Source organism: Neolamprologus multifasciatus, chromosome 12 (assembly GCF_963576455.1).
Source record: "Neolamprologus multifasciatus chromosome 12, fNeoMul1.2, whole genome shotgun sequence".
Lineage (NCBI taxonomy): Eukaryota > Metazoa > Chordata > Actinopteri > Cichliformes > Cichlidae > Neolamprologus > Neolamprologus multifasciatus.
In genome coordinates, this window is record NC_140450.1 from 35,072,274 (window position 1) to 35,144,362 (window position 72,089).

The following is a 72,089-nucleotide window of genomic DNA, read 5'->3' on the forward strand; positions in this document are numbered from 1 at the left end:
ACATATACCAGTTTATAAATTGTGTTGATAGGCCACGTAAAACCAGAGTCATGATAAACAATATATATGCGTGTTTTTCCTGAATAGTTTCGTCACGTTTACTGTCTAAGGACAGCGCAGCCAGCACTCTCTGCTTATGAGCAAAAAAAAACCAAAACAAAAAAAAACAGCCTGTTCCTGTTGGTGGAAAAATGCACCATGTCAACCAATCAAAAAATGACATGGCAACATGACATTTGGATGTTTAGGAAGAGGGGGAAGTTTTAGGAGCAACGGGGAGAGAGAGAGAGAGAGAGAGAGAGAGAGAGAGAGAGACAGCAGAAAAAGAGAGAGAGTTTTGAGATGTGAGAGATTTGTGACGTTTAGCGTGTTTCGAGTGTGTAGTTAGTGTGTAGTGTTGTGGATAGTTTTGTGTTGTGTGTCAGAACAATTAGGTGACTGCAGTGTCCAGGTAGAGAGCTGGAGCAGGGATACACCTGCTGCTGTCAGGCCTGCAGGTATCAGGCTATTATGTTCTCCTTTATAGTGGACAGAAATATTTGGAGCGGCACAAATAATTTGTGTGGCATCTTATTGAATGCAGAACAGATGATGGTTCTGTAAATAGTTTGAAATGGTTATAAAAAAAGGGTAAAAGGTAAATGGCTGCAAATAACTTTGTTGTTTGCAAAACTTGTACATAGGATTTTAAAACTGACAATTTATATTTGCATTTAAAGTTATGAAATATGATTCAATAAACATGTTTGTGGTTGTTACAGTAAAAAAAAAAAAATTCTACTTGGGTTTTATGTTTTTGTCTGATTTTAGATCAATTCTGTTAATACAGTATATCAAAATGAAAACATAACTGTAAATTCAGACACGTGAGGTTGTGCTGAAAAGAATGACACCAAACAAGGCAAATAAATAGTTTTTAAAGGTGAAATATAGAAGAAACATAGTGGTTAAAATCGTCAATTATACCCTGGTCCCCAGAGGGTTAAACATTTTTTTTAAAGTAATGCAATAGTTACTTTTCAAGTAATTAATTACTTTTAGAATCTGGTGACTCAGTTACTAACTCAGTTACTTTTTTGAAGAAGTAACAAGTAACTATAATGAATTACTTTTTCACAGTAACTTGCCCAACACTGGTGATGTCAGTTGAGAAAGAGATGTTTGAGAGAGTTGATCACCAAAAAGTGATGGACAGATTTGTCAACTTCAAGGTGAAGCGACACAGGTTAAAATAAAGGAAAAAAACCTGCAGAGCCACAGTAGCATCTGAGTAAAGATCTTTTCATACATTGTACCACAGGCAAAGTTGCCTCCATGTTTATAATTTTTTTTACATTATAAGGACTCTCCTATTTTTGGAGTGTATTTTTATGCATCTGTATTATATTAAACACACACATTAAAAGTGAATCTCTGTCCAAAAAATGCACTCAGTTTACTTTTTACTCACTATGAGCATCATTCATTATTCTCCCCAGTAATGAAGGTTAGGATATGTATTTCTTTTTATTCCAATCCATTCTTCTTTAGCAGCATTTAAATAACCTTTATCCGATTTGATGGTTTTGTTACAGACTTTTAAAAAGTGTTTTTCTTTCTTTTTTTTTTGTTGCCTGTCCCGTTTGGCTCTTTTGCCATCAGAATTATTGTCTAAAGGCGAAGTAATGATGCCCAACGGATTTACTTTACGAAATGGACCATCCCAGCCTTGCCGTAATGGTCTATTTGATTCACCTTTTATTGTTTATTTTATTTTCACTTGCTGAATACGGGACAGACTTGATTGGGAGAAAGAAAGAGGGAAAGAAAAACAGCTGAGAAGAGGGACGGGGGAGAAGGGCAAAAAACAAAAACCAACAGAATAAACAGAAAACAAAATACATATATCGATCACCTGGATCACCTGTTGAGAAAGAAAAAAGAAAACAAGCAGAAGAAAACGAGAGTAATAGAATAAACAACATCACAATGATATATGGGAATATGACAGTAAATACTAAATATTAAACATTATTGTGCAGCACGTAAGATTGACAGCGCACAGTGTGCTTTGAGGTAGGAGCCATCTTATACCTCTTCACCTCTTTGAGGTAGAAGTGTTTTTCTTTCACAAATGTGGGATTAAATTGTGTTAAAATGTACAAAACAATGATGTCATGTTTTGTGACGAGGACCCAGGCACAGAGAGACTTGATGAATTTAAGAATCTTATGATTTAATAAAGAAACGTCCAGATTTGCACAGAGATGGTAAAGTTATGATGACTGATAACAGACGACGAGGACAGGGAGGAACAGGTTTAAATGCACCAAGGAGACAGTCAGAGAGAACTCGGGACAACTGGAGACATTTAAGGATGCAGGGACTGACAGAGATGGGGAAGACGTCTCATCGTGACGAGTAAAGTTTATGTGGCCTGGCTGGGCAGCTCTCTGGGTGCTCAGGACCCCCAAAGCTCCGGTCCTAGAATCGCCCCAGCTTTGTACCACTGCGTCTATAATTTCAATGACATCTTTTTCTACAATAATGTTTTCTATGTCCAACAAACATGGTGACAAGATGAAACAGTTTTGCTTTCTGTTTTCATAAAATTTGAGTTTAACCTATAAATAAAATGCCAGTAATTTGTTTTTACCATTTAAAGCTATTTAACCTTTAAGAACTATTGAACTATTGAAAAATTACTCCTAATTTCCTTTCAACTAACTGCCAAAGCACACATTTACCTCCCATTGGTCAATAAAATCACTACGCTTAAGGTAAAAATATGTAAAGTGTGTGTATCTTAGGGTTGCTTTTGGAATTTTGGTCACTCCCAATAAAAATCTTGACACCTCCAGCTCAGCCTCCTGTTTTTTTTTTGTAAGCACTATCATCTCATCTCTAGACCCATAATGACAACGTGCAATTCTTTCTGACCTTTTCTGTACTTCCCCCTTAACACTCTCAAAGAAACATCTCATCTGTAATAATCATACTGCTGCTCACAGTTGCCTGTTTTCGTCACATAACTTCAACAGCTCCTTTGCATAGCTTCAGTTCGGCCACACGGCTGAACAACGAAACACAACTGGGAACTGACCAGTAAAATTGTATGCATTGGATCACAGAGACCCTGGACTACAAATCGTATCTTTTAACAGAACAGAGGAACTCAGCTTCTTTACTCACACTATTGGTGGTGACTAGAATAAACACTCACTGCTGTTGCCGATGTTTTTGCCATCAAATTAGACTGAATTGCAGCTCTGCTGCCCCAGTTTTACTGAATCATGTCACTGAATCAACTACAGGTGAGACTGGATGACTATAAGGCTCTTACTAAAGACCTGGAGGACCATGTATTTTTCAAAAGTCAGTAATTTCTTTAAAAAATCTTTACTTTTAAATGTGTGCAGCTTCAAATCCTTCACATGTGACCCTGTGTTCTCTGTGTCCAGCAAAACATCAGTTTGTGTGTGCACGTGTGTGTGAAGATGTTCGGTTGCTGTAGAGAAAACCAGAGTGCATGACAGAAATGAAACCGAAGTAGAAGCAGTGCATCAGCAACACCCAGTGGTTAGCTTTAGCAGTCACAGCCAGGTGTTCCCCTGCATTCAGAGCGCCATCTAGTGGATCAGTTATAGAAAGGCCCTTATGTCAACGTCTGCTGTATCTGGGAGTTCATGTAAGATTTTTCCCGAGTCCACCGCGGGACAGGGTGATGTCTTTGTGCTGTTTAATGTCTGCATTCTGTGAGAGGGGTAATGAAACCTCTGTAACAGTCTTTGAACACAAAGTAGATCTTAAATGATTAATTAAGGTTATGTTTTTCTGCCACATTTGTACATTTACGGTAACATTTCTAACTTCACTTTCGTTATTACTTACTGTCTTTGTTTTTGTGTTGTGAAATCAGTATTGATATAATAAATAATGCGTCATCCTTTCTTCTCCACAGTTACTTTTGCACATGCCTACCTGGCTGTTAGAAGGATTACACAAAGCCTAGGGTGAATTTTTGAAATATGTTAGAGAGGTAGAGAAATGGGATGGAAGAACTCTTAATTTTGATGCCAGTCTGAAGTGTCAGCAGGAGATGCATCAATGACAGGAAACAGCTGGGGGTTCTTTGGTTCAGGGATATCCTCTGGACAACATCTTCAGCACAGGTTTGTTGTAGTAGACTGAGGATTTTGGAAACCATGTCACCTATTTGAAGGTCACAGTTCCCAATTTAGAGGTGGAATCTCCTGCTGTTAGGCTCTTTATTTAATTCTACCTGCAGATGTGGCGGTATATATATTTTTTCTTTTAAATGTTGTACTTGCAGATTGTTTACATTTCATAAAATCAAACCTGGGAGTCTATGTAAGAAAACGACTAGCCTCTGGGAGTATGGGGGAAACAAAATGAGGCTGCTGCCTGCCAAGAGTTGGAAAAGCCTGGGCAAGCCATCACACAGGATCTATAGTGGGAATAATGCAAGCCAGTAAGTCAGAATATAATGAATTCCCATTCTGCTGGTTAACTCTGTAATACAGATATCAAAGCTGTCTGGAACCAGGATCAGTATGAGACATGTATTGTGACAATTCTACTTTTCTCTTACAAACACAACAGTCAGAAAAAGACTACAACTGTAGCATATGCCCCCACAGCATTGCAGTATTGCAAGTTTGATCTCTGCTATTTTGTTCCTTTTCCTCTCTACCTCCAACCAGTTGCAGTATGTGGCTGCCCTCCCTTTGCCTGATTCTGCTGGATGTCTTCATCTCCATCACCCTTGACTCACTGGGGTGCTCTATCTAATATTGTAGGGTCTTAAAGAAGGCTGTTGTTAGGACTGTTTTGAAGTTGCACTATATAAATTAAATTTAATTGCAAAACACATATTGTTTGAAGATAATTTAATGTTTAGATTACAATAGCAAGGATTCCTTGGTCGGTAGATTTCAACTTTCCATATGATTTGCTCACTAAGTGGTCAGATTATATAAAAGATGTAGCCACTGTAGGCACCAGCTGGTCAACATTGTTTCCAGTTACTTTTCTTGGGCACGGGAATCTACTGGGACTGATTTGCATTTGCTGTCAAACCCATTGGGCACTTGATTCACATGGATAATACTCCAAAATAAATTCTGTATAGTAGTAACAAAGCCTCCTTACTATCAATGCCAACATCACTCATAGAACATAATGGCATTAATGGTATATTGTAATACTTTTGTAATGTTAAACAGCTGGTTAAGTTGGGTTACTGGGTTGGTTACTCCCCCCCTCCCCTCCTGTATTCCTGGTAGTAATGTCAGAGTTAAGCTGACAGACAGACACAATCTTAAAAGCTAAAGGAATGTAATGTTTGACTCTTCTATTTACCTTCCAAATATTACAGGAGGAAGTTTGCTTTGATCTCTCCCAGCTTTATTCAGATCCCTTTCATTACTTGAGCATTTGACTGGGCATACCTCAGGCCATGGTGCTGAAAGGTTTCATAGGCTGGGGGTCCCACGGGGTTGCTGGGGTCTTATTAGCTACTCATCAAGATTCTAAAAGACAGGAGGCCAGAGTACAGGGCAACAGACTAACATGCTCCGTCAGCCATACAGGAAAGATGTCATTACAGGAGAGGATAGCTGGTTTTGTTTAGCACAGACATTCAGTGAACCCAGGACAGCTACATACACCTGCATACCTCACTGTAAACATATTACATTGCAGAATGTTGAGGCTTTCAACCTAATGACATGTTAATCAGAGCCAGAAGAGAATAAAGACCTTGCAAAGACAGGTAGAGAAAAGCTCCAGTTGGTGTGCAAATCACTTTATTCTGTTAATCAGGTATTAGAGGGCAGAGCAATTAGTGAAATCACAACAGAGATTTGTTTTGGTGAGAGAGGGAACAACATTCTCTCCCTGAATGAGAAACCTTGGAGATTTGGTCATGTATCTAGTGTCGCTGCTGTTTAAGATGCTTGAACAGACCAGAATCTTCTTACTGAGAGTCCCACTAATTCCTCCAAGTAGTAGTAGTAGTCATGGTAGTAAAAGGCAGGCTGTAGCGTTGTAGTTATCACAATCTCTCTATGCACTTTCAGGAAATTTAACAGGTGAATTTGCGCAGGGAGCCTTTGCTCAACGTAAAACCAGTCCACCGATTACTCATTCAAACATCTGTAGGCAACTTAATAAATGAAAATGTTCTGATATCTCACTAGTTTTCTTTTTTTTCTTTTTTAATCTGATTCAAAATTATTCACAAATTCATTTGTGTACAAACAAATTAAACAGAATGCAGGAAACTAAGGGATCAACAGTTCCTTAGAGAGAGGGATTTCACAGATTCCCACTTAATGTTTCCCCTTAAAACAAATCAACAACAATGTAGAGATGTCAAAATAAAATAATAACAAAAACAAATTTAATATAAACATAGAAACTATTGGATCATACCCCATACTGTATGTATTTCAATAAGAAGAGGTCAGAAGAAAGAAGAATATGACTTCTTGATGAACAGACTATACATAGGTTAGACTCTGATGGCACTGTGATGGGATTAGAGCAGGTCCCCCCAGAGCCTAGATGCTGGTGGTGGAGATAAAGGTAGCTTGAATGGAGCTTGAGTGATGAGAGGTGGAGATGGGGAGGAGGTGGGTTGCATGAAGGTGTCTGCAAAGGAGAATGACAGATGTGCAGTAGGATTTAAAGTATGTGGCTGACTGGTCTGGAGAATCCTGGGAGAAAGTTCAATTCAATTCAATTTTATTTATATAGCGCCAAATCTCAGCAAAAGTCTCCTCAAGGCGCTTCATAGATACAGAGAAAACCCCAATAATCATATGACCCCCTATGAGCAGCACTTTGGCGACAGTGGGAAGGAAAAACTCCCTTTTAACAGGAAGAAACCTCCAGCAGAACCAGGCTCAGGGAGGGGCGGGGCCATCTGCTGTGATTGGTTGGGGTGAGAGAAGGAAGACAGGATAAAGACATGCTGTGGAAGAGAGACAGAAAAAAAGTTCTCCACTTGACAAGATTCCCTGAAGCAACCACACAGCACAATACTCCTGCCGTGTTTCACTGCTCGGACTGTCCTTTGAGTTGTATGCATCTCCCTTCTTTCAGCCTCCCCATGGCCAAAGTTAGTGTTGCCTCTTCAAAGGACATACTTTTAGTGTGCATAACCTTTCTCCAGGTTGTCCTCAGCATACTTCAGTTTGACTTTAAGGTGTGGAGTTTTTCCTGGTTTACAACTTGGCAGTTCATTCCTGTGCAGGGTTTACAGACTAACAACCTCCTTTGTTCGATGACATTCAGTTTATCTTGACAGCTTTAGATGTTTGTGGTGTTACTCTGCGAACATCGTCTACCTGTTGCATTCACTGACAGTTCCTCTGCATTACCATACAATGCAGGTGTAAAGGAGGTGTGAGTGCTGCAGCTGTAATTTCCCAAATGTATTATTGTCTTTGATTGTGTTGTGGTTGCGAGCATGGTTGTTTACCCACAGAGCATTTACTGCAGCTTCCATCAGATCATTGCTCCATATGGTGCTGGAGGTAAGCTGTGTGGACACATTGTCTTGTTGTAATCTGTTTGCTTGTAGACGTGACAGCCCCTCTGTTATGGTTTGTGTCTGGCATGGATGAAACCGGATTTATCTGTCCAGTAAACAAACTGTCTTACAAACATTTAAAAATATTATTGTAATGCAATATCACTTACAGAGCAGAAATATGATGCTGCAAAAAGTATTTTCCCTTCCTGATTGCTTCTTTGTTTTTATATATTATATATTACATGCTTTGTAAGTGACATCATTTGGTCAAGAAGAAAAGCTACCAATATTTTGAGCTCATGACTTTTAAGGAGTTAATGGACTGCTGATGTGCGATCTCCAGCTCTACTGTCCAGACTGTAGCTATGCGGTATCTCTTTTGGTGTTAGCTTTCCTCAGAAAATCACCTTTTCTCATATAGACTGGCCAGTTTTCCCTTTCATAAACTCTATGAAGGGTCTATCCCAAGACAAGGAAGACATATGGAAGTGTAGTGGAAGAAATCCCAGTACAAGAAGCCATCAACCCAGGGCTGGTTTTGGAATTATGGGTCCACACAACCCATTATGATTTATTGCAAACTGAAGGAATAAACTATAAGACATAAAAGTTGATTAAAGACAGAAAGTCTTGGATGGATTAACTTTGGGACTTTGCTGCAAAGCCATGAAAACAGTCCTGAACACATTAGTGAAAGTGTTTTTGGGCTACATGAAATCTCATTTAGGGCCTCCAAAACTCTAGCTTTATTTACAGAACTTTCACCTGTTTGGAACAGTTTCCATTAAAATGTCTTAGTTTGCCACAGTTTCATCTCCCTGCGTTCTCCAGCACAAATATCTGCTACTGGCACTACTTTTCAGATCCTATTAAAATTTTTTATTCACTGACATGAAAAAAGTAACAGTTCAATGTCCATGAAAAAAAAGTGGAAAAAACTTTACAAGACTCTTTCATGAACTGCTGTGAGAGCAGCCGGTCAAAGCTACAGTTTTTCTTTGCTTGAAACAAACGGCACCATCTGCAGCACTGAGGAGCACAGACTGAGGCTGAGGCAAACTGAATATAATATTTTCTATAGAATCTCATTATTAGTAATTATTTGTTGGAATTATCTGACAGATATGTGGCGGTACAGACCATCTAAAGAGTTTCTCTTTCTTTTCTGAAGAATAAATTTCACATATTTTATTATTTGTTTTTTAAAACTAATTAGGTTGGGGGGGCTGGGAGGAGGAGTTGGCCGTCCAATTGGGGAATGTGGGGCCTCCCTGCTACTCTGGAGTCAGGAGCGGTCTGCTTGCCTCCACCCCAGGGAAAAGGGTAACACCACCTGGGTCTGGGTGCAGTTTCCCCCTCCAGGGGCGAGGGTACCTAGACCTGGGGCTTAGAGTACGTTTGGGGAGTGTGATTGTGTGTACAGTGTCTACTTATGTCTGTCTGCACGTTGGGTGAGTGCTGTGTATTTGCATATGAGAGCATGAGGGTGGGAATGGATGTTTGTATCTGTGTGTGCCTGTTTGTGTGTCTATATGTCAGGTCGGGTATCAGACGCCACCTCTCTAAGGACATCTCAGGCCCTTCAAGGTATCGAGGCCTATCTCCCCACCACTCTGACGCTCTCAGACATCGGTGTGTTGGTGGTTCTTGGTGTCCGGGGCTGGGCGCTCATGTATGCACCAGCTCACTCCCTGCGACTGCTTGTCACCTGTGGCAGGCACTAACAAGAGGTCACACATTACTCCAGTTTTGGCTTCTCTTCATTGGTTGCCAGTAAATTTTAGGGTTCATTTTAAAAATTTAGTTGCAATGTTTAGAGCTCTCCACAGTGAAGCGCCACAGTCTGACCTGCTGAAACCTCATGCTTCATCCCGAGCACTTAGGTCGTCAGGTCAGAGGTTACTGGTGGTCCTACGTACGAGGTTCAAAACACGTGGTGATCGGGCACCGAGGCTGTGGATCTCCTGCCATTGTGTTCACGCTGTCTAGACTCCACTGACTCCTTTAAAAAGCAGCTGAACACATTTTTATACAAACAAGCTTTTAATTGATTTTTTCACTATTTTATATTAATTTATTTGTATTTCTGGTTTTATTGTGAAGCACTTTGTGATTTTTATCTGTGAAATGTGCTATATGAATAAATTTTACTTCCTTACATACTTACTCAGTCGGGCCACTTCGGGGGGTGGGGTGCCCTCAGCCTCTCGGCCTGGGGCTCGGTCACTCTGGCACAGCTGGCTGCCGGCAGAGCTCACGGGCACGTCACTGCAACCCCCCCTGGCTTCTACTCCGCGGCTGCTGAGTGACCCCTCATCTGGGACTCTCCTCAGCTCTTTCTGGGACAGTGGCTCAGCTGCTCCTCCGTTGGTCTTCCTTGGTCTCTTGCGCTCTGAGGGCCTCTGCATGTCTGGAGCCTGGATCTCCTCCATACCTGCTTCATGCCCTGGAGGATGGGGCTGTGGCCCCCCCACACCCTCTAGCAGATCGTTACCTGAAGGAACCTTTTAAATACAAACGCGTCCATGCTCACAGGTGTACACACGGGTGCTCACACACACAAACTACACCCTTTTTGGCTCCTACCTCAAAGCACACTGTGTGCTGTCGATCCTACATGCTGCACAATAATATTCAGTATTTAGTATTTACTGTTATATTCACATAGATCATCGTGATGTTGTTTATTATATTGCTCTGTTTTTGCTTGTTTTCTCTTCTTTTTTTCTCAACAGGTGATCCAGGTGATTGATATTTGTATTTTTTGTGCCCTGTATCACCGTTCCTCTCCCTTTCCCAGTCACGTCTGTCCCATGTGTAACAATTAAAAATAAAATAAAATGAAAAATGAAAAAAACAACAACTAATTATTAAGTTAAACTATTTAAAAATTAGTTTAAAAAGATTAGTGTGTTACTGTTTCTGTCTTGGAGCAACTGTAACCCACATAATTTCCTAAAAGCCTTCTGATTCTTTTTATGACTGCAAGACGAAGAAAAATCAAGCAAAAGAAAACTTTCTGCTGTCAGCCTCCTGTGCTCGCGCTCTGTGTGGCTCTATGTGAGTGTGCTGTCTGCGTCTCTATTGTGTTACCTTAAAAGAAAGCAGCATCCAGTCACAGAGGAATGTAAAACTGTGGAGCTGCCTTCACTCATTACTTTACACATTTGGGTGTTGCTTGTTGGAGATGCTAGAGCGAGCCTGTCTTCTTAGCTCCTCCTTCCTCTCTCCTCCACACGCCCACCCTCCCTCCTTTGCCAAGTGTTTAATTAAAATTTTTACTTGTTGTTGAAAAGGCTGGAGTTAAGCCTGACATTAGGCTCAGGGGCCGCATGGGGTTCCAGTTGGGGGTTGGTAGTATACGTGGGAGTGGGTCATGTGTGCGGGGGTGGTGGATTTGGAAGGGGTAAGGCATTCGTCTAGCTGTCACATAGCCCTCCACCAACCAGATAGGTGCTGGATAAGCTCCCTCCACCTCCAGTGTCATGGTGGGGGTGGATGTTGAGAGGAATGGGAGCAACAATCCTCTTGATCCCAGAAATACCCTAATAATAATCTGGACTGGACTCAGGCTCTGCTCCTAGTAAAGTGTCCGTCGATGAAATGCTCATTCACGTATTTTTGTGTGCAAATATACAAGAAACATATTAATCTGTGCAGGAAAGACATATTTAAAGTACACTTTCAACGCAAGAGTTACAAACTCTACATTGTATGCTTGTCCATTTTTGATATTTTTGGTCAGCATGAAAGACTAAATCATCAAATTCTAATATAAAGCATCCTACAGAGCAAACTTAATGGGTTTCAGGGCATGTTGAGATAAAGGCAAAGTTCTCAGTGTCATGAATGAAGCGCTCTTTCAACATTGGCACGTCAACACAGCAGCTTTTTCTGTTTTTGCAGTGTCATACACATCAGGAATGTTTTGTGTACACGTTGAGACAAATACTGAAAAGAATTCAGTCGTTTATGCAGAAAATCACTAATTCCATTATTGACACTAGTCTGTGCCCAAGTCTGTTTTACACTGATGGGACTGCAACAAATCTATTTTAATAGGAGAAAGCTACCTGGCCCTATGTGAAAAATAGAGCCTAATAATTAGCTGTGTCACCCTTAACAGCAGGAAGTGCGCTCAAGCATTTGTGAAAGCTGCCAATCTATCAAGTCTTTCATATCACTGTGGAGGAATCTGGACCACTCTTCTTTGTAGAGTTGATTTCATTGTGCTGCGTTGGAGGGTTTTCTAAGCATGAATGGTCTGTTTAAGGTCACGCCAAAGCATCTCAATCAGATTCAATCCCCAAAAGAACAGATGAGAAACAAAGTCACTGACGTCCATCAGCCTGGAAAGTGTTACAAAGACAATATAAGGCTTTGGGACTGCGGTGAACCACAGTGATAGTCATTATCCACAAATGAAGAAAACTTGTAACAGTGGGGAATTTTCCCAGCAGCGTACCAAACGAGTCGATATTAAGGAAGAGATTAGGCAAAAATAGCTTCTAGGGGAGAGTTCAAAGGAAAACAACACTGCTGACCAAAAAGAACAAGAATATGAAACAAAGGTTGAACTTTCTGGAGGATTTGCATCCTGTTAAAACTAACACACGATTCCATAAAAACATACCAACAGTCAGACATGATGTTGATAGTAAGATTGTCCCTTTAGGACCTGAACAACTTGCAGTATTTGTTGAAACTACGAATTCTATAGAACCAGTAAAGTTTGGATAGTTTTTCCTTAATAAATGAAATCATCATTTAAAAAAAACAGAATTTTATATTTACTTGTTTTTATTTCAAAGATACTAAATATCACTGACATGTTAATGAAAAGTATAGACAAACAAACAAGTCAGAATGAGGCAATTTTGTTTTCACAGCACTGTGCTTCGTGCATCTTACCTGTTAATAATAATAACACACTGTAGTTCTTTGTTCTTCAAGCAGTTAGTTGGACGTTCTGATTACTAACAGTTACCAGAACACATAAATCACAAGACTTGAATGTCCACAACTGATAATCTGAGTTTGACTTTATCCATTAACAGAATTTCCACTGGTGTGTTCAACGTGCCACAAACATTATTCAGATGCAATCTTTCATCTCTTGTATAAAATAACAAACAATAAAAAATAATAAAATAATGCGAAAGAACAAATCTGACAAATAGTGTTCTGGATATTCTGTCCAAAAAATAATACATAAAGTGATCATTTTCACCTTGTTCCCTATTTGTTGATGTGTCAGACAAGTTGTACATGTTGGCATCGTGTTCATCCGAGAAGGAAGCGAGAAGCATTACAAAACACAAACATTTTGACTGAGTTTTCAAGGTCTGTGTCTGTAATCAGCCTGTTCTTCTTTGCTACTTTGTTACACTGCTTTTACTTTTGCTATCTGTTTGTACAGAATTGCACACAGCTCCCATTATTCATGACCTCAGTCAACAGTTACTGATGAGATGTAGGTTTCAATAACTAACTTAAAGTCACACTGAATACAAAGTAACACTTTTTTATTTAGTCACAAAGTCATTGGATCATAAATGATGACAAAGCAGGGGAAGGCTTTGTCGTGGACGATAAATCGCAGCGAGCTTGCACTATTACTGAGTTTCTCAGAGAGAGGAATTCCCTCTTCCGTGGTTTAAAACATAAATATGACAGTAAAAATGTTCAGCTCGAGGCACTATGGGCTGTAACTAATACTGGGTGATATCGTTGGATGGCTTGATCCATCTTTTATTTTTAGTTTATGGTTAAAAACCATGTGCACAATGAAAATTTAAGCTCAAATGTATCAAGAACATAAATGTCTGAGGTCAGTCTTAGTTTTATAGAAAAGTACACCTTACATGTGATGAAACACTAGCAGCCTATTAGAAGACTGTACTGTTTGACACCTGAGAAATAAGAAAGAACTTGTACTGCGTCAAGAGTCTGACTCACACCCGATGTGTGGATTCAGCTAATATTTCTACATTTTCACTGATCACAGTTGACCTGTGACGATCTGCTCAAAGAGAATCATCTGAGTCCACCCAAGTATTCTTCATTTATTCTCAATTATCAGAAAATCCCACAGAGAGACAGCTCAGGGAGAGAGGTAAGGCTGAGATGTTTCAGAAGGAGGAATGGTGGAAATATTGGACAAAGGATATTCAATGTGGGGCTGCCAGGAAGGAGGAAAACACAGACATCATGAAGGAAGTTCATGAAGGAGGAAATGAAGAGGCTGGTGTGAGGAGTGGGCTGAGACTGAGGCAGATGATCTGTGACAGATAATTGAGATAACTGTTGTTGTGATTTGGTGCTATAAGCAGAAAAGTGAGCAGCCAGTAGAAGAAGAATAGAAAGCTGGTATACATCCCCACAGCGCCCATGTCAGTGCTCATGTCAGTCCAGGGCACGATGTGGTGCATCATTGTTTGATTAAAATATTGCTACAGCTGTGATTGTCATTGTTCACACAAACCTCTGACTATAGAAAAGTGACATAGCCAGTGACTTGTTGGTTTGGGAATCTGCATTTTGAATCCTCAGGATAATAAGATAAGATAAGATAAGATAAGATAACCTTTATTAGTCCCACACGTGGGAAATTTGTTTTGTCACAGCAGGAAGTGGACAGTGCAAAAGTTATGAAGCAAAAATTAGAATACAATAAGAATAAATACAGTACACAACTGTACAGAATAGAATAAAATAAAATACTATATACAGTAGAATAAAATAGAATAAAATATACAATAAGATAAAAATAGAATACAAATGCTATATATAACTGAGTAAAAATAATGAGGCTAAAATCAGTGTTAATTTATTAGATTTTAATGTGAGAGCCCTGCTAATTGTTTTCACCTGCTGATCAGTCCCCATCGTCCTCAGTGTATTTATAATCCAGTTTTTCTTTTGTCTTTTCTCCAGACATCTTTTGATATTATGATGACATTATCTCTACTTTCAAACTTTCCATTTTGATAAAGCATATAGTTAGAGCTGCGTCAGGTGACCCTGAATCCTCCCTTAGTTATGCTGCAGTAGGTTTCAGCTGCTGGGGGAATCCCATGATGCACTGAGTCTTTCTTCTTTACTCACTATGTGTTAATAGACCTCTCTGTATTGAATCATACTTGTTATTAATCTGTCTCTCTTCCACAGCATGTCTTTATCCTGTCTTCCTGCTCTCTCCCCAATCGGCCTGGTTCTGTCGGAGGTTTCTTCCTGTTAAAAGAGAGTTTTTCCTTCCCACTGTCACCAAAGTGCTTGTTCATAGGGGGTCATATGATCGTGGTGGTCTACCTGACAATATAAAACGCCTTGAAGCAACTATTGTTGTGATTTGACGCTGTACAAATAAAATTGAATTGAATTGAATATTCTTCTTGATTCTTATACTTTTCTGAACTATATTAATTTCTGGACTTTGCGTTTAGACTTTGCATTTACCTCATAAAAGTCTTTGTTCATTTTTGGTTTGTCCTATTCAACCCCAAAATACCAGTTCTGCAATTATTCTCACCACGTTCTTCAAGTTGAAATTTTAATGGAACAGAAACGATATATCAACCAATCAACTGATGGAAAAATAATTTTTATGCTATTTTAAAAAGCATAATTATTATTATTTGCAGCATAAAACAAGTCTGTGTTTAGACTGTCTTGTTTAAAGTGCACGTTTTAGCATCGATAGCTGTCCACAGACAGCGAGCAGGGAGTTAAGTAACCCGTTCAGTCTGATCCATGACTCCACTCCACGTTTTCCACTCTTCACTCTCTGCTGGGGTGATTACGCTCTGCTTACTCCAACTTCGACCCTGCGACGCTCACACACAAACTCTCAAACACACACACGCACACACACACTTAGCGGTCCAGCATGGAGGCGCCTGCTCCGAGCAGCTAACTTTGGAGCAGCTGGAGCGCGTATCGTGCTGAATGGAGAACCTGTGGACTGACAGCATCGCACGAGACTGACAGTAGCAGCCTGCTCTACCATGGAGTTTGGAAAGGTTTGGTCCAGATACCAGAGGACGCTGCTTATCACCATGATGATGTTCAAACTGGGTGAGTTTCTGATTGTTTTCGTCTTGAATGTATAAAATCACAATAACCTCCACAGTTACATCAAAGCGAACCAAAGTGTAGCACGAAGAAGAAAATCTTAGAAAGCTGCCTTTTTCCGACAACAAATAGTTAATAAGATATTTCACAACAGCACGATGGCTCTGTGCAGACATACACATGCACATATTCGCGTCAATGCTTAAGTAAATACACATGCAGACCACTGCTGACCGAACAGGACATAAAGATGGAAAATTGTGCTATCATCAACAAAAAGTTGTCTGATGAATCACAAATATGATTTACATTTAAGGTGTAGTATTGAATCCTGTTCTATCCAAATGTTGTGATCTATAATTGTGGAGCTCTACATATTGTTTCCTGTTATTAAAATAACTTTGCACTCTTACATGTCCGAGTAAGAACCTTTAGACATATTAAGTTCATCCACGGGTGAAGTTTTTTGCGTGTCTAAAGTGTTTGTTTATGTGCTCACATACATCACCCAAACTCTACCCCAACCCCCCCAAGATTAGGGTTGGGGCCATTTTATTATAAAACTTTTGAACATTTACAACATTTAAATGGAAAGTCCTTTGAACAGCAAACATTGCTGTGCAAAGATTGGTGTATGAGACTTAATTTGAAAGGTAATATCTCACATTTAATATGTGGACAAAGCAGAACAATAACACTAGACTTATGCTGCAGTGTTTATGTATAAAAACTGAAACTAACAGGACACAGTGTGAAAGTAGTTTGGTAAGTTTTTCATTTAAAGGTGAAGGATATTACAGATATACTACATATTGTATAACAAGGGGATGTGACATATTTTGCTATTGTGATTTGAATCCATCTTTTTATTGGAGGGACGTGTTACTATGAAAAAGATCAAATGAACTTAATGAACATGGAAATGGCACCAAGTTACAAAGTTTCTTTAGTTTTTTTCTTTAGTGTTTTTTTGTGTGCTAAAAACTACAAGTGAGAAATATATCTTTTAATTGGAGGTTTAGCAAAATAATTTCTTTACTTATATCACACTGTGCTCATGAGAGCACAAGATTAACTCGAATGAGTATATGCTTCAACCTCCTGAGTCCATACATACAACCAAGAGATATAACAGGGTTTAAGTATGTGTGCTCCTTATGGCTCCTAAATGTGTGCAGGGTGTGTCTGGGTGTGTACTGGGGGTGGGGAGAGGGGGTGGGGGGGTCCAAAACCTTATGAAACCCTATTGACCTATTTTTCCCGCAACCTTTATTTGTGTGAAATGTCTGAAGCTCATTTAAACGGTGGTAGAACGGCGGCATGGATTGGCTGTGGGTGGCATTGTTAAAGATCACCATGGTAACGAGCTGAGCGTCCGGCTGCACTGCTGCACAGCTTTTTTGTCTCGGCTTTGAATGGAGGGGGTGATGGGTATTAAGGAGCATGGCAAGAGGTCTGGCACGCAGCAAGTTTTAAAGAAGAAGGCAACAGACAGAGGAGACAGGGCGACGGCGAAGAGACGAACACGAGGACAGAGACTGTAACACTGGAAGAGTTCACATGAAAGTAGAAGTTTTTAAAAATGAGCACATTTGAAAACCTCTCAAAAAGAGTTTGTTCACAAATATATTTACTGTTATCTTTAAAACAAATTTGGTATTTTTAGGAAATGGAAAAATACAAAAGCAACATGTCCTGAAACTCATCCATCGGTCTCGTGAGTGCTGTCTTCTGCAGATGATGAACACAATGGAGACAAGTGCATTTGTCAGAGCCGTTCCCGTCTATAGGACACGAGCTGTGTCTAATTCCAAAAGAATTTGTGAAATGCGGATAGAAAACTGGTGACTAACAATATGAAAAACATGGGGGCTAAGATGTTTATAGAAGCCTTGTATTATACTTTTTAAATGTCTGTGAGCAGCAAGCTGACAAATTGACTCCCCAGAAAATAATTGGAGTTGGTGTAGCTTATACGAAGAAACAAATTTCCCTCCAGACGAGACACAAATAGTGAGTTTAAAGTGAAATGGCCTCTACAGTAACTCACGGAGGAGACAAAAGAATGTATGTCTGTGACTAGAGTCAGAGAAGATTTGTGCTTTTTGTGTATAAAGTAAAGCAGCCACCTGCTGTGGGGCATTAGGAGCCCAAAGCGGAGCCCGGTCTCTTGTGGTGATTCAATAAAATTCCTCTGAGCTCAACTGGTGCGTTAGCCAGGGGCTTCCCTTTATCTATGATTCACAGTGCTGCTGTTTCCTCCGCCCTGCAGCAGTACTCTCTGTTGACTCTGTGGTGCTGTTGCCGTGACTCAGGGTAAACACTTGTCGACTGCCTTTTACATCTGAAAGAGTGAATTTGATTTTCTAGAAACACACCTCTATCTACTTCCTTTGTAATGCAGCCATCTGTGGACAAATGTGTAGTCACCTATTTGTGAGACATATTTGATCACTTAGTTTTGCTGTTTTTAGTAAGTTAGTGAAATAACTCCAGAAATATGTTTTTAATGCCAACATTTCATTCGGTTAAAACTATAAACTAAATTTCTAACATTACCAACTCTCTCCTTGATTACTGGTTGACCATCATCACTCTGGACATCCCCAGGAGCAGGTGTTGTGAGGAGGAAAGCCAAGTCACTAATATTTATTCTCCAGCTACCCACTAGACCATTAAGTCCACTCCTCCAATAAACGTCCTCGTTAGGGTGTGGGGGTTGTTTCCACCTGGGGAAGTATCCACTGTGTTAACCAGCTGCTCTTGTTAAATGGGAAGATATGTGTGTGAATGAACAGAAAACAATAATAACATTTATTTGGGTGATGCACTCAAAATCACCATGGCTACTCTTAATGAGGATCATCCAGAACCAACCCTCGTGTCCAAGGTTGTTACGGATACAGTTTCTTAGCTCCAGGATTTCCCAATTTCCCCTTATTATTCTCTCTATTTTATAATAATGCATAACTTTATTTATCTGTTCCCTTTTTTATATGTTTGTACTAGTACTATTCTTGGTATTATTATTTAAATCTCCCCCTCTTCATCTTTTTCTTCATCTTATCATTAATAGTGGTGGGATTATATCATTATTATTATCATTTATTTATTTAATGTAATTTTTATATTAAATTATTTTATATTATTATATTAAATTGTAAAATTTATTTAATTATTATCATTATTATTACTAATAATATCATTATTAGTTATATTCATCCAACTTTGGGTGAAAAAAGTTGATTTTTGAAGCTGGATTTCTGTTCGATTCAATGTAATTAAACTGAATTTTATTCATATATCACCAAATTGCAGCAGTCACCTCAAGACCAATAATGCAGTAATACAGAGAAATCCCCAACAATCACATAAAGCGCTCGGAGCAGGCACTTGGTGACAATAGGAAGGAAAAATGCCTTTTTGACAGGAAGAAACGTCCGGCAGTTTATTTTAAACAAACCATTCCTTTGCAGATGGTTCAAGCTAATTGAAACAATTCACCAGTTCCTGTTGACAAATTGAGCGTTTGTCTAAAAGACATCCAAAAAGTAGATAAAACGATAAAATAAAAAGCACCTACCATTGTTTTTGTTTTAAACTAAATGTATTGGTATCTCTTTGGCTGTGAATCGGTTGTGGTCAAACGTCTTGACTGTTACATTTTTTCCCCACTGTGATAGTGGGCATGTTGGTGCACTGGATGGCACTAGTGCCTCATAGAAATAAGGTTCTTAAATCAGATCCTCTTTCCAGGACTGTTGCAGAAAAAAAGATTTCTTTTACTTTTTCTGCACATTTTCAGCTTCTTTTGACAACTTTTTGTTATGTGGGGCAAAGTTGGAAAAATCTATTCTAATTAGCATTTGAGACATCAGGATGCTTTTTGTTTTCTTTATAATATTTGAACAGATGATGACGTAAGTATTACCCTGCTGTATATGTCTGAAACAACACACAGGCAGAGCAGAGCTACAACATATTACATCTAATGGCTAAACTATGCCTGTACATGAACGTTACTGACTGCTCACAGTACATCACACTCGAACTGAAGTTTCTGTCTTTAAGGTTATCTTGAATTATGCACATTTAGAATAGCCCCAGACTTGCTTCAGGTAATTAATAACTCTCTATTTCAGGCAACAACTACATGCTTTATAATGCAAAACATCCTTTTTCATGTCGTTCAGGCTGGATTTGTTCATACCACAGCATAGTGATGAGACATAATCTTCTGTTTTATGATAATATGATACTGCTGGATCGAGCGGAAAAGATGGTTCAGGTCATGTTTACATGATAGACACTACTTCATGTCACTTGATAACGATGAATTTGAGAAAAGCCAACATGTGGAGTCCCTCGTTGGACCTCTTGTGTTGAACATGTACCTGCTTTGCTCAAATTCTACTTGTGCCTTACAGCAGCGGTCCCCAACCCCCGGGCCTCGGACCGGTACCGGTCCGTGAGTCGTTTGGTACCGGGCCGCGAGAGTTGAGGCTCAGGTGTGAAATGTATAGTTTTCAGGGTTTTTATCGGTTTTCAGGGTTATTTTGTTATCGTTTTGATCGTTTACTCGGTTTTCCTGGGTCTTTTCACGTGTGTTATGAATAAATCTTCTTTTTTTCGGTACCAGTACTAGTTTTATTTTAAAAGGCCGGTCCATGAAAATATTGTCGGGCATAAACCGCTCCGTGGCGCAAAAAAGGTTGGAGCCCGCTGCCTTACAAAACCTCCAGGTGAACAGGAGGAGGTCTTCTATGAATTCCTATAATTAGAAACAAAACAAAGTGACTTACCTGTGGAACAAAGTGTGCAACAACCAGAGTATTAGGCTGTTAAGGTCTATGTACCCCTATTCCCTGATTCTCTGATATAAAAATATAATAATGGTTCTACAAAGTCTTAACAACAAAGTAGAGACATTGTGACTGACACACACTATTATTATTTTGTATTTTACTAGTAAAAAAGTAATTTTTGAGCTCATTGCCCAAAGTTTTAGAGCTCAGAGTTAAAGTATGGATTAGGTTCAGTGTTAGGAAATCTGCAAATACAAATCAAATGAAAACCTGACTATTATCCAAAAGAGGGATTTAAAAAAAGAGATTACACTGAGTCAATGTCCTTCTTCTCATCAGAGCGAATGGTCATGGTCTATGTTAAAGTGAAGACTCCCTAAAGAGACACGCTGAGGTCTCTGGAGAGCGTCGGCAGTTTGACATCACTCTACCTGCTAACAGTCCACGGCTCTGCTTAGTGTTATTGTTGGATGGAGAGGCTGGTACCAGTCAGTGTCAGGGATCGAGCCTGTGCAGTGATCTATGATGTGTTCTGTAACGGCACGGGGGCTGATGGGCTGTGTGTGGGAGGAGCTGTTATCATCTCCCTGGAATGTGTGAGGGGTTGAGTTTGGATGAAGGAGTGAGGACAGCAGTTGTCCCTGTTTGCCCACTTCTACAGTGCTGATTAGAGGCAGTGCAGGTTAAAGTTCTGATGGAGTTCAGCTTTCCATAGTCTGGGGCGGCAGGTTGGAGGGGTGAGAAGGAGGGAGGTTAAAAAAAGAAAGGTCGAAAAATGTTGATGCAAGAGAGACTCGCTGCATTTCTGTCATGGTCCTGGATCTGCTGACCCAGTGTTCATTTTGAGTTTTTGTTAATACTTCTTGGTTTTGTTCAGTTAGTTTTTATGCTTATGTTAGTTTTTAATCTTCAGGTTTTGGACTGTTTAATTGGGTTTAAAAGGATTAGATTAGATCATCTGAGTGGTTTATGTTTTTATTGTACGGTTGGTGTTCTTGCTACATCGTTTAGTTTCTTGCTCTTCTCCTCCTGTGGTTCGTCCGTCATCCTTATCCTGCCTGTGTGTTTCAGTCTCCCTCTGTTTGTTGTCACGATCTCATAATTAGCTGTCGGTTCTGGTCTGGCCGTACACCAATGTATGGTTGTAGTTCTAGCTCACCTTTTGTTTACTTCATGTATTTTACTTTTAGCTTGTTTTTCAGCAGTGAAGCTGCTGCTTTCAGTCAAGTTTTCCATCTCAGAGTTGTGCGTCCTAACCTAGCCTGCCACACAGCTCATCATGACACAACAAAACCAATATAGTCCATGTTTTATCAAATACATATCACACTTTCATATTCAAATTTAGTACTGTAATTTTCATAATGCATTTTGCATCACAGTTGCAGCCATTATCAGTTGTAATCGATTAGATCTACTTCACAGACAGCCTCCTGTCCACATTAAACAGGAGGCTGTCTGACTAATCAGAATTAGAGATGAAATATTAAAGCATCTGTAGTTTAATAGCTGCTGTGGTGGCTCCTCAGGACCTCTGTGTATTAATTTGTTTTAAAATTATTGTTTTAACGTACAGAGCACTAAATGGCCCCAGATTATTTATCCAAGCTTCTCACAAAATACACTACTGCTCGCCGTCTCCGCTCACAGACTCAGAGTTTGCCGGTTGCTCCCAGAACACGTCTGAAGACGAAAGGGGGCGGAGCCTTTCAGTCTGTGGCACCAAGGCTGTGGAACAGTCTACCTCTACAGCTACGTTTGGTTGACTCTGTGGAATCCTTTAAAAAACAGTTAAAAACTTTACTGTTTAAACAAGCTTTCTGTTGACCAATGCTTTTTACATTTTTATATTTTAATTTACATTTAAACTCTATATTGTGTATATTGTGCATTTTGCTATTTATTGTACTGTTTATTTTAATCTCTGTGTGCAGCGCTTTGTGACTACCTGTCTATGAAAAGCACTTAATAAATAAACTTTGCTTACTTTACAGACTATCATACTGGTAAATATAGTTGTAGACAAATCAGATCATTTGTTCTGTAACACCTGTAATAATAAGAATGACAATACTACTAATAATCTATAGTAGAAGATTCTCTGCTAGACAAATATATTATATTATAGACACTTATTGGATGTGGTGGATTTCCTTTATCAGATTTCCTTAATTGCATTTGTCAATAAGTAAATTATGTCTTAGGTGCTGCTGAAATGTGTTGTGCTTTGCATTATTCATACAGCCTACATACTGTGCTTAGGACCAACAATTAACTAGTTTTATCTCCTTTAACCAGGCATTTGTGTTGCTAAAGAGCGCACAAACATTTAACTGATCTAGTTGGCTAGTAGTGCACATTGCTGCTTATAATGAACACTGAACAGTAAACAGTCCAGCTCAAGTGTTTTCCTGACAAATATGTCTTTGGACTGTGGGGTGAAGCCAGAGCACCCAGAGAGGACTCATGCAGACACAGACAGGCTTCAGCCGGATGGCAGATTTGAACCCTCTTGCTGTGAGGGACTATAGTGCTCACCACTTTGCTGCCCTGTAAACAGTATAAGAAATAGGGGTGGGGGAAAAATGGATACTGTGTAGCATGGTGATATTTTGTTTGCTAATAATGTATGGATACAGGGACAGCAGAAATCGATACTTTGTTACAAAAAGGTTTTTGTGCTCTGACTTCAGAGCATGTTGATCCTTTTTCTGAGCAAGAATCCTGACATTCCTTCACTGTCCAAATGTGTTTCACTTGTTTTTGGCAGCAATAAACATGACAGTTTACTTATTTTAATTTAAGACATGTTTTATTTTAATTAAGTTTAAAACTTTTTTATTTAATGTAAAATTCTATTTTGTTTTCATTTACTTTCAAATTCTTCAGTTGCTGAAGGGGCTGCATAGTTTTCATAAACTGCATAGTTCAGAATAGCTATAATTGTACCAGATGGTTGATTCAGTTAAGTTGGACTAGACTGTAATACAAACTGTTCAGTTTGTCAACAATCAAACTGAAATGAGAGAAAGACTGAGTGTGAGACTTTGATATTAGATAAAATGAATATTGATAAAGTTTACCTTTATGTACAGAATCTGAATATCGCAAAATATTTTTAAAAATTGCAACAATATCGTATCGTGCGTTAAGTATTGTGATGATATCGTATCGTGGGATGTATGGTGATTCCCACCTCTAATAAGAAATATATAAATATTTTGTAACTTTCAGATATTTAAGTTTTATTCTTTTCTTAGATTGACATTTTTTTAAAAGATGTAATTATATCAGGGCCCACTTTAGACACTCAAATATGAAGACTACTATTCTTTGTTTTTTAAGAGTCTCCACGTTGGATTATCGGCCTCCTTTTAACCTCAGCATTGCATTCGGTCTACTCCTTCACTACAGCCATTAATCTTCAGTCTCCTTCTCTTTCCTCCTGTTTCCCGTCATCATAAGTGTGATTATTGGTCATAAGTGAGCATGCTGGGGCTTATCATCAACTATGAAATTAAAACAGAGGAAACAAACAATGTAGCACTTCTCAGGTATGGAAAGCAGAAAGGAGATGTGAGACACTCATGTGAGGAGGAAGTAAGAGCAGATAAAGAAGGTGATAGCAAATGCATGTGAGAGGAAGTGGGGGTGTTAAAGTGGATACAGTGGAAAATGAGGACTGTAGGTGTTGCAGGGAAGATATAAACAGATTGTTACTGGGAGGTTGTTAGCAGTGGGACACAGTGTCTGCCTTTTTATTGGGGTGATTTTATTCAAAACGTCTTACAGTAAATCCATAAATTTGTGAGTGTAGATGTCAGTAGTGAAAATCCAACACTTTGTTAGGAGAGGAAGGAGAGGAAGGTGTCACAGTGGGCTTTCTTGACATACAGGTGTTTCTTCTGCTTTAGGGCTGATAAAGAGTCATTTTACAGCTAGACCGAAACTTTGGACGAGCCGATTATAATGCAAGGTTCAACATATAAAATGAATTCTCGGGTATTTTGTTGCAGTGCCCACATTTGTTCTTGTCATTGCGTATACAGGCTGAGGTTAAACGTCTCTGCAGGATGCTTCATACATTCAATTCAATTCAATTTAATTTTATTTATATAGCGCCAAATCACAACTAAAGTCGCCTCAAGGCGCTTCATAGATACAGAGAAAAACCCAACAATCATATGACCCCCTATGAGCAGCACTTTGGTGACAGTGGGAAGGAAAAACTCCCTTTTAACAGGAAGAAACCTCCGGCAGAACCAGGCTCAGGGAGGGGCGGGGCCATCTGCTGTGATTGGTTGGGGTGAGAGAAGGAGACGGGGTACAGACGATACATTTGGAGACGGGGCGACATCTCCCAGTCTCATTCGCACCTCAAAGGTGAATCCTTCCTGCAGCTGCACCTACGGCAAATGTAGAAACCTGACAAACATGTCCATGCTCCAGTAAATGATCCATGTGAGATTTATCATAATTATCTATAGTTTTATCAGATAAATTCAAATAAATGAAATTACACACAAAAAAATACATAAATAAACTACGATTAATTTTTACTAATTGTTAGAAATATATGTGAACAATATAGTTTTTGTAAAGTTTCAAAGTGGTTGCTAAATACTGTGCACTGTGTGCAGTGTTGGGGAGTAACGGAATACATGTACCGCCGTTACGTATTTAAAATACAAAATATGAGTAACTGTATTCCGTTACAGTTACCGTTTAAAAAGGTGGTATTTAGAATACAGTTACTTTGTTGAAATAAATGGATTACACGGCGGTACTTCCCTGTTTCATATTGTGGCGGGTCAGGACTGTTTGGGTTTTGTTTGACAGCTACGTTCTGTTGTTCCAGGCGGCGGCGTTACGGTTGCCATGGTTACAGGGTGACGCTCTCTCTCTGCGTGTTTCCTGGGTGAGAGAGCGCCTGTTGTTGTTGTTGTTGTGCTAAGCTAACAGGCAGAATGCTACAGGTATAGCTCTAAAGAATGTAGCATCATGGGCAGTGTAGTCCGTGCTGCAGGGAGAATGGACTGCCATACACGTTATGTGTCTGTGAGCGAGGGAGGGAGAAAAAGGAAAAGTACGAGCTGTCATCGAGCAGAAACGGGAGCTGGAAGCATGTAAATATAATAATAACCACTGCAGCCAAGAAGAGAGCCTGACAAGCCCAGTTGTAAGTAAGCTATTAAGACTCGACTGTACACCGTGTTCGTGTTTTCCTCCGAAACAATAAGTTCTGTTGGAGCAGCCTTTCAATGCCTCTCTCTGTCTCTGCTAGCAAAGTTGACCCAGACAACAAAGTAAAGCTAGTTTTCGGCTACCAGCCCGGAGCCGCGGACCTTCAGTAACAGTAATAAATCACAGCAATAGTACATTCATGTAGTTGTAAACAGCATGATAATATATTAAGTAATCCAAAGTATTCAGAATACGTTACTCTCATTGAGTAACGTAACGGAATACGTTACAGAATACATTTTGGGGCATGTAATCTGTAATCTGTAGTGGAATACATTTAAAAGTAACCTTCCCAACACTGACTGTGGACATCCATTATGTTGACTCGTGTTTATAATACGTGCTTTAAAGACTGTGTTAATATAACAGGGGCCTCAATAAATCACAACACTGTGAAACGAGCTGCTTCACTCATGGCTTGGCTTCGTTTTTCTCACTTTGGTTTAGTTACTAAAACTACTGAGGATGGTAAATGTTGCAGTTTGGGTTTAAGTGATGAGCTGGGACAAACACTAACGCCATGACGTGCAACGCTAACAGAGACTTTATATGTTTGCAAATTGGACTAAACAGCCCTTCTAAGAGCTGAGTTAGTGCAGAAACCTCTATCACAAAGTGACAGTAAAGAAATATGATTTCATGTGTTCTTAACAGGAAGTTTGTCTTTCATTTCCAGGCCTGCTGTGCACAGCAGCAGAAGATGCGTGCTTATCGTTTCCTTGCAACAACGGCGGCTCTTGTCTCGACCACTTTGGCGACTACGTGTGCCTTTGCCCCAAAGAACCAGTGCGGTATACAGGTAAAACCTGTGAGGACCTGTATGATGCCTGCATCGATGCAACTTGCAGCAATTGCACAAGCAAACCTGGAACTGGCAAGTACACCTGCCTCTGCCCGGATGGTTTCGCAGGGCTCAATTGCACCCAGGGTGTTGATGAATGTCAGAGTAACCCCTGCCAGGGTAATAAGTCCTACTGTGTCGATGGAGTCAACGGCTATTCGTGCCACTGTCCGATTGGTTTTGGTGGTGAGCACTGCCAGGATAATGTGACCAAATGTTTAGAGGAAACATGCCAGAATGGTGGCACCTGTACGGACATCCCCGACACCGGGCACCTGTGCCAGTGTGCTGCAGGATACCAGGGGACAAACTGTGAGGAGAACGTAGACGAGTGCCAGTCGGAGCCCTGCCAGAATGGAGCCATCTGTAAAGATGGAGTGAATGCATACCAGTGCTTCTGCGTGCCAGGATTTCAAGGCTCCCGCTGTGATTTGGACATCAACGAGTGTGCCTCCCGACCCTGTCAGAATAATGGCACGTGTTGGGATGAGGTGGATCACTACAGGTGTGACTGTGCTCCAGGCTATAAAGGTGAGCAGGTATTTGAAGCAGGTCGGGTTTACAACAGGCAGAGCTTTTGAAAGGAGAAGCATAGTCCAGGAAGTCTAAGGTACCGAGCTTCATATGAACATATTTAAAATTTACAGCTTTAACTGGCTGTTCTAGGTTTATAATACTTTCCCAAATAAGTCCAATAAAATGTAATTACACTTATATCGGCTCATTTAACCCTTTAAAGCCGGTCGGAGCGGACACGCTCCATTTTGCATAACTGTTTTTAAATCCCGGTAGCTCTGCAACCACGTGAGCTAGCCCAATAATTTTTTTTGCATATGAAACCGGAGGAGTTGTACTTACATCTTATGCCATCAGCTTGTCCTCGGTCACAGTTTCCTTCCACATATAGTTTTGCAAAAACTGCACAAAAAGCACTTGCAGCAACAAAAACATAATATTCCAGAAACACACTTTGCAGATCCGATCAGCTGTTCATAACACTTCCTACGTTCATCAGCGCGAACTATCGCATGTCCGTCATGACCTGCCCGAAACCGGAAGTGACGTCATTTTGCGGAAATGTAGTTTTTTACCATCAGGGCCTCATGAGCCTATACTGGTGTTTTTAAAAGTTATGTTTGACTTTATGACTTTCTGTGTGGTTTCTGGGATGCTTAGGACTCATATTGCACTGCTGGAAATAGTTTATTTTGATGCATATGCTGCTTTTTTGCAAATTTGCATTATAATATTTATTTTCGTTTTTCCTGCAGTGTATAAAAATTGGTGTATTTCAAAAATAAAACTATGAAGACACTCAAAATAAATTTCCTGTGGTGGGAAACTATTTTGTGCAACTTTTTTGTATTTACAGTTTTGAGGGATAAGCCTCTTAAATTTCTCTAACTAGAAATATATGTTAAAAAAAGCAAAAACGATTTTCAATTTTTTTGTAGTTTATTGCACTTTTTTGCAATTTATGTAATTACTATGCACTTAATGCAGACATATTATTAAAATTTAGGCTGTAATGGTTGTATTGATGTATAGCAACTTGAAATGCTCCCAAAAATGGCTCCACAGCATGTAAACACATAATATAAGCTCTGGCGGACTTGGTTCTATGGTAGGTCTTAAAGGGTTAACAGTAGCAGTGTATAGTCTGTAAAGTTATATATATTTCTGTGCCAGCTGTAACTCTTGTCTTATTACAATCATACCTCTTTAAATAACTTTTGTCACTCCCAGCAAACGTGTAGGTGTAACATAGACCAGCTACTGTTTAATCATTGTGTCAGATGGGACCCAAAGTCTGGTCTTCTTTTTGAAAGTCATGCAGTTACACCTCCTACCACTGGCAAAATAGCACGATGGAGCACTGCCTGTATGTCAGAAAATTGCACTAAATGAGTTCCTGATATGTTGAAATGTAACTGAACATAAAAGGTTGGGAATGAGAACAAGTTGCAGATTTCAGATTATTGATTTATTCCAGCAGGATTTGCTCCAAGCTTATCGCTCAACAAAAATAAGCTATATTTAAAATTGGTAAGTCATGTGTAAACATTCCTCAATAACCTACAAAAGGATGCTGGGCTGGTAGAAATACGAGGCAGCTGCAGTCTTGAGACTGCAGAGCTAAAAAGAGCTTAATCGGGAGGGTATATTTTGGAATATGATGGAAAGAGAACAAGACATCTCATTGTGTGTATCACAGTGTGACACAGTGTGTTTGGCTGAATCAGGTAGCAGGCATTGTTTAGTTTAATGTAGTTTGTACCACATGACAGTGGCAGCTAAAGATGATCTCTTGAAACTCTGCAAAATAATTCCAGTGAGTAACCCCGAGATAGCTGTCTGTCCTCAACCTGCTAATCCTACATCTGATTAGTGGTTTCAAACGTGAAACGTGATCATTGTGGACATGTATGACAATGCATCACCAAATCTCATGCGCTGGCCTTCTGCCATCTGTGTCCTCTGCAGGGATTAACTGTGAGGTGGAGATCGATGAGTGCGAGGTTCATCCCTGTCAAAATGGCGCCACCTGCCGAGATCACGTTGCCATGTACTCGTGTGAGTGCGTGGCTGGGTTCCAGGGGCAAGACTGCGAAGTCGACATTGATGAATGTGCCAGCTGGCCCTGTCGAAATACAGGAACATGCATAGATGGTGTGAACAGGTAGTATTTCTTTCAATATACTGAATATACCCTGGATGTCATTAATGTGCCCCATATGGAAAAGAAATAGAAAAAAAAAAAAAACTTATAAAAGACTTGCATCAGATGTGGCCTTCTTCATATAGTGAATCATGTAAGGCTGATATGAGTCACTCATGAAAGTGGCCACTATCTCATTACTTTAATATATTGTTTTATTAAATATCCAAAACATACACGTTTCATTTATATAATTTTTCAAGGGATCATTTATCTGTTTTCACTCTTGTAAGTTTCACACAAGACAGATACAAACTTTATAAGATTTATAAATATATTTTCCATATGGGGCTGTTTCCCTAAACTTAAACTTGAACCATATCTCCATACTAGGGCTACGTCCACACGTACACGGGTATTTTTGAAAACAGAGATTTTCCGTTTTCGTTTTAAAAAATAATCCCGTCCACACGTAAAGGCAGAAATGAAGGAAAACGCTGCTAGGAACATGCCAAAGCAACAGGTGGCGCTATATTCCTAACCGTGCAGAAATGTTGGCCAATCAGAAGTCTAGAAGCCTCGGCGGGAAAAAGTAAACAAAGCTGGGGCATAGAAGCAGAACCGATAGTGATGTGCGATACCACTGATTTCCTTTCCGATCCAATACCAAGTAATATTCAAGGTGGTATCGACGATACTGATCTGATACCGATACTTTGCACAAAAACTTATTTTATTTATTGTATCTCAAATTATAGCATCATAATGATTACAGGGCATCAGATTACTTGTTTCCAACAATGACGGCAGCTGCTTAGTTTTAATATTACTCTTATTTCTCTTTCTGGGTCGCAAAAAAACTTAACATATTTTCAGGTGAGAATGTAGCTGCGTAAACTTCAAATATCTGAGCCGACCGACACATCGTCTTCAAACCCCCGCGGTCTTTCGCTACTCGGGTTAAACATGATATATAAGTCACTTAGATAACTTAAAAATGTTATTGTTTGGCTTTTTCAGTGTTTTATTTGTTCCTGAGTAAATCTGTTTGGCTGAGATTAAAGTAACTTTATTAATCCATCGGGAGGGTTCCTCAGGGTTTTCACACAGCTGAATAAACGTCAAACAGAAGATGATTAAACAGAAGAGTTTATGTCAGCGCCCGGTTATATTTTAGATAGCAAGGAGCAGACGGCAGTTTCACTCCACCGAGGGAGCTCGTGACGTACTACCCAGCTTTCTTTAGACCGCGAAGGCCGGGTCCTCAGGTGGAAGCAGCCTCTGAATTTGGACACCCCCGCTGTTTCCGGACATTTAACGTATTTTATCCGATAAATAAACACTGTAAAATGTATTTATCCCCCCAACAGCCTTTTTGAATGTCTCCCTAGTGTGGCCACAACACCTAACGTTTTTGCCACATGTATCGCAAACCACGTTTCAGTTTTTGTGGAGGTAAAATAGGTTCACACATGACTCCATTTACGCTCAGCCATTGTTGTGAGTGCGCACGCCAAGGGGCTGCGAGACAGCCTATTTTGCAAATGACTATGAAAGGCGGTAGAGGAAGTAGTTCCTTTGAATGTAGACAATCTGAATGTTATAGTTTCTTTCCACTGTGTTCCTGTTAATTATAAACTACAAATTTACTCTAAATTACTAAAATATCGATATTTTAATGTGAGAATCGATTCTAGAACATAAATGATTGGTATCGGAGGAATCGATATTTCAGGATCGATCCGCACATCACTAAGAACCGAGTCGTATGTGTGGAGGGACAGTAACTGTGTGTGTATATGTAAGCATTTAAACACTGCAGAGACAATTAACAGTAACAGTATTGTAGAAATTCATTTCACTGAAACAATAACGTGGCGCACAGTGTGACGTCAAAAATGCACACATCTTTGACGCTGCGTTTTCTGCGTTTTCTCCATTTTTCTCGTCCACACCAAAAACTGAGTTTTCAAAAATATCCACCCTGGCCGGAGTTTTTAAAACCGACCGAAAACGCCGTTTACGTGTGGACGAACGCATAGAAAAATCTGTGTTTTCAAAAATACCCGGGTACGTGTGGACGTAGCCCTAATTGAATGATTAGAGTCGGGGGTGGGGGGTGTCCCTGACATGCCTAATTGTTCTACATGTAAAAAATGTAACCCTCATAGTTTACTGTGCAAATGAGCTGTTTGAAGAAGGAAATAAAACAGATTCAAAGCATCAAAAGATAAAAACCGAAGTAAAACTTTAGCAAATCAAACTGTTGTAGTGATATTTACTGTGGTGAAATAATTATACGTTGTTTTTCAAACTGACAGCATTTTGTACTGTTGAATGGCACAGCTGTGATTTCATCATGATTGCATCACCTGTGTCTGAAGATAAAAACATGTGTAGTACAATCATGTAGTACATATAAGTATTAGTACATCAAATAGAAGGAATTCATCAGTGCAACAACACAACTCGTAATCAAACCTGATAATTTAGCAGGATAAAGGTAACGAACAGAATATTTAACAGTCAGGTGACTGAAAAACAGAAGATAATTGGTGTTAGGAAGAGACTAGTGTACACCAACATACAGGTGCTTGGTAAGGCCACTGTGTCAGTCTGTGTTGTGTCTGCACGGCAGACATTAAAGTTGATCAAGGACAGGAATTAATCCTCTTACTGTCTGTCACAGTCATCACACAGCCGTAGGTGCTGTGATGACTGGGACAGTAAAATGTAGTTTAACAGCATCGAGTGAAGAAGATAAAGGATGTAGCAGTTTCACATTATAATCAAATGAGTAAACATCATTTAGAAACAAAATCGTAGAAAAATCATTATTTAAATTAATAGATTTTTTGATGAGATGCTGCTTTACTGGCCTGTACTTAAGTTGCATTTAGCATCACAGGGACATGTTTATTATTTTATGAGGGTTTACAGCTGCAACTATTATTTTGTCAGTGTAATAAAAAAAGAATTTTCTTACAGCTGAAAAAAGATTTATAAGAAATCAAGTCGGTGGTTTTGATACTAAAACTCTTTGATCTGCATTTGTAGTATTATTCAAATATAATTATTATAAATTACACATTGTTTTGTTTGCCATGTTGAGGTCAAGCGGAGATAACAAGATACTTGCAGCCCAGTGGGAAGTTTTCATCTTAACCTCCTCAGACCCGAACTCTTCCATGGCAGCATTTTTAATTTCTCTTTGTTTTTTGGGTTGATTGGAACCTGATGAATGTAAAAACAAAGAATTACAACATTTTTTTAACCTGGTTTTTGTTTCTGAGAAAAATCAGATCCACATTTGAGGACATTGGTTTTAAACTTGGATCGAACACTGGCAGTGTAACGTCCTTGTAAGTGGATATCAGATTGCTCTTGTAGACCAAAATGTATTTTGGTCTAAACACCCCAAAATGTGATGTCCACACACAGTCAGCAGGTCCTCGGAGGTTAAAATGCACTCTATCTCAAGCAGCTACAACAGTGCAACAGTAATCTAATGTGTAGCATGATAGACCTGCTCAATCAGTCTAAGACTGCCTATCTTGTCTCTTCTAGCTATGTCTGTGACTGTGAGGGGACAGGCTTTGTAGGCGACTACTGTGAAGAGGATATTCCTGAATGTGCTTCTGACCCCTGCCAGAACGGAGCCACGTGTTTGGAGGGGACCAATCAGTACAAGTGCCTGTGTTGGCCAGGTACGCTGTGGTTCAACTTTAAGTCTAAACCACCTCTCACCATGGTTTAGGGCTTGTGTTATATAACTACTCACCAAAAATGCTAAAAAGTGAAAAAAAGAGAAGCTGCAGGGTTTCTCATGCATAAATCACACTGAACAAAGGAGTTAAGGACTCTTGAGTCTGAGGGCACAAAGAGCAGAGCCACCATTCAAAAGCAGAGACATTCTTTAACGTAGGAGGACGAACCAAGATGCAGACGCAGGCTGAAGATGAGAAAAGCTGTACTTGTTCAGCAGGTGTCCCTGAGTCTGATTATTTACACTAATTTAAAGCCTTTTAAAAATCACATGAATTTTTTTTTTTTTTTTGCTCATATCCTCCTTTATTTTTCAGTTAAAACATTAAAACAGACCTACTATACTCATTTCAACCTCCATGTTTCGATTCTTGGAGTATCCTACAGTAGTTTTGCATGATGCCCACTTCAAAAATATTCCTTTTTTTTTTTTTTTTAGCTTTTCTTGATCTATTTTAGCCAATTTTCTTCCTATTAGCAGGCTGATAGGGCTTTTCTTCACAGCCACAGCTGTGTGCCTGACCATGTTAGGAAGATCCCTTTTCTTTGACGTCATACAAAGAGAACTGAGTGTTTACAGCAGACTTTTGGATCACAGAGATTATTAATCTTACATTTTGTGTTGTCTTAGGTTAGAATAAGGGGTTCAGTAATTTGAAGTTATTTTCATTTCAATACATTTTGAAAGCACAGAAATAAGTGGGTCTTCTCTGTAACAATAATGCAGCTTAAAAAAACTTTCACTTTGAACAAGCGTAGATTTCCTAACAGATGTTTGTTTGTTTTAAACACTTAAATTAAAATATATTAAATACATGTCTTTTGTTCCTACTGAGCCACCTAATAAAACATGAATGTGCAGTCATGTTTGCTGCTTTGAGTCTGTATTATCTCAATTTTAGCAGTTAACAAGCCCAACATGACAAAATGTGCCACATCTAGTTTAACCCCTACTAACATTTGTAAATGCTGTTAATCACAGGTGAGCAGATCATCCTGAGTGGATTCTGTATATTCAGATGTTAGCGTATTGCAGTTTGCAGTAAACATGCTTTTTAATGCTGTTGTGTTGGACGCATCACATCAGCTTCTGAACAACAAGTTCAGAGATTATTTCTAACTTTGCGTTGCTCACTTAAAACACTGACATGCTGGCGCCGTGTTCTGTTTGATTGCTCAGAAACAATATTATATCTAATGGAAGGAAGTTAAAGTGGAAACAATGTCCTGCTAAAGAAAGAAACAGTTCTGGGTAGTAACTAAAGAAACAGAAAAAGTCTTGGGGGACTTGAATATTTTAGTAAAATGTTTATTTTGGTTACATTTGATCCTCCTCAGAAAGTATTTTTAATATATTTAATATTTGAATATTTCTTATTTTGTAGTTATTGTAGGACTAAGACAATATAGCATAATGTTCTCATGACCATGTAAGTATGTCAACAGACTGAATATTATTAAAATAATAAGTATATAATGTATTTGTGTTTATGTGCAACCAGGTTACGAGGGAGACAACTGCCAGCTGGATATAGATGAGTGTGAGCAGCATCCCTGTCACAATGGTGGAAAGTGTTTCCAGCGCTCAGATGTCGTGAACTACAGAAAGCTCCCTGAACTCAGCACTGCTGACTTCAGTTATGATGTGGCCGCCGGCTTCATCTGTCACTGTCTGCCAGGATTCGTTGGTAAACCAGACTTACAAAAACCACTTGAGCTCCTCTGCATGTGCCTCGTTGATGCGAAGGTGACGTGGATATAAATATCACTGATATAATCCTCTCGCAGGAGACGACTGCTCTGTTAATGTGGACGAGTGCGAGTCTGCTCCGTGTCAGCGTGGAGGAAGCTGCCAGGACCTCGTCAACTCTTATCAGTGTGTCTGTGCAGATGGCTTCACAGGTAGGAGACGCCTCTTATCAGCTATTTAGTTTTACCCCCTAACAAGTTGTGTTTTCTGCTCTCTTCCTTCAGTGTCACAAAGTAGAGGCTGTCATATAATCTACCAGGACAGATGATATAGAATCAGTGATATCTGGTGTCACAGTGGTGAAGTGTGTGCTGAGCCTTGCCTGCACTAAAACATCACTGTCAGCTGGAGCAGAAACGACAGTATCTCTTTAAAAAACTCTTTATTTCCTTTTAAATATTTCTGTTTTTTTTACCTCAAGGTCCTCGTTTGTGTGACAATAGAAATTTGAACTATCCATCCATCCATCCATTCGCTTCCGCTTATCCTTTTCAGGGTCGCTGGAGCCTATCCCAGCTGTCATAGGGCGAGAGGCGGGGTACACCCTGGACAGGTCGCCAGTCTGTCGCAGGGCCTGGCGACTAAACAGTTCAAATTGAACATTTTCATTAGGAGTCAGTGTAGATGGATTACCTAAGAATCCGCTATGCCAAACAAATGCCATCACTAATCTGGAAACCCAGAAATCTGACCTGGAAGTGCTGATCTCAGCCGAAGGCTCTGATCAAGAAAATCAGAGCGTATTTGCTAACAAAGTTATGACAGTAGAGGAAAGGAGTGGATGAGAGCGCACATGATATAGAGAAGCATAGCTGAGAACAACAGAGCCAATAGAAGGTGCCATATGTCAGGCGTTAAATGTGGGTCTTCTAAGAAACTTGTCAGGAGGGAGGGGGGATTACAGCAAAGCTGCTTAGTAGCCTAATTAAAGTCCAATGAATAAAAGACAATAAACAAGGACCTTATCCAAATGATACATATGTCACGTGTCTTCCATCCGGCACTATATCCAGGGAGCAGGTGTACTTAGAACAGCACAATGATGCACAAGGAAGCTCTTATTTTGTAGGATCTGAAGATTATATCAAACATGTGCGTATACTTTGACTGTGAGCACTCGTTTCCTTGGTGTGCCGGGTTTTCATGCTTCTTGCAACACTTAATGTTCTTTTGGTTCTTCTGTGAATTTCGAACTGGGATGCTAGATCATCTGTTGAAGGACGTCTTATTTTCGTAGTGGTTGAAAATGACTGTGGCTGAAATAATGGTCCATCCTTGTTCCCAGCATGTCAAGTACTGCTATTGTCAAAGCCCCTGGTATCTCAGACAGTATCCTGGCTGGCTGTGGTTCAGAAGGTAGAGCAGGGCGTCTACTAATTGGATCTCCTTGGGCAAGATACTGAACTCCAAGTTGCTCCTGATGTGTTCGTTGGAGTGTGAATGTTGGCTAGAAAGCACTTACATGGATGAATAGGACATGTATAAAGCTCTTTGAGTGCAGGTAGGAAAGTGCTGTATGCATATGTTCTTTGTTGCAAGTTAAGAGGTGCAAGACTAACTGATGAATCATTTTTTCCCAAATCTTTAGCAATTATAGGAGAAAATGTTGGCATAGAGACATTTTTATAGATTTAAAAAGCTTAGAAACGTAAAAATCAAATATCTGTTACATGACAAAAATTTACAAATAAAATAATTTTTACATATTTCATTAATTTGACCACCGCTCCTGTTTTTACTGGTGCAGTGTTCAAAACTATAGTGACTGCAGCGGGTGATTATTCGATCAGCTCTTCATTAACCCTTTAAAGCCGGTCAGAGCAGCACGCTCTGTTTTGCGTAACTATTTTTAAATCCCGGTAGCTCTGCAACCACTTAAGCTAGCGCAATAATTTTTTTTGCATATGAAACCGGAGGAGTTGTACTTACATCTTATGCCATCAGCTTGTCCTCGGTCACAGTTTCCTTCCACATATTTGCAAAAACTGCATAAACAACTGCAGCAACAAAAACATAATATTCCAGAAACACACTTTGCAGATCCGATCAGCTGTTTGTAACACTTCCTACATTGGATTAGACGTCAGCACGAACTTTCGCATGTCCGCCATGATCTGCCCGAAACAGGAAGTGACGTCATTTTGCAGAAATGTAGTTTTTTACCATCAGGGCCTCATGAGCCTATACTGGTGTTTTTAAAAGTTATGTTTGACTTTATGACTTTCTGTGTGGTTTCTGGGATGCTTAGGACTCATATTGCACTGCTGGAAATAGTTTATTTTGATGCATATGCTGCTTTTTTGCAAATTTGCATTATAATATTTATTTTTGTTTTTCCTGCAGTATATAAAAATTGGTGTATTTCAAAAATAAAACTATGAAGACACTCAAAATAAATGTCCTGTGGTGGGAAACTAGTTTGTGCAACTTTTTTGTATTTACAGTTTTGAGGGATAAGCCTCTTAAATTTCTCTAACTAGAAATATATGTTAAAAAAACAAAAACGATTTTCAATTTTTTTGTAGTTTATTGCACTTTTTTGCAATTTATGTAATTACTATGCACTTAATGCAGACATATTATTAAAATGTGGGCTATAATAGTTGTATTGATGTATAGCAACTTGAAATGCTCCCAAAAATGGCTCCACAGCATGTAAACATATAATATAAGCTCTGGCGGACTTGGTTCTATGGTAGGTCTTAAAGGGTTAAGCTTTCAGTAAGAAGCACGTGCAGTTCATTGCTGTGGATTTAATTCATACAAGAGCAGAGGGTCTAAACTAAATGAAATATAGATGTATATTGTATATATTATTATATAGTCCAGTGCTTTTCAAACCTGGCCCACACACCTCAAACACTGAACATGCAGCACCTCCTGCTGGCTCTTTCCAGGAAGTACTTGGCACTGGTGAGTAACTAGAAACCAGCTCCTGGAGCAAGGAGGGGACTGCAGCACAGCATTCCTGTTGTCATACACTGACAGGAGCCAGCTGGAGGCTGGGAGCTAATCGCTTTGATAGGACTGAGCTGCAGATAGGAGTAGGAGTATAGGGTGTGAGTGAGGAAGGAGGAGGAGGAGGAAGAAGGGAGGGAGGGAGGAATTCACAGACTGATGGAGGAGGGAGAAAAAAGGCAGAAGAAAAGGTGGGCAGGGCTGGTGTAATCACTCCTGCCTGTCTGCCTGGTACAGAGTAGAGAAGAGGAGGCACCTCTGGGTTATGTTAGAGAGAGAGGGGACTCGGTTATGTCACTTCACTCGTCCAGTGTGAGCTGTGTGTTGTCCATTGCCTCAGTGGGTCATGGAAGAAAAGAGGTTGGTGCTGCTGCTGTGCTGCTGCTGTGGGGCCTGGTGGGTAACAGGTATGATGCAGCACTCTTTGATTGCATAGAAGAGATTTGCATAGAGTTGCAAGGTTTTTATGAGAGTGGCGCATTGGCAGCCTGAAGGAGCAGCTTTAGGACACCTCGGGTTTAGTGTTTCAGAGGACGAGGTTAATGCAAGCTGACTGCTGCTGCTGAGAGTTTGACGAGGCGCACAGAGGGTGTGTCATACACAGCTAACAAATGCAATATTTAAAGGTTCAGTTGGTGCAGTCAACAAGACAGACACTAAGTTAATTGTGTTAGGGAGACTGAAGATGCTTGTTGTCTAATTGTGAAATTAACAGCTATTTCCTCAGGTCATTTCCTCATCTGTTAATCGCAGAAAGCTCATCCCTCGTCTTCATCTACACGTGTGCTTCACTGACTTGATATCTAAGAGATGTTGTAGTGAAAACTTGATCCATGTGAATGTATTTTTAGCATGGCGACTAAATGTCAGTGTTTCCTCGTGCAGGTGTACACTGTGAGGTCGACATCAACGAGTGTGACAGTAATCCTTGCAAGAACGGCGCCACCTGCGAAGATGCTGCCAATTCCTACAGGTGTCTCTGCCCTGTGCTGGAGCCCGTCCACGAGCCCTGGGGGGGGCGAGACTGCGACGTCAGGCTGGTCGGCTGCCGGCAGCACCAGTGCCAGCACGGGGCGGGCTGCGTCCCTGTTTTGATCAAGAACGGTGAACACGGCTACACCTGTGTGTGTCCTGCTGGCTGGACGGGAGCTCACTGCAATACCTCCACCACCTTCTCCTTCAACTCAGAGGGTTACGTCCACATGCAGTTGCCTGTTTTCAAGAACAAGACGAAGCCAAATGTTCTACACGTGCAGCTTCGATTCAGGAGTACTCTTCCTGACATGGTGCTCTACTACCGGGGCACCGTGGAGAACTTTGTCTCTCTCGAGCTTGTCAAAGGCTCCCTCCAAGCAAAGGTGAAATCAGGGAAGCTACTGTGGGCCAATTACCCAGGCCCAGTCAATGATGGGGAATGGCACACGGTAACCGTGACCATGGATGAGAGATTGGTCGTGGCTGTAAAAGGACCCGGCTGTGAGGAAGGATGCCAAGTAAAGAATGAGGGTCGAAACCATCTGATCTTCCTCCAGTCCAGCTCCTTCCAACAGCTGTATATAGGAGGGGCACCACAGAAATATGTGGGCAACTTGTCCAGTGGAAAGGCATTCATTGGCTGCATGGAAGACTTTCAAGTTGACTATAAGCTGCTGCTGCCTCAAGATCTCATCAGGGAGGAGAATTCGGGCTTGGAACTGGGATGCACCAAACCAGACTGGTGTGGTGATGACCCGTGCATGCAGCGTGGACAGTGTGTGGATATGTGGGTCGGTGCCAGCTGTCAGTGCCATCGACCGTACTATGGAGAAAACTGTGAAAAAGGTAGGAGGAAACATCTCACCTCTGCTTTGACTGGAAAAATGGTTTTCTGGACAAATGAACAGAACAGGGAAGAACTTCTTAGGTTTAGTAACTCAACACACAAAATCCCAGGTGTCCTAGTTATGGTTAGAGTCACAGCTCTCCCTTTATTTGGAAATTTTACCTGTTGGGTAGAACTACGAACTGCGAGGTCACAAAAAGAGACTTGATTCAAATGTTACATCTTCTTAAAATGCAACCGTAACACAACATTATCTGTAAACATGGTTTGATGTAGTGGATGTTAAGAGGTTACAAGTAACAGCTTTAATGCTGCATCTGTGTCAACAGACATGTGTTATAAGAAGCAGATGTTCCAGTCAAACCAGAAGCACTGAAAAGTGACTCCAGGGTTATATTCAGAGATGGGCAGTAACGCGTTACTTGTAATGCGTTACTGTAATCAGATTACTTTTTTCAAGTAACGAGTAAAGTAAGGGATTACTATTGCAAAAACGGTAATTAGATTACCGTTACTTTCCCGTAGGAACGCTGCGTTACTGCGTTACTAAAACCATGATTTTTTTGCGAGAATGTCTCATGACAGTGACGTAAGCGAGTGCGACGTTCGTGACAACAGCTGTGTGCAGATCAACAATGGATCATATATCGAGTGCAGAGAGAGTATGAGCGTGCAGCGTTTAAAGCGTGGAAGTACTGACCTTACTTTGAGTTTGATTCCATAAAAAGTGACAAAAACATTAGTGTCCGTTGTGCGTGGGAAGAAAACTTCTTTTTACAGCGAAAAAACCCCTAAACTTCCGAGCAAGCACCGAGTAGCTACGACGTAATGGGAAACTCAGAGAAACTCGCGGATTCTTCCACTGACCGCTGCACACCTGCACCAGGGTAAACCTCCGCCTACCCCACTCCTGCTTTACAGGTGAAAATAGAGCAACAGGACCGCTAGTCTTTGACTTTATTTATTTTCTGCTGTGTTTTACTTGCATCTATTTGAAAGACTGAGTGTAAACACACAAAATATTTTATTTTATGTGCTGGAATGTGCAGAAAATAGGTTTAAATGTTAAACTAATTTCTTCCAGTCAGTGAATGTTGCAGATAATTAAATGTTTGCTCGATGCATAAAGTTAAAAGATTAAAACTAATAAAACAAGTTTTAAAAAGAGACTTTTCCATTTGATTACATTTTGTATGATGATTATGCAGAAAAAGTAGAATTGGGCTGAAAGATCTATCACTTTATCACCTATTCAGGGTGTAAATCGTGTTTTTAAAAAGTAACTAAGTAACTAAGTAATTAATTACTTTGAAAATGAGTAATCAGTAAAGTAACGGGATTACTTTTTTGGGGAAGTAATTAGTTACTGATTACTTTTTTCAAGTAACTTGACCAACACTGGTTATATTAAGCAAAATCACCTCTTACCAGCTAAGAGTAATTGCCACCAAAACTAGAATTGCAAGAGTGAAACTAAGCAAACATGTTTTATCAGACTTTGGCTTCCTTTTAAATAATAACATTGGTCAAAATCTGTTCATAATGTTCAAGCAGAGGCCAAGTCTTCAGCGGTGGAATCGTGAAGCTGGGAATCGTTCAAAGCCGGTTCTGTTTGAGGGGATTGTTGTTGTTGTGAAATTAAACTATAGAAATAAAAGAAAATTGAATGAAATTGTTTCAGAAATACTGAGTACAGAATGTAAAGTAATAAAATATAAAATTTATTCACAAAGAAAATGACCCAAAATGCATTAGTTAAAAACTGAGTAACACCTTTTTATTTTACCTTAGTGTGCAGTTGTGGTTTCTGCACAACTTAATTTAAACTAATTTAGCCAATTACCTTTAGTTTTTGAATTAAAGAAATTACTGTTTGCTCTGGGATCTTATATGATAAGATCATATCATATCACACAAATAATCATAATGAAATTCTAATATCATAAAGAAAGAATGTAATAGTAAATGCTACTGATGCTACTGAAGAACTCACTAACCAACCTCTGCAGTCAGCCTGATTCATACATGTCACAGTGCTCGTCATTTGTTTAGTACTTAAAATCTTAATATGAAAAAAACCCCGAATACATTTGCATAATAAATATAATAAAATCTAATAGTTCATGAGATAAAACACTAAAACTCTGTCCTTCTTCCCCCTACTTCAGAGTACCCTTCCTGGACCTTTGGACATGAAAACAGCACCAGCTACTCTATGTTCAACATATCAGAAACTCACGGTGACAACTTTAGCATCTCGTTTTTTATGCGCTCTCTCAAACACAGCGGCATGCTCCTGCAGTTTCATCGAGAAGGAGACGCCTACCTGACTATCTACCTGAAAGAAGGCACTGTTGCTCTCTACAGTCCTCACACCACGCTTCTCTCAGAAGCGAGATCAGTTACTGACGGGAAAAATAATTTGGTGATTGTAAAGGTACATTGTGGCCATGTGGTTTTTCCCAAAGCGGGCAATAATCGTGCCTTAGGAAATGTGAGTGTAGAAGCCGGGGATGTGGCATATGTTGGAGGGCTCCCTGCAGGCAAGAGCACGAACGCCTGGGGTGGAAACTTCAAGGGCTGTCTGCAGGACATTCGACTGGATCACAAGCATCTGGTTGCTGAAGGTTATCCGGAGGGGATGGAGGTTTACCAGGCAAGCACCGAGGATAACCTGCTGCCAGGATGCCAAAGTGATGATACGTGCAAGGTAAAGGATGTGGTGCATCCCTGTTTAATTTCTCATGATTTACAGTTTTATTTATAATCATTTATTATGGTGATGGATTGGTAAGTACAGTCTTCTCACAGTGAGGTTTTTCTATTTAACCACAGACAAAATGAAAATGAAATGAGAGTTATTAACCCTTTAAAGCCGGTCGGAGCGGGCACGCTCTGTTTTGCGTAACTACTTTTAAATCCCGGTAGCTCTGCAACCACGTGAGCTAGCGCAATAATCTTTTTTGCATATGAAACCGGAGGAGTTGTACTTCCATCTTATACCATCAGCTTGTCCTCGGTCACAGTTTCCTTCCACATATAGCTTTGCAAAAACTGCATAAAAAGCACTTGCAGCAACAAAAACATAATATTCCAGAAACACACTTTGCAGATCCGATCAGCTGTTTGTAACACTTCCTACGTCCATCAGCACGAACTATCGCATGTCTGCCATGACCTGCCCGAAACCGGAAGTGACGTCATTTTTCGCAGAAATTTAGTTTTTTACCATCAGGGCCTCATGAGCCTATACTGGTGTTTTTAAAAGTTATGTTTGACTTTATGACTTTCTGTGTGGTTTCTGGGATGCTTAGGACTCATATTGCACTGCTGGAAATAGTTTATTTTGATGCATATGCTGCTTTTTTGCAAATTTGCATTATAATATTTATTTTCGTTTTTCCTGCAGTGTATAAAAATTGGTGTATTTCAAAAATAAAACTATGAAGACACTCAAAATAAATTTCCTGTGGTGGGAAACTATTTTGTGCAACTTTTTTGTATTTACAGTTTTGAGGGATAAGCCTCTTAAATTTCTCTAACTAGAAATATATGTTAAAAAAACAAAAACGATTTTCAATTTTTTTGTAGTTTATTGCACTTTTTTGCAATTTATGTAATTACTATGCACTTAATGCAGACATATTATTAAAATGTAGGTTATAATGGTTGTATTGATGTATAGCAACTTGAAATGCTCCCAAAAATGGCTCCACAGCATGTAAAAATATAATATAAGCTCTGGCGGACTTGGTTCTATGGTAGGTCTTAAAGGGTTAATATACGCTGCAAAGTTGATTTATGGGAAAATATATGGCTCTTGTATCTCATGGCAATTGCAGGACTGTCTAATAGCTTGGTTGTGATAACCCTATTATCATTCATCTGGTTGAGAATCTGATCTGTAAGTTAGCGCTCAATCCTCTTAGTAGCCTTAACCTATGCGGTCGCATCAGGCGAGAGATTTTACAAGCGATGGTCTAATCCATCCATCTGTGTTTGTCTGTGCACAGGATGAACCGTGCTTCAATGGTGGACAGTGTCAGGTAACCTGGAATGACTTCAGATGCAACTGCTCCACCAAGTACCGGGGTCAACTATGCGAGACTCGCTTGTGGTGCGTCGAAAAGCCCTGCCCTGAGGGAGTGCGCTGCATGGAGCTGCAGGATGGTTACGAGTGTGAGTAATCCCTGAGCAGTGATTGGCACTGTGGTTTTTCAAACCAGAGATTCAGGTTTATTTGTTTCTGCTCTTTTTCTTTTAAATCAGGAATCTTTTATTAAAGTTTTTAACATTAGATTTTTAGGAGGACGTCTCATGAGATCGACAGAGAGACTCGGTGACCTTAACGGCTCTGTAGCAGGTGCATAAACATTATGTTGCATCATATTGAAATAGTTTATATGGCTTTGTTACGTTCCCCCGAAGGGGTCTAGGCATGCGAGTGAGGGGACCCGTAACAAATGAGTCCAGAACAGAATGAAAGGAAAACAGACAGGTGTTTATAGTAAATAAAATAGTCTTTATTTTAGATAATCTTAACATAAAGAGCCGGCAACGCCGTTTTACCAATAACACTTGGAAAAAGGAAAAAAGGTTGCAACAACAAAGAACACAACAACCAAACAAAAACTCCACACCACGAGGAGGCACTTCCAGGGGCCCACCAGCTCACCCTGTCGCTAGCAGCAGCTAGCTTTACTGCTGCCGAGGCCCACGAGCCCACACTACTCACGTGAAGCAGTTACACTGCACACTGCTTCCACACTATAGGATCTCTCCCGACAACTTCGACACCCAATGTGAGAACACCAGAGAAAAAACCACGCTGCTCACAGCTCATCCCCAGCTTAACTAGCCTCAGAGGTGATTTCTGACTGGATTCAGGTGGCAAACGAGGCTAACTAAGAGCAGCTGTGTCCTGGGGAGAGAGGAGAGTGAGAGAAACAGAGGGGGTAGTAGGGGTGGGGGGAAAAATCGATACTGTGTAGCATGGTGATATTTTGTTTGCTACTAATGTATCGATACAGGGACAGCAGAAATTGATATTTTGTTACAAAAAAGTTTTTGTGCTCTGACTTCAGAGCATGTTGATCCTTTTTCTGAGCAAGAATCCTGACATTCCTTCACTGTCCAAATGTGTTTAACTTTTTTATGGCAGCAATAAACATGACAGTTTACTTATTTTAATTTAAGACATGTTTTATTTTAATTAAGTTTAAAACTTTTTTATTTAATGTAAAATTATATTTTGTTTTAATTTACTTTCAAATTCTTCAGTTGCTGAAGGGGCTGCATAGTTTTCATAAACTGCATAGTTCAGAATAGCTATAATTGTACCAGATGGTTGATTCAGTTAAGTTGGACTAGACTGTAATACAAACCGTTCAGTTTGTCAACAATCAAACTGAAATGAGAGAAAGACTGAGTGTGACACTTTGATATTAGAGAAAATGAATATTGATAAAGTTTACCTTTATGTACAGAATCTGAATATCGCAAAATATTTTTAAAAATTGCAATAATATCGTATCGTGGGTTAAGTATTGTGATAATATCGTATCATGGGATGTATGGTGATTCCCACCTCTAGGGGGTAGGCGTGGCAAGAGAGGAGGAGGCGGAGAAAAACACCACGCCCACACAAGGGCAGTTTCAGGAGGCCCAGCTAGGGCCGTAACACCCCCTCCCATAAATACAAACCAGTGGTTTGTCACAGGATGTCCTACCCAACTTTTAAACATATCACTTACCGTGCACCATAATAACGGTTATAACGAGCCTGCCGAATCTGCCAAGACCTTTTCGATGGTCCAAAACACTGAATGGGGTCAATTCCCTCAAAATAGTGTCTCGAGTGACAGCCAGATGTTTTTCGAGTCATTACACAAGGAGAGCCCAGTGGATAGCTAGAAGGCCTTACTGAAACTCTTTTCAGGCGCTTCTTTGCTAGGTCGTGGCGACAGGCATGCTGGTTAGCCAGAGGTGCAGGTTGGAATGGTTGTATCACGCCCAATCTGTCACTGTAGGTCGTCTGGACCTGAAAGACGGCTTTTACTGTGTAGCAGCATTGAAGTGGCACAGAGAGCAACATGAAAATGGTTCTACAGAACTATATTGTTTAGTTATCAAGTGTTACTCTTTGTTGGTGCTACAGCTAATCATTTAGCTCTTTAAATAATCAAAATAATCTGGATATGAATTTATATAATCTTTGATATTTCTGGTTCTTTTTTGCAATTTTGTGCTTAAAAATGAATTTTGCAATTTATTTAGGTTTTTTGGAGGGAAAGCAAGAAATCCCACTGCTGATGTAGAAGACTTACGTACTAAAATCTGATGTATCAAATATGATAGACTAGGCATTGGTAGAGCAGATGGTATATCAGTCAGAAGGTCAGTGGATTGATCCCCAGATCCTCCAGTCCATGTGTCAAAGTCTCTTTGGACACTTGAACCCCGAGTCTGTGAAAGTTGTGTGTGACTGATTGATTGAGACTTAATCACTTAGCAGGAATCATTTTTAGTGCTCATCTAATTCTAAAAGTAATTCTTTCCTCCCATTTTTACAAAGTGTTTGCCACAGAAGTCTTATGATTTCAGTCTTACAGTGTTATTCAATACTTCCCGAGTCAAGATTCGACTCTAAAAGACGTCTAAGGTGGGCGAAGTCTCAACTCTGATCAAATTTTCATCCATATCCTTCAGGAAAGACCAGCAGACAAATCAAACAATGACCTCCTTGGTGGAGGTGAAAATTAACGTGATGTCTCTGAACCAGCAGCGTTTATTTTTTCAAACATTGTTTCCTAACATACCTGTTTGTTAGTGCCAGTAACTCTCATGACGTTTTCCCCTCACAGGTTTAACTGAAGCCATTTTCCAGGACAATTCTCTCCAGTACTTTGCCCAAAGCTCCCTGCTGAGCTCCATAACCAACATCACCATGAACGTACGAACACGGGATGAGAACGGGATCTTGCTGCGTTCTGTCAACACAACCGAGGTCTTCTGCCTGGGCCTGCTCAACTCCAGCCTGCTGGTCAAACTGGACAGCGGGGATGGTGCAGAGCTGCAGGCCTTCACGAGCGACAGGACGATCGCCGATGGGGCATGGCATCACATTCAGCTCACCATGGTTGACCCGACACAGGCAGAATCGCGCTGGCGCCTCACCATAGATGGACAGAGAGCTGGTGTCAGCTTTGGAACGACTGGCAACCTCAACTTTCTCAATGACACCAAAATCTGGCTGGCAGAAAAATACACAGGATGTTTAGGAGAGGTGAGGCTGGGTGGGGTCTACCTACCACTCGTAAAGGTAGCAGATCCACCTCAGATGAGCCGATTCACCAGAGTGGGGGGCCACGAGCCAAGCATCGGGTGCCGAGGTGCACCTATTTGTGATTCGCAGCCCTGTCTCAACCAGGGTGTGTGTCAGGACCAGTTTAATGAGTTTAACTGCAGCTGCACACCTGGATGGGAGGGGGAGCTGTGTGAAACTGAGATAAATGAGTGTTCTTCAACTCCTTGTGTCTACGGTACATGTAAAGACCTCCTGGCAGACTTCCAGTGTGAATGTGAGCCTGGATACAAAGGGAAGGACTGTGGGGAAGAGGTGGATAACTGTCTGGAGTTCAAGTGTGAGAATGGAGGAGACTGTGTGGAAACACAGGAAACTCACACCTGTTCGTGTCCTCCTGGATACATTGGAAAGCGTTGCCAGTGAGTATAGCCTTCAGCTTCTCTACAGCGCATGTTTTTAACCTACCAATACCTACATTCTTCCAGTGGGGTCAAAAATGACCCCAAATAAAAACAAAGCGTTTTTGCAATAAACTGGGTTGTTTTTCTTCAAAATCTTTAAAATGAAGAGTTGTAACATTTTCTTATTCCAGGTATTCCTCATAAAACTGCATTTGTAATTATTTTTTCATTAATTTTAAGAAATTGCAGTTTTTGTATCACTACCCCCCCCCCCCTCCACAAAATCAAAGCGCTTTTGCAATGAATTAAAGACGTTTCTCTCATTTTGATTAAGATTATATATTTTGTTCAAACAAAAGAGAAATTTCATTTTTGACATGTACATTGTTTACTTTCATTTACATTTTAGCACTGAACAATCAGTCAATCAATCAGGTGTCAAACATGTCTGTCCCCATGTCTGGAGGACAAAAAGAGGTCCGGAGACCATAACACAACAAAAACATCTGATCTCCTCTCACTGCGTGCAGCTGTCACAAACTACTTGCTTCCGGCTGTGATCATTGCACACAGGGGTATTGCATTTCAAACAGCAATCAGTGGCTTTGCGATCTTTGTTTCTTGGACACAGCGGGCACCTCTTCTTCTTCTGCTGGCCCTGTGTGCTTCTTTCCTGCAGCCGTTCTTTTTTCACTCCACACCTTCCCATTGCATCAGGGATGCAGGTTGTGGACATCTCTGGACCTGGAAGCCTTCATGACTGGAAGAATGTCTGGCTTGTTCTGTCGCAAAGTTTCCACAATAGTCAGAAACTTCTCAAGGAGATGCTCTGCAAGATGGTGAAGAAGTTGTCAGTGGTGATGTTGTGGCCTGTGTGTCTGAATCCACTGCACAACTGACTGTCAGTGTTTTCCCCCAGATTCTTCTGGGTGTCGTCCCCTGGTTGTCTGCCTAAGTACACGATCCCATCAGTTGCATATGGGATGCGTGCATCACAAACCCAGAAGATTTTTATGCCATACTTGGCGGGCTTACTCGGTATACTGTAGAAGCTGGGTCATACCTCTGAAAGTTGTTCATCCACTGTAACACAATCACTGGGGATGAATTCCTACCTGCAGTTGATCAGGGACAGGTCCCATATGTAAAGTGCAAGAAATGGCAAATATCTTCAAATTGACATAGTTTCCTTTTACAAGGGGTTATGCAGAGGACTCCCAAAAACACATGGACGGTACAATGAAAAACAAGTTCATAAATGGAGATAATACTTACATATATGTTGCTGTGTAAAAATGACCTGGGTGGTGAGACTGCTGACATCAGAAGTGTAAGTGGGACGGTCGGAGTTGCTAAAATTTAAGGCTCATAGAAGATTTCATAGGAACTGCTTGGGCTCATTTTTGACGCCACTTGTGGAAGAGTGGGGTAGTGATACAAGAACTGCAATTTTTAAAAAATAATGAAAAAATAAATACAAATGCAAATGGCCTCATGTCCCAAACATGTTTTATGAAGAATGCCTGGAATATGAATATATTACAACTTTTCATTTTAAAGATTTTGAAGAATCAAAACACGTGGGGTCAAAAAATGACCCCGCGGGTTAAATGTGACCTCTCAGGGTTAAATGTGCAAAACTGCACCAGGCAAAACTTTGCCTGGTTCTATATTGAAATTTCTCCTGCAGTTGTTACTTTTTATTTACATTCTTAAAGAATTTAAAATTATTCTTTCAAAGGATGATTACAGGCTGCCTGAACGTTGTGCAGAGATTTATTTCAGATCGATTTGTTAGCCGGCTGCTTATTTCTAGCAGCTTGTTGTAGCATTTATTGTGTAATGCAGTGGTTCCCAAACTTGTTTTGCTAGCCCCCCTTTGTTTTACAAGAAAATCTTGTGTTTGTGTGGGAGCCCCGTCAATAACGTGTCCATTATGCTAGCATTGTCCAAGCAGTCTTTTTTTTTTAGTCATACTTTGCCCCCCCTACAATGGCTCTGCGCCCCCCACTTTGGGAACCGCTGGTCTAATGTATGAACCAATATTTCATGTCTGAAAATATTAAGCTAGTAAAGCAGCGATCTCGCTGTACTTTAAATAGCACAAAACGGGCATTGTTTCTTTTTTTAGACCCTTACTGTCTAAAGCATCTATCAAGTAAAGGCAAGCAAGATAAACCCAACATGTTTTGATGAATCAGCTTTCATTAGCCATTCAGTACATTGCTACATCTGTTATCAACCAGTTTGCATTAGCACACAAGCTAGAATTAGCTACCATCAGTGTAAGTGCTCTGCCCTGCTGACCATCGTTTACACTCCTTCTTGCGCCTGGACTTTCTCTGTCAACTGTCAAGAAGTTCAATTCAATTCAATTCAATTTTATTCAATTTTATTTATATAGCGCCAAATCACAACAAAAGTCGCCTCAAGGCGCTTCATAGATACAGAGAAAAACCCAACAATCATATGATCCCCTATGAGCAGCACTTTGGCGACAGTGGGAAGGAAAAACTCCCTTTTAACAGGAAGAAACCTCCGGCAGAACCAGGCTCAGGGAGGGGCGGGGCCATCTGTTGCTTCTCTTTACAACAATTCTTCATTTTCACCCACAGCTGTGTGATTTTTTTCTCTTTGCTGCATAAATTTGGCCTCATGTTATAACTGAAGCTCGCTTCAGGTAACACTTACCATTTAACGTTGTGTTTTATCCTTTTTTCAATATAAATGTGCCCTGAAAACTATTATTTTTTACTAGAATAGCACTTAAACACTCTATAAGAAATTAACAAACTAGGTGATCAACCTGAATAATCTGCCAGTGTCATCTGAAACAAACAGAAATGCCAAACATTTGATGGTTCCAGCTTCTGAAAGACTTGTTTTTCCAGTCTGTTTTTCCAGTCCTGTGTTTTACGGAACAAAATATCCAATAACCAGAAGAGCTGATGAGCTTCAGCTACTAAAAATAATCATTAGCTGAAGCTCTGCTGTCGAAAGCCTCCTTGAGAAAATGTGTTTGTGTGTCTAATAGATGGCGGTTTCCTCCTGTGGCATGCAATGCGAACACTGAGTGTCTTAACGGAGGAGTTTGTATTGGAGGTGACTCTGGGGGCAACTGTACCTGCAAGCCAGGATATGCTGGAGACAGGTAAGAGCACGACACTGCACGCACTCCTCCTCCACTTTTAAAAGTACATGTGAACCACATCTAAGTAGAAAGGTCAGAAGTGCACATGTGAGCTGCTGCTCTGTCAGTCAGTATTGTGCTAAAACCTGCTGATGTGTTTCAGGTGTGAGACAGAAATAGATGAGTGTGAGTCCAGCCCTTGTCTCAACGGTGCCACCTGTCTGGACAGACTCAACCACTTCCAGTGTGTGTGTGTGTCAGGATACACTGGCACGCTTTGCGAAAGCGATGTAAGTGACACACAGCTCCATTCACCAAAACTAGTTGTAAGTTAATGTGCTTAGTTCTGCTCAATGGGTAAAAATGCCTTTATTTGAGTCGGGTTTCCTTTAGCTACAAGAGAAAATGTGATTAAACTTCCAGAGCAGTGCTTGAAACTGTGCTTCAGTCTTCATCCACACTTCAAACTAAGCTGGTCTGTGCTGTTCTCTTGCAGAAAGAGGAACAAACAGAGCGAGTTCCATGGTTGGCAGTGGCCATTCCTTTGACCACTCTATGTGTCTTACTGGCCATCCTGGTGGTGTTTTTTCTCATCATGACAGCGCGAAAGAAGCGTCAATCAGAGGGCACATACAGCCCCAGCTCACAGGAAGTAGCTGGGGCCAGACTGGAAATGGGCAGCGTCCTCAAAGTGCCCCCAGAAGAGAGGCTTATCTAAGGCTTGAAGCCTTTCCTCACAGACTTACATCCAAAGGATGCATATTAAGGGCGAGAGATCAAATAGTGCTCAGTGTTATCCTTTGCACAAGGAAAGAGGTAACGAAATAATCAGTATCACATTTTCTCTCTAGAAAAACTTGTGACATTCACAACTTATAGGTGAAGACTGCTGACAGAGGCAAACTCAGACTGTGCTGGTAGGAAGAGTTTGGTCATTCGATGTTTAGCTCTCTGAGAAGTTTTCACACTAAATCTGTTTTGCATAAGTAAAAAGGAAAGAAGAAAAAAACTGCACCACAACAAGGGCTCAGGAGTAGAGCGAGAGCCCGACATGTGGAGCTGAACTCCAAAGTGCTCAGGTCCAGATCTGAGCTTTTATGGGATGTGATCAGAAGCTAAACGGACCGAAATGTCTGCAGCTCGTCCCAGTGACAGACCCGAGGTTTTAACTGGTTTTCATGCTGTGGCTGATCCGTGCATGTTGCGCACTACTCTGTTCCCCACTGTTTGTGGTAGTTGTAGTCACACACTGAAGTTTGCGTCATTTTTATATCCGTCATCTTTTTGCCATATTGGGTTTTGCCATCTGATTTTCCTTTCTTTCCTTCCACAGTGAAGCTTTTTGTCTGAAAGAATGCATTTTGAATTAAATTACCTTGATGTTAAATAAACAGGGATTCCACTTGCCTGATATAAACGATGTCCCACTGGAAAAGAGCATTGTTAACGTTTCAAAATCAGGTTACGAGCGACTCAACTACAGTTAGGCGTTGGTTGATATATATGCTCACCTTTTTATGCAAATTTTCCAATTTAAAAATATTGAAAATGCTATTAACAAACAAACAAAAACTGCAATGCCAAAGGATTTGATGAGACTTCGTCGTAGTCTTTTAGAAAACAAACCCAACTCTAACCCTCACCTTAGTTGTGTTACTGGTGACCTGGTGGATGTTAAGAGGGGATGATCTGATATCGTCGTGTTGGTGTTGTTCCCAGATCATCATGAAAATGTTGTTCCAGGTTCAACATTGCAAGTGACCAATCACATTATTGTGACGTTATTCTTTTGCGCACCAACCCATTCGTGCATTTATGAAATTCCAATGTTGCAAGGACAATATCAATTCTGCTTAGCGTTTATTAAAGGGTCAGGGTCCGTTGATCGGCGGACAAAGGCGGTTTCTCGCAGCTTAAGTACAGTTTTTTGTTTTACGCCGGTTTTTCCCGAAGTCGCAAAAGTATGACATCACAACATTCTGATTGGTCACTTGCAATGTTGATCCGTTAGTATGATGATCTGGGAACAACACCAACACGAGGATATCAGATCGTGCGTTAAGAGGTTAAAGTACAATGCAGTATTACTCACGGAGCACATCTGGCTCAGGTTTGTGTGAATAAAACAGTACAGAAGGTTCCAACACGTAACATACCGACGCTACGTGACAAATCCTCGGCATGTTCAGAGGCATGAGAGCCGTTTGGAATGAATCTCTACATGTCAATGCATTCTGACCACGAATCACTTTAGAAAACACTGTCTGATAGGGTTAAGGTTAGAGCAGGGGTCGGCCATCTCAGTCCTCGAGGGCCGGTGTCCTGCAGGTTTTAGATCTCACCCTGGGTCAACACACCGGAATCACATGATTAGTTCGTTTCCAGGCCTCTGGAGAACTTCAGGACATGTTGAGGAGGTCATTTAGCATTTAAATCAGCTGTGTTGGTTCGAGGACACATCTAAAACCTGCAGGACACCGGCCCTCGTGGACTGAGATTGCCCACCCCTGGGTTAGAACCTCTGCTCTAAGCGTGTGTTAGCGCCGCGAGCGTCATTCTGTTGGATTCAAGAATCCGGAGCGGCTCATTTCACGCTACACGACGCGTTGGGAATGAGAATTCTCTGGAAAGTTTGTGTGATGGAAAATGAGATCAGAACTCTAAACGGAGCGCGTGGCGAGACATCGCTGTGGCGAAAGTAGGAGTAAAAAAACAAACTGCTGTATTATATTGTCAATGTGCACTGTATGACTCAACACAGTCAACCACACCATCCACTCTTTATTATTGAGTGATTCTAATGTCATTGTTGTTTGCTTGTCTCTATGCTGTGTTTACTTTGCTGCAAAAGTTGAAACCACTGAATTTGTTTTTATGTTTGTTTATTTTGATGTATTTTACGTGTTTTGTTGTAGAAATGTTACTGCTGTAGTCCGAGGAGGTCACACCTGTGTTTGTGGACGTGAATACACAAAGAAACACACATACCATTATTACATGTTTATACATTCCAGTGTTTATCCACTGCGACCAATCATTTCGCTTAATTTAAGCCTGTTGTTTTATATTGTTTCATAAATACTGATCAGACTGAATTTGACCATTCAAGTTAACAATTACAGGAATATTTGAAAGTTTGTAGTCCTGTTCACCTGCTCACTTGCCTTTTACTCTGTATTCACCAGTGCTGCTGACCTTTACAGTTAATGGATGGTGCAGAGGTCATACACTCATGTAAAACTTTAAAAATCATGGAAACACACACAAGTGACAGCTGAATATTGTGAATGTTTCATGTTTGAAGTTTACACTGATTTTGTTTCATCCAGCCAATCACATCTGCCCTAATACAGATCGGTGGCCAAAAGTATTCATCTCCGTTTCTGTTTTATTGGGTTCGTGAGGTGCCGGATTTCCACTGAGGAGCAAAGCTGCTGTTCTACTCGAGACAGATCTTAAGGAAGGTTATTCCGATTGTGAGGTTACAACAAACGTGATCGTTATATATCGTAGATTAGTTTTATTTTGCATAGGATGTGTAGAAGAGAAACGTGTTGGCAGACTGTGTTATAGTTCAGATGTTTTGGTGCTCCGACAGCGCTTACACTTTGTTCTTGGTTCGGTCTTTTCTTTTGCTAAAGTTCAGTTATGTGCTTATAAATCTCTGTTTTATTGTCATTGTATGTAAATTCCAAACATAAATGTTCTTAATTGATTTGTGGAAGAGCTCACGCCCATACAGCACATTTGGAAGGAAGTGGAAGCCAAAACTTAGACCTGAATATGAAATGCTGTTGATATTGCTGAACAAGTAAATGTCTTCAGTCAGACTGAAAAACATCAGCTGGGCAATGAGGAAGCTTTTACACCTACACATTAATGCTCAGAGTTTTTCTTATTATCTTAAGCAGTGTAATATCCACATAATTCTGCTCATTATCTGTTTATTTTTTGAAGATTTAAAACATTAGAGTTTAAGTTACAGTTTACCTTGTGTCCTCTGCATGCACAGAGTTTAATCGTAAATGCAGAAATAGACACCCCAAGCAAACATCCCAATCATCAAGGCATGACATATATAAATTTAACAGAATAAAAATATTCCTGCACTATTTACTGTAAATTCAGAGGCTTTATTTGCAAGTCTTGCAACCTTGATGCCCTTTAATATGTAAGTGTTGGCTGGACTATGCTGGTGAGATAAATGTGGTTATTCATGAGGTTTTCTGTGGAAATAATCATACTGTGTGGTAATTATTAGTCAGGCTTGTTTATATTTCTGCAGGGCTCCCATAGTGTTTAATAACAGCCTGAAATCCTTAATTGGCCCCTTTAAAGTGAATGTAGAGGTACGTGCCTTCATAGGATCCTGTGTATTTGTAGCATTTTAGGTGTTTTGCATCTTAGAGATGACGTATAATACTTTAATCACATGTTGATTGAAGTATACATACAGTATTACACAATGTCTTTTAACAGAATATGCACAGGGTAGATAAATATCTCAACTATGTACAGAATGATAATAATGACTTTTACACTGGTGGTGTTTTTACTGAAACTGTGCCATGTTAGATCTGTGCACGAGGCACCCGACTCCAAAAGATTACAGTCTGTTCAGAGAGCACTGACAGTTTGGTTTCGTTGTTGTGTTATTTGGTTTATGAGTGACATTAATGGGTCAGCACACTGAGACTGTAACGGTCTTACAAAGCTCGTGTGTGTAAAGCAAAATGTATATTTCCCATCAGTGTTTATGGTGTTTGTTTATGTATATAAGAGAAATGAGGCTGGATATGGGATCAGGTTATTTTGAAATGTGTCTTAATCAGTGTTAAAGTAAAAATAAAACACCAAAATGTTTAACATGGATGATCTTTTTTTCCTCTGTGACGTCAGTGACGTGTATATTCAGCCCGTTCTCACTCCCGAGGCGTAACATGCCGACGTTTTGTCACGTCCCGCGGCGTTCCTGAGGAACGCAAAAGGAGACCTTCGGCGTTCTTATGGTACGCGGCGGGTTATGGCGGAAATCCAGTACAATGATGCTCCCGCGGTAATAGACGTTCCAGCCCTGTATTCCAGCCCTAAACCTCACCTAATCCCTAGCCCTAACCATAACCTTTTTCCTGAGCTTAACCAGGACTTTAATTATGTTAAATGGCGTGTTTCTAAGCGATTTGAAGAAAAAGAGCGAACATGTGTAGATAGAGTCCATACGGTTCTCATATTTCCTCATTTTTCCGAGGTCGTCACTTAGGAACGTGGTGGGTAGCCGAAAACGTAATATGTTGACGATTTGTCACCTAGCGTAAAATGTTACGCTTTGGGAGTGAGAACGTGTTGGTATAGTTTACATTTGAAGATCCACCATGTTGGCGTTGACACGCCTCTACAATGTTGCGTGGAGATCAGGGGCAGTACCCCTGGAGTGGCAGACCGGGTTGGTGGTCCCCATCTTTAAGAAGGGAAAGTCTATGCCAGGGTGCTGGAAAGGAGAGTTCGTCCTAGTCGAACCTCGGATACAGGAGGAACAATGCGGTTTTCGTCCTGGTCGCGGAACACTGGACCAGCTCTTCATCCTCTCGAGGATACTTGAGGGTGCATGGGAGTTTGCCCAACCAGTCTACATGTGTTTTGTGGACTTGGAGAAGGCATTCGACCGTGTCCCTCGGGGTGTCCTGTGGGAGGTGTTGCGGGAGTATGGGGTGTCTGGCCCATTGCTACGGGCCATTCGATCCCTATACAACCGTTGCAAGAGCTTGGTTCGCGTTGCCGGCAATAAGTCGGACTCGTTCCCGGTGGGTGATGGGCTCTGCCAGGGCTGCCCTTTGTCACCGATTCTGTTCATAATTTTTATGGACAGGATTTCTAGGTGCAGCCAAGTGGCGGAGGGCTTTCGCTTTGGTGGCCTCAGGATCTCATCTCTGATTTTTGCGGATGATGTGGTTCTGTTGGCTTCATCGAGTCATGGCCTCCAGCTCGCACTGGAACGGTTTGAGTGTGAAGCAGCGGGAATGAGGATCAGCACCTCCAAATCTGAGGCCATGGTTCTCAGCCGGAAAAGGGTGGAGTGCCCACTCCGGGTCGGGGATGAGTTCCTGCCCCAAATGAGGAGTTCAAGTATCTCGGGGTCTTGTTCACGAGTGATGGGAGAAGGGAGCCGGAGATCGACAGACGGATTGGGGCTGCGGCTGCAGTAATGCGGCCGCTGCACCGGTCCGTCGTGGTGAAGAGGGAGCTGAGTGTAAAAGCGAAGCTCTCAATTTACCGGTCGATCTACGTCCCTACCCTCACCTATGGCCATGAGCTGTGGGTAGTGACCGAAAGAACGAGATCGCGGATACAAGCGGCGGAAATGAGCTTCCTCCGAAGGGTGGCTGGCCTCTCCCTTAGAGTTGGGTTAGAAGTTCGGCCATCCGGGAGGGGCTCAGAGTAGAGCCACTGCTGCTCCACATCGAAAGGAGCCAGCTGAGGTGGTTCGGGCATCTGACAAGGATGCCTCCTGGGCGAGGTGTTCCAGGCATGTCCCACCGGGAGGAGGAGGAGGCAGACCCAGGACACGCTGGAGAGATTATATCTCTCGACCGGCCTGGGAACGCCTTGGTGTTCCCCCGAATAAGCTGGAGGAGGTGGCTGGGGAGAGGGAGGTCTGGGCCTCTCTGCTTAGACTGCTGCTCCCGCGACCCGGCCCCGGATAAAGATGGATGGATGGATGGATGGAGATCCACCATGTCTGGCTTCAGATGCATTTTATCTAAATGCTAAACACATTCTCAGTACAGTGCATCTAGAGAGTGCTTACAGCACTTTACTGGGTAAACATTTTGTCATGTTACAGCATTATTCAATATCGAATTATATAAATTTCTCACCTCGAAATAATGACCAAGTGAATACATTTTGAAGGTAAAAAACAAAAACAGAACATCCGTCCATCCGTTCGCTTCCGCTTATCCTTTCCAGGGTTGGGTGCTGGAGCCTATCCCAGCCTATCAAAGTGCTTGCTCATAGGGGGTCATATGATTGTTCTCTGGAGGTATTATTGTAGGCTCTACCTTACAGTATAAAGCACCTTCAGGCGGCTGTTGTTGCATTTTGGTGCTGTATAAATAAATTGAAGTGAAATGAATTATATCCTGGTAAAAATACATACGCTTAAATATGGTATATTTAAAAATATATATTAAATATGACTACTGAACCACGTCCACAGCCTTACTCCTTTTTAAAAAAACATCTTTTCCCACTAGGCACTGCTCAGCCTTCTCACATTTTCCTCCCCCATTCCTCTCCCCCTACTCTTTGAAGCTATAATAGTGCATTCCTTTGTGTCTCTGAGTGACTCCTACCCAGGGTAGCTGTTAGCTTGGTCAGTACTTTTCCTCATAATGATGGCAAGTTAAGCAGGGCAAGCATCCTCCTCCTCCCTGCTCCTGCAGTGTGGGGGCAGAGGAGCCAGGAATTCTAGTATTAAAGTCTAGCTCGGCTGTGACAATCCAAAGTAAAAACTAAGGCATCACGTATGTCTCAGCCACTTCAACAGGCAGCTTGCAAAGCTATTCTTTCACTGAAATATACGCCATTAGAAAGTTAATGTATCAATTTTTTCTGTCACCACAACATGGAGACTTTTTAAAAAATGAATTAAGCACCACAAACTTATTAGGTATGGATCCATTATGTTGAGTTGGTGCAAATATCAGAGGCAGATATATGAAATTAGGACAAAAATAATATTTAAAAACCAACAAACTGTCAGAACACCAGAGAAAGGTGGTAAAAAAGTCATAAAAAATTTGTTTGCTTTAGCAGTTTCTCCTGATATCGTTTTTTCTCGCTCTGCAGCTTGTCACACTTGCTCCACCCAGCAGATGTCCTCTGACTTGCTCCCAATTACCTGATTCATATATGCACAGACAAACCTCACCCGCTCTCTTCTCCAATTAGCTGCTGTATATTTCACCTGCTGTCTTGCCTTTGTTCCTTGTCACTTTGCCTCACGCATGTGTATCGTCTTACCTCCTGACTGCTCTTTTATTCTTTTTGCCCGATTCCTAATTGTTCTGCTAACCTGCTTCCAAGCTTCTCTTTTCTATTTAAATACTAACTGACTAACCAGGATGTGTTTTCTTAATTCTGTCTTCGCTTTCTGCCTTTTTCTTGCAACTTTTACAAAATGTGCAATTTGGCTAAATAGATGGTTTAACCTGGGATGAGCAGGAGGCATCATTAGACCTGTCACATGCACATTTGCTGTGTGAGATGTTTCTGACTGTGCTTCTTGATTAAACAAGAAAATACATCTATTTTTGACTTGTTGTTTGAGGTCCGGGGGTTTGGTCCAGTCCTGTCATGGTATTTCCTGACAGTAGAAAAAGTATAGTTATGATATATTTGGTCTAACGACTTGCTTAGACCCTGTTTAAGTAGTTCATTGCCAATTGATTCGGTTTTATTTTTATTGTGTTTTCCCTCCTTTAGTGTCCTTTGTGACTTTCACAGGATGAGCCACACAACAGTCCAAAAACAGCAGAAGTAGGACTGATTAAAGACAGCTGCATATAGTTGTGCAGGTCCACCTAGCTTTACTGAAAACAGCTCTGTCCATCGCAGGCATGAACACAGGACCTCTGATGTTTGGCACCAGAATTTTCTTTGGTCCAGTAGGATACAGAGTCAGAACCAGGTGTATTGGGCCTGTTTCCACCAAACAGATGGTAGTTTGGATCTAGGGAGGTGGAGGCAGGTGAACTTCTTGAGGTTATTGGATTAAATGTTGGTAATGAGCTGGATCAGGTTCTATAAAGATGTTGCTAAGCCAAAAATGGGCATATGATGCTAAAATTGACTGAAGAGATTCTTGCATCCAGGAGGAAAAAATCATTTTAAATTTGAAATGCGAGAGCATTTGTTGTGGAGCTTTAGACTTCCAGGACCTGTTCTTTGTATGTGGATTAAAGTTTTAACCTGATGAACCATTAAGCAAATTAGGGATGCAACGATACCAATTTTTTCAAACCGATACGATATTGATACTTGGATCTGAGTACTTGCCGATACTGAGTACAAAAACCGATACTTCTACCACACACACACACACAAATGCAATGAATTGGAAGACAGGTTTTATTTTATTCTCTGCCGATAAAAAAATAAAATCGTAATAAAAATGACCACAAAAAAAATTTCAAGTGAAAAATAAGCACTTCTGTTAAATTATTGCAGAGTCTCCACATTGTAATTTAACAAAATATCACTGAACTATTGGCACTGTCTCGAGCTTTCAGAATAATAAATAAACACTTCTGTTTGGAATAAAATAAATACAAATTAGGTTTGAGAATAAAATAAACTTTTAAATTATTGCAGAGTGTCCAATTTCATATCGCAGCTCGAGTATGCTGAGAAGACGGTTCAATCCTATGTTTTCCACGACCAGCATTGGCTGGTCATCCAGAGCGATAAAATGAGTCGAGCCTCTGTTATTTTAACTGTCCGTGGATTTTCTCTTGACATTTTTCATCGCTTTTCCAAAACCTGAGTTAAAGTTGGCTGTTCCACACTGCTGACATTTTGTTTAGCCTAGCTACAGCAGCCTCCAGTTTCTCTTTTTTATCTGGAGCCGCCAGTCTCACTCGCCTAACCCTGTGCCTGTTTAGCACGGGATGTCCCCCTAGTGGCCAATCTAAAGAACTACAACAGAAATGACAATCCACCCTCTGATTAATGAAATAAGTTAGTATCGGTTCATGGTATCGGTTAACTTTTACGAGTATGAGTACACACACATTTTACAGTATCGGCCCCGATACCCGATACCAGTATCGGTATCGGGTATCGGTATCGGTACCAGATACCAGTATCGGTATCAGTGCATCCCTAAAGCAAATGGTTCATCAGGTTATAAACCTGCTCCCGAGCAGGTCTGACTTTATGGATATGTTGTTGGATGTGTGACAATCAATCCAACACCTCCTTCTATCTAAGGACAAAGATTAAATGACTTCATTTAATTTAAACAGCACTGACGGTACTTAAAAAGAACATTTGAGAGGAAATAATAATCTGGATTCCCTTTTACCCTGTTTACGTGCTCAACAATCAACTGATTACTGTTTTCTGTGTTAAACTTAATTCTGATAAAACACAAACAAACCTTCAGCTATAAAATGCAAATATCATACATTACATTAATCTTAGTGAGTAAAGAAAGCCCAACCCTAATGCTAAACAGGTCGCTGGTGACCTGGTGGATGTTACGAGGTTATTAGAACTGTTTACAATTTGTCAACCTTTGTGAACACATCTTTCAAACAATCTGACATTTATTGACATTGTGCTAAACAAATAAACTTCATTATAGGCTCTCTCCTTGCCTGGCCCCCACAGAAGTGTGCACGGAGCTTCTTCCCACCCTCGCTCACCTCCTCCTCTACCCATCTGCCCCTCGCTCTCCCTGACTGGATGGCTGGCTGGCAAGTGACAAGACTGACAGACGAGGCCTGTTCTTGGGTTAGTATCATGTCGGTGGGGAGCGAAGCCTCCCGGCAGTGTCAGCCATCATGGTGCCAGCTCCAGGTCTAATGAGGGAGACTGCCGCCTCGGCATTCCCTCCCCAGTGTCAGGAATCGGCCGACAAATCAGCAGTGCATCACGGGCCCAGCACAAATGATATGTTGACAAATGCAGATATTTCACTTTTAATTGACACTAAGAGACGGAGATGATCCGGCTGCCAGGGCTTCTGAGGAGACAAGGACAAGACAAGATGGGAGAGAGAGAGATGTGGAGGGGGAGAGGGAGAGCGAGCAGGAAGGATGGAGCAGGAGGGGGACTGTGTTCAAGAAAAGAAGATGTTGGAATAGGCCTTGGAAGATGTTTAATATTTGCGGAGTGTGTCATTTTTTATGGTTGAGGGGGAGAAGAAATCGGGGGGGAGGGTGGGGTGGGGTGTTGAGATTAGAGGTGTGTGTTTCTGAGACTTGTCAGCGCTGACAGCTGCTGTATTATATGGCAGCCTCACAGCCGACTGACTCCTCTAAACCCTGACAACATTGCCTATTCATTTAGCCAGGTGGGCTTTCTTTGCAAGCTCTCTATCTCAGCTCTCTTTGACTAACGCTGGTGTTCTGCTGTGCCTTTGGCTCCTATTGTTCGCTTGTTAATTAATTTTTTGGAGGCTATTATCACTTTAATAAGTACATAATCCAAACACTACATATCAAGTTGCTACAAATATTACGTTCAGGATTGTGAGTTTTATTAATGTGACATAAGCCTGTATGACCAGGCAGCGTGACACCACCGGGTAAAATGCTGTGCATTCAAACAACACTGCAAAGAAAATCAAGACTACAGCAGAAAATATGCAGATTAAAATATATTACAGAAATAAACAAGAAAACAAAACAAACCTCTTCTGATTAGTAGATGACCTCCAGAGTCGCCCTGGCTGTAGAGATGTTTTAGGAGATTATAAATATCAACATTTGGCGTTTTCTGCATCAATATGGTGGAAATATTTTTATTTATGTAAAGAAAAAACAACAATGCAGTTCTGTATTGCTGTCAAATAATTATTAATATTTTGTGTTCAATGTTAATTATCCCTGCTGAGTCATTGCACACACAGTGATGATTTACTCTTCTGTCCTCTTTTGTGTTTGCCTGGAATCAGAAGGGAGTCAGACTAATGAGTCAAAAACATGCCTGCCGGAAGGAGCCAGAAGAGAGGGTGGACAGCTGTTGACTGGGATCCCAGCACTGTGTGTGTGTGTGTGTGTGTCGTGTTTATTCCTTAGTTTTCTTCTTGTCTTTATTATTTTTCCCAACCAGTTCCTTGCCACACGTATCTCTAATCAGTTAATTGGTGTTTTTTTATTTATATCTGTTTCTTGCATAACTAATCGAGCTTTGCAACAGTTTCTTTTGTTATAGTTTTCCTCACGTAGCCATCGATCTTTTCTTCGATGACTTCACATTTTTCTACAACTCACCTGGTTCATTTTGTGTCGCTCCCCCCACTGACCCAATTTTAACAGCAGTCATAGTTCTCTTGTACATTAACACATTTTTACAATTTTTTTAAGTTCTGGGAACTAATTAGATTTTACAGTGGGGCACACCCACTCATCAGGGGGGGCATCTTCATACAGCCCTGTTTCACACACCCCTGCCTGGGTGTCTCTGGTGTGCTTTGGCATCCTAGTGGTGTGCTGCCTGTGTGGGACATAGTAGCATTAAAGGCATCATGTGCTTTATAAATCATCAGAATCAGAATACTTTAATAATCTCTAAGGAAATCATGTAAAACTCTGTATAAGTGGTTTTGTGAATATGTGAATCCCATCTAGGAAAGATTTTCTTCGGGGTTCTTCTTCAGCTTGCTCCCGTAGTCCAGAGACATGCCTTTTAGGTTACTTGTCAGTTCTAAATTTACCATAAGTGTGAATGCAAGGTAGATAAAGTACTTAAGTGCATGTGTGTGAAGAGCTAAATGTAGCTTGTAGTCTAAAGTCTGCTGAGGTGCTTAAAATGCCAGTGCAGCTCTGTTCAGTTTCATTATACATCAGACACTATAAGTCATATTTGTCTTAATAGGCAATATGTCCTTAAATAACAATGACCTTCATTTACAAAGAATTTACTCTGAGTGAAGCAGCACATTCGGATCAGTTAAACCGTGTTTTCTCAGTGTAAAAACACCACACTCTCCTGGGTTCTGTAGCTGTTCCCTGTGAATATTTCTTCTGTTCAAGTAATAGTAGCCAAGAAATCATTTTATCCAATCTTAATTGCAGATACTATGTGTTACAGTTACAGTTACTCTCTGGATGTCCCAGGAGTTAAAAGCCTCCCACTGATACAAGAGTACTGAGATATATATTTCTCACTTATGATTTTTCCTTTATTGCATGTGAAATCCAAAAAGTAACCTTTTTTTTTTTTTTTTTTTTTGCCTGTCCCGTTTGGCTCTTTTGCGTCAGAATTATTGTCTAAAGGCGAAGAAAGATGCCCAACGGATTTACTTTACCAAATTGACCATCCCAGCTTTGCCGTAATGGTCCATTTGATTCACCTTTTATTGTTTATTTTATTTTCACTTGCTGAATACGGGACAGACTTGACTGGGGGAAAGAAAAGGGAGAAAGAAAAACAGCTGAGAAGAGGGACGGGGGAGAAGGGCAAAAAACAAAAACCAACAGAATAAGCAGAAAAAAAAAAATACATATATCGATCACCTGGATCACCTGTTGAGAAAGAAAAAAGAAAACAAGCAGAAGAAAAGGAGAGTAACAGAATAAACAACATCACAATGATCTATGGGAATATGACAGTAAATACTAAATATTAAACATTATTGTGCAGCACGTAGGATCGACAGCGCACAGTGTGCATTGAGGTAGGAGCCAAAAAGGGTGTAGTTTGTGTGTGTGAGCACCCGCGTGTACACCTGTGAGCATGGACGCGCTTGTTTTAAAAGGTTCCTTCAGGTAATGATCTGCTAGAGGGTGTGGGGGGGCCACAGCCCCGTCCTCCAGGGATCCAAAAAGTAACCTAAGGCTGTTCTTCGCCCATACTTGGTTTCTTCTTGTTTAAAGGGAGTTTTTTTTCTTCCTACTTATGCTAAGTTTTTGATCATAGCTTGTGTTCTGATTCCCATATATGGCCCCTGGTGGGATTTGACATGTGACCCTCCACTGGTGTACACAGAGCAACTGACTAATCCCAAATAATCCTTCGAGTAGGTCTGTGTATAAGTGAAGGAGTAAAATGTTATTGGATGGAAAAATTGTTGTGTGAAAAGACAAATTAGATTTTACTTGCTAATTAAATATATGCTCACCTGCTGGTCTTTATTTTGTTAGTTTACCATATCTGTTAATGAGAAAAGGTCTTCTTTGAGGAAGATCTGTAATGCTTATTCATCCTATGCTGGACATTTGTATCACATTAAAACTTTTACTATATTACTATTCTTATATTTTACTTGTTTATGGTCGACACAGTTATCTGCAGGAGCATCCGGTGAAGAAAAGTTTAGGTCAGGTTAGGTTGCATATGTTTAAAAATCATGTTCAGGCTAAAAAACAGGACCTTAATTATCACTGTTGTCATTTAAATTGTGGGTGTGATATGAGGTGCAGATTTCTATGACTGATTCCATTTTGACTCAGTCAGAAATATTATAATTCTGATCATTAATCAGTTTGAAGAAAATTGAAGAAAACCATGAATCAACACATGAACATGACCTGATGCTGCTGAAATGAAGCAAAGTTACAGAGGTTTGATTAGACACAGCTGAGCGTTTTGTAATATGTAAAAGCTTAAATAACTTCGGTATTGAACAGCAAAAATGAGGCTTTCTTGTCAGAGGATACAGCACTGTACACAATGGTAGACTGGTGAGTAAAAAGCATGAACGCACAATAAGCAAGTGAACAATGGTGGAAACAGAGACTTTTGATGGTAAACTGGTCTCGAAGCGCACTGAAAGACAGGAAGTTTGATTTTATGGTTGTAGAAGCCAAACAGCCCAATTAACATGATAATATTTATCAAACATGAAGCGTCGTTTGGATCTTCTTTTGCTGCTCGTTCATTGAATTTTGGTTAGAGAGAGGTGAGACCTGCAGCTTCAGAATCTGTGAGGTGTCCACGTGCGTGCTGTCGGATCAGCGCTTTGTGTTTACATCTTTGTGATGTTCACCTGCTCTCATTTGCTGTTTTAGCTGTTTGGTGGTTGTTCATCAAGGTTTTTGAGCTTTAACCTGAGATTCTGGCATTTTGGGCAAAAAATATTTATATTCAAAAATCGATTTAGGATTTAATGAATGGATATCACATTATTTAAACTAAAATCGATTTGAATCGAGAAGTCGACCCCAAGTTAACACTGTCATCTCACAGCAAGGTGTTCAGTTTGAATCCAGTCTGGGATCTCTGTTTGTACCTCAATGTTCCAACTGTGTCTGTGTTTCTCTGGTTTTCTCTGAGCACTGTGTCCAAAGACATGTGTGGGGTTGGGTTAACTGATTATTCTAAACTGGCCATTAGGTGTGAATATAAGGATTAATAGTTGTCTAGTTGTGTTAACGACAGACTGCCAACTTGTCCAGAGTGTAACCTGACCCTATGGCAGCAGGGACGGGTCGCCCACTAAACCTGAATTGAACAAGTGGAAGAAAATGTTTGGATGAAAATAGCTCATAAAAGACTAAAAGAACAAATCATTTTTGAAACAATAGTAGAAAAACAATATTCAACTTGATCCATTTCTCAATCGGCGACTCTGTAACAATGTGTCTAGTAATTAAACCTCCATTGGTTTGAATATGTTCGGGTATTCTCCTTAGCTTGATTATCCCCACATCAGAATATTCAAACAATGTTTTCATGTGAAGAAATACCTCACTTTCTGTTTTTAGCAACAGCTAGCCAACTGTGACTGAATCTGTGATCCTTGTCTCCAAGTTCTGAATCAGCAGTGCTGTGAACAGCCTCTCTTACACCTTCTTTGTACATAATCAACTACTACTGCAAAAGTGAGCAAATTAACATACATTCAGACATAAGGATTATTTTCAATACTTGCATGAAAATCTGTTGCAGTCAATAACTGAAGTCTTTAACCCATTAACATCATCAAAGTGTGAATTTCCTCTCTTGGTTAAGAAATTCAAATTACTTGTTGTTCCTAGAGTATTTAAAAGTAGAATGGGAGGCAGAGCCTTCAGTTTTCAGGCCCCTCTTCTGTGGAACCAGCTTCCAGTTTGGATTCGGGAGACAGACACTATCTCTACTTTTAAGATTAGGCTTCAAACTTTCCTTTTTGCTAAAGCATATAGTTAGGGCTGGACCAGGTGACCCTGAATCCTCCCTTAGTTATGCTGCAATAGACGTAGGCTGCCGGGGGATTCCCATGATGCATTGAGTTTTTCCTTTCCAGTCACCTTTCTCACTCACTATGTGTTAACAGACCTCTCTGTATTGAATCATATCTGTTATTAACCTCTGTCTCTCTTCCACAGCATGTCTTTATCCTGTCTTCCTTCTCTCACCCCAACCAATCACAGCAGATGGCCCCGCCCCTCCCTGAGCCTGGTTCTGCCGGAGGTTTCTTCCTGTTAAAAGGGAGTTTTTCCTTCCCACTGTCGCCAAAGTGCTGCTCATAGGGGGTCATATGATTGTTGGGTTTTTCTCTGTATCTATGAAGCGCCTTGAGGCGACTTTTGTTGTGATTTGGCGCTATATAAATAAAATTGAATTGAATTGAAAATGCACAACATCAAGCTATGTCAGGAAGACTTTTAAAGAAATAGATGTATCATCATTAACTCACCTTCTTGAATGAAGTTCATATACAAATACAGAGGGTTTACAGTAAGATGCAAACACTGGTTACACTCTACAAGACGGCCGGATTAGACTTTGGGAGAACACATCTAAACGAGGCAGCACATATTTGGAAAAAAACAATGTATCATCAGTCTGTACTGCACATTACTCATTACTTTTCTTAAAAGTAATGCACTGTCACACTACAGTTCCAGACACTGACGATAGAGGCAACAATGCTAACTTCTATGGTGTAATCATTTAGTCATCACTTCCCGTATGTCTTTAGTGCTCTCTTACATCTTCTTTGCAGCGTTGCTTCAGTTCATTGGGGTTTGCAGACAGGTTGAGGCCTCGACTTTAGCCGGGCCATTACCTCGATTCTTTTCTTTTTCAGTGCTTGGATGTTAGTCCTGGAAGAAGTAAGAAGTTTTTCTTCTTAGTTTTTCATATTGCTTCTCAATGTAGTTTAAACAATAAATAAGTAATCTATTTATCTGTCTGTCTATACAACAGCACAAGTTTTTGGCTCTTATATTTAAGAACAACTGAGCCGCAATTGATCATTAATCATTAATTATCTGTTGTGTTCCATATAGACAGGAAAAGCTGTTCGGCTAAACACATGTGAGTGAGTATGAAATGCATGTAAATTACTGTTACTGCATATATTTTTTAATTGTGAATCCTCACAGTTGGACTCAGTGTTGCTGTTCCCAGCTTTGAACAGAAGAGGGCAGACAAAACCTGGACTGATTGCTGATATGCAGTGGGAAAACATCCAAGTTTCAACGTGTTTATTTCACATCCTTGGGCTTTGCTCATCAGATCAGTTTGAATAACTAACCATCCCAGCTTCTACAGCTCTCTCATGAATAAAGCTGTGGCCCTTAGTGGTGCCTGCACCGTCTCTTGGAAACGCTAGGCTGCTCTCTGAAGCTAAATACACAGACACACATAAAAACCCAGAAAAATACACATGGCACGGGTAATAGTTGTGGATGACAACAGAAACATCATTAGATACCCAACTGTCAGCCACTTTCTTGGTTTCTAAATTGGATGAGTGGATGAGAGTGATACACCACAGCCAAATAATGACTCTGTTGCATATTGTCTGATCTGTTAAGAAAGAAAGAAAAAAATTGTTACACCCTGGTGTCTTCTCACCTTTAAGTGTCTACTGGATGTGAGGCAGACAGTCTTAAAGCTCCCCAGGAATCAAGTGAAGTCTGGACTGGATCATCTGACTGGTGGGGGCTGCTTTCTCACAGAAATACGAGTTTAAGATAGAAGTAAGTTTCTCACCGCAAGAGAGATTATTTACTCTGCTGATGAATTTGTGGTTAATTGTGAGCGTTGGTGAGTATGACTATGTGGGGGGAATGTTAATGTGTACCCCTGGGTAGGGCTGATAGAGAGGGAGACATCCCTCATTAAAGTAATTAGACCTGCAGGAGAGGATCCCCCAGCCCAGAATAGATACACATCACACACACACACACACTGAAGATATGCATGTATACACAACCTAAAAGGCATGTTTCCTCACACACAACATAATCCTGCTATCATTTTAAACATATAACTGGACAAGAAGGATAAACACCCAACGCACAGCATCCAGGTTAATGCTGAAAGAGAACTTATATATTTTAATTTATTGTCTTCGCTTTGTGATTGTGTCCTCTTGTTCCCAGATTTAAGTAATTAAAAGAAATGATGATAAAACTGTAAAAATCATTTCAAAATCGGTTATTGGCATCGTTGGTGACAAAGCAGCAGCTCATATCACACAGATTTAGTGGACAGAAAAAAACAGCAATAAATAGGATGACAAATGGTTTTGGCTCCAGGCAGAGTTTTTGGCTGGAACCAGACACATATACTACAACACTATCGCATTTTCATCTTTTTTAGAGCAGGTCGGGGAAAACCAAGGAAGATGACCAGCTGTATATTGTTTGCGTCAAGCTTTTATCATTTTAAATAGAGCTGCAGGAGCCAGATTTGTTCATTGTGAAGGCCAAATAGAGTTTCACATTTTTTAGCTGGAGACCTTTTACATCACCTGATGACAGTCCTACTGTTTAGCAGAGATGGGCAGTAACTCGTTACTGTAATCTGATTACTTTTTTAAAGTAACGAGTAAAGTAAGGGATTACTATTGCAAAAACGGTAATTAGATTACCGTTACTTTCCCGTAGGAACGCTGCGTTACTGCGTTATTAAAACCGTGATTTTTTGCGAGAATGTCTCATGACAGTGACGTAAGCGAGTGCGACGTTCGTGACAACAGCTGTGTGCAGATCAACAATGGATCATATATCGAGTGCAGAGAGAGTATGAGCGTGCAGCGTTTAAAGCGTGGAAGTACTGACCTTACTTTGAGTTTGATTCCATAAAAAGTGACAAAACATTAGTGTCCGTTGTGCGTGGGAAGAAAACTTCTTTTTACAGCGAAAAAACCCTAAACTTCCGAGCAAGCACCGAGTAGCTACGACGTAATGGGAAACTCACAGAGAAACTCGCGGATTCTTCCACTGACCGCTGCACACCTGCACCAGGGTAACCCTCCGCCTACCCCACTCCTGCTTTACAGGTGAAAATAGAGCAACAGGACCGCTAGTCTTTGACTTGATTTATTTTCTGCTGTGTTTTACTTGCATCTATTTGAAAGACTGAGTGTAAACACACAAAAAATATTTTATTTTATGTGCTGGAATGTGCAGAAAATAGGTTTAAATATTATTATAATTTCTTCCAGTCAGTGAATGTTGCATATAATTAAATTTTTGCTTGATGCATAAAGTTAAAAGATTAAAACTAATAAAACAAGTTTTAAAAAGAGACTTTTCCATTTGATTACATTTTGTATGATGATTATGCAGAAAAAGTAGAATTGGGCTGAAAGATCTATCACTTTATCACCTATTCAGGTTGTAAATCGTGTTTTTAAAAAGTAACTAAGTAACTAAGTAACTAAGTAATTAATTACTTTTGAAAATAAGTAATCAGTAAAGTAACGGGATTACTTTTTGGGGGAAATAATCAGTAATTAGTTACTGATTACTTTTTTCAAGTAACTTGACCAACACTGCTGTTTAGTAACTTGGAAATTACAGCTCCTGAATTTAAGGCCAACATAAGTAACCGCTGCACGGTGGCACGGTGGTTAGCACTGTTGCCGCACAGCAAGAAGGTCCTGAGTTCAATTCCAACATCAGGCCGGGGTCTTTCTGTGGAGTTTGCATGTTCTCCCCATGTTTGCGTGGGTTCCCTCCGGGTACTCCGGCTTCCTCCCACCGTCCAAAGACATGCAGCTTGTGGGGATAGGTTAATTGGATAATCCAAATTGTCACTAGGTGTGAATGTGCGAATGAATGTGAGCGTGAATGGTTGTCTGTCCCTATGTGTTAGCCCTGCGACAGACTGGCGACCTGTCAAGGGTGTACCCTGCCTCTCGCCCTATGACAGCTGGGATAGGCTCCAGCGCCCCCCGCGACCCTGAAAAAGGATAAGCGGAAGCGAATGGATGGATGGATGGATAAGTAACCGCTGTTTATTGCTACATTGTTGCCCAGATGCCACAATTTCAGTCATAATCATTTAATTAAGAAAGCAAGTTTTTAAAATTTTGTCTTGACGATCAGCGATGACCCCATAGTAAAGTATTCGTGACTAATCACCGGGATGTCAGTTTTATCAGGATTTATATGGAGAGAAAGAAAATGAGAAATGTATAAGTCTTCATTTGTTGTGCTGATAAAAGCATCTATAGATTTGTAACACATAACGTAAGATATTACATTTTTTTTGTTCGCTTTTTTTGTTTTTTTGATCTTTTTTTCACTTAGCATGTAATGCATTCCATCATTTATGATACTTTGTAGCAAAAGAGACTGGGCATGTTAAGGTTACCGTTTTGTTGGAAAGTTCCAAATTGTATACACTTTCATAAACGCACGTTTTAGATCAGTAACTAACTAGAAGCACTAACAATACCAATTGAGTAATTAGGCGTAAAGGCTACCTGCACAGGTACAGTCTACCCAGATGCTAATGACAAACACAACTTTTGTTGTAAGTCTGCTCAGAACACACCCCTCAAAGCAGTCAGCAGCTGGGGGTGGGTGCAGAAGGGTCATATTCATTTAGGCTTTGACTTCAATATATAAATAAAAAATAAACAGCTGTTCTGTAGATTAGTTGCAGAGGTGAGCCTCCAGAGGGGAACAGCTGAGATAATTAGTCAAGAGAAGCTGACAAAGCCCAGTCAAAATGGCTGAGTGCCAGTCGGGGACAGAGAGGCCGTGGTGAGGACACTGACATCGGGGTGACACTTACATATTGTTCTGCAAGTGGTGAATTTGTGAGTGATTTCACATAGTGTGGAGTGAAATATCAGCTTAATTGTCATTAAGACATTCAGTTGTTTTACATTCACTGGTTAGATATCTTGTTTTCAGTAACATCAGTTTAGGATTAATAAAAAAATAAATCACCTCTCACGCCTGTGGGCGTCTATCCTTCAAGCTCGGGTCCTCTACCAGAGGCCTGGGAGCTTGAGGGTCCTGTGCAGTATCTTAGCTGTTCCTATGACAGCGCTCTTCCAGACAGAGATCTCCAATGCTGTTCCTGGGATCTGCTGGAGCTACTCACTTAGCTTGGGAGTCACTGCACTTAGCGCTCTGATTACACTGTGACCACTGTTACCGTCACCCATCTCAACCTCTTCTCTGAGCGCTTGGTACTTCTCCAGCTTCCTGATGTTGCTGTCATGCGGTATCAGGTCTTTAAGTCTGACATCATTGACTGTGTCTGTCAAACGATCACTGTGGCATCACTGAGAGTTAAAAACTGTCTAAATTCTTTCATTTCTAATAAAATGATCAGCGTTGCTGCTTTACCAGGTGTAACAATTAAGTTTACCATCCAGGCATCCATGAAAACAGGATCTATGAAATTTAACGGAGTTAGAAGTTAGCAGGAAGTTAGCTCGCTAGCTTCTATCTAAACATGATATAGCATGTTCTGACTGAGAGATTTCTGAAAAAATTCAAACGTACAGCTCTGCTATCACTTCCAACATAAATGAAGACAGAAAACTAAACAGCAGTGACGTTTGTAGGGTTACTGAAGTTTGGCTAGTTGGTATATAATGATGTGCTACGTGATCGCTAGCAACACAGCTATGTTAGCATAATATAAACAGTGAATCTGGAGGATGAACGCTTTTTCCAGTCGATAAAAGTTAACAGGTTTGAAAGAGGTCTTGCAGGGGCCGTTAAAAAACATAAGAAGCTGCACACTAAAATGGTCTGCAAGTTCATTCAGTGGTAAAAGGTCTATTGGAGCCCTTGTTTCCTATTTAACTATGTTTCCATTCTTAACGCTATATGCTAAGTCTTGTTTTTGAGAGGATGGGCTCATGCTTACCGGATCATGCAC

General features: G+C 40.5%; 1 protein-coding gene across 2 annotated transcripts; it reads left to right on the forward strand.

Annotated features, from left to right (window-relative positions):
* The first annotated feature begins 15,280 nt into the window (after positions 1-15,280).
* On the forward strand, positions 15,281-55,160 carry LOC146507440 (protein crumbs homolog 1-like). 2 transcript variants are annotated; one of them, XR_014877232.1, is made up of 14 exons: positions 15,281-15,616; positions 26,339-27,034; positions 28,988-29,183; positions 32,730-32,869; positions 34,430-34,615; positions 34,716-34,829; positions 38,521-39,456; positions 41,626-42,167; positions 43,471-43,636; positions 46,321-47,182; positions 50,199-50,315; positions 50,458-50,584; positions 50,791-54,111; positions 54,155-55,160. XR_014877232.1 is itself a non-coding variant. In XM_085180550.1 (13 exons), exons 1-13 carry the CDS (start codon positions 15,547-15,549, stop codon positions 51,010-51,012), a joined length of 4,374 nt encoding a protein of 1,457 aa, XP_085036676.1. In that variant the 5' UTR covers positions 15,281-15,546; the 3' UTR covers positions 51,013-55,160. The 2 variants fall into 2 exon arrangements, 1 of the variants encoding a protein (XP_085036676.1); XM_085180550.1 differs by having other exon boundaries at positions 50,791-55,160.
* The last annotated feature ends 16,929 nt before the right edge of the window (positions 55,161-72,089 follow it).

Coding starts and splice junctions, on each gene's coding strand:
- LOC146507440 (XM_085180550.1), top strand. CDS start 15,547: ATGGAGTTTGGAAAGGTTTGGTCCAGATACCAGAGGACGCTGCTTATC. Junction 43,637..46,320: donor GCTGCAGGATGGTTACGAGT/GTGAGTAATCCC, acceptor TTCCCCTCACAG/GTTTAACTGAAGCCATTTTC. Junction 50,316..50,457: donor CCAGGATATGCTGGAGACAG/GTAAGAGCACGA, acceptor GATGTGTTTCAG/GTGTGAGACAGAAATAGATG.